The sequence below is a fragment of the Vicia villosa genome, unplaced genomic scaffold, assembly GCF_029867415.1.
Source record: "Vicia villosa cultivar HV-30 ecotype Madison, WI unplaced genomic scaffold, Vvil1.0 ctg.002082F_1_1, whole genome shotgun sequence".
Taxonomy (NCBI): Eukaryota; Viridiplantae; Streptophyta; class Magnoliopsida; order Fabales; family Fabaceae; genus Vicia; species Vicia villosa.
In genome coordinates, this window is record NW_026705832.1 from 341075 (window position 1) to 413163 (window position 72089).

General features: G+C 35.6%; 2 protein-coding genes across 2 annotated transcripts; both read right to left on the reverse strand.

Moving 5' to 3' along the window:
* Positions 1 to 27859: 27859 nt before the first annotated feature.
* On the reverse strand, positions 27860 to 29750 carry LOC131637769 (uncharacterized). The gene is made up of 5 exons (XM_058908338.1): positions 29709 to 29750; positions 29398 to 29616; positions 29248 to 29305; positions 29025 to 29131; positions 27860 to 27940 (listed from the first exon to the last, which is right to left on the reverse strand). Exons 1-5 carry the CDS (start codon positions 29748 to 29750, stop codon positions 27860 to 27862), a joined length of 507 nt encoding a protein of 168 aa, XP_058764321.1.
* A 7336-nt stretch (positions 29751 to 37086) lies between these two features.
* On the reverse strand, positions 37087 to 38250 carry LOC131637770 (uncharacterized). Its single transcript, XM_058908339.1, has one exon. The coding sequence runs from the start codon at positions 38248 to 38250 to the stop codon at positions 37087 to 37089; it is 1164 nt and encodes a 387-aa protein (XP_058764322.1).
* Positions 38251 to 72089: the final 33839 nt, after the last annotated feature.

Sequence of the window (72089 nt, forward strand, 5' to 3'; positions counted from 1 at the left end):
GGCGAACTTGCATTTCATTTTTATTGTCCACTTGTTTTAATCTGATTATTTGCTCGAGGACAAACAAAGGTTCAAGTCTAGGAGAGTTTGATAACACGAATTTATACCATATATTTAGCTTAAATTCCATAAATATTATTAGCATTTTCATTTAATTATATTATTTTATTATGGTATTATGCGGGTATTTGCGATGTTTCAGGTATTATGTCCATGTTAAAGACTATTCGTGAAAAGAAGAAGAAATGGAGCAAAAATCATTCATATTTATTCCAAGAAGATAAAAGGAGAGGTGCTGAAGTGAATAGGGGGTGCAAAGAAGGCCCAAAAGCAGATTGGTAGAAGCCCAGCCCACGAAGGAGCTGAAAGCAACCACCTCAGCATAGGAGACGCCCGTCTCCAAAGGCCCTAGCCACGTCACAAGGTAGAGACGCCCGTCTCCAACCTCCTTTAAAGATCTCCACTTGAGACACACGTCTCAAGTCCATTCACCAAGTCAAACTACAAAGTGGAGACGCACGTCTCTGGGAAGAGTCAAGCAGTTACTATTTTTACGGAAGAAAAAGTGCTTCATGAGAGAGAAAGCCACTACTACTCAACTATAAAAGGAGCCCGAGAGTTCATCATTAAGGGTCCGAATTTTCTACAACGAAGTTCTACCGAATTTATTTCTGAATGCATTATTTTCCTTCGCATTTTAATTCTCAGTATTCCTTTCTCACAACAATTCCTACACCGGAAATTGTTGCGAACTTTCAATAAATCTAACCTTACGTTGGATTTAGTTTTTTTTTCTTGTTTTATTTGCGCCGAATAATTTTCTTAAGAACGATCCAACCGACCTGTGGTGGAAGTTCAAGTACTCGAAGATTCAAGTTTTATTTCAGATTTATATTATTCAGGTTTTTATTTATTGCTTTAATTATATTCTTTTGCATGATATATTGTATGCCAATTGATATGCCTATCATTATGAACTGAACCGATTTATGAATGTTTAACCGTATCAATATGTTTGGCTAATTTATTTAGATATCGGTATGTAGAGTAAATTAACCGTGGGATCCGAAATAAGTTGGCTTAAATATGTTTTATTAAATATCACTTGTTTTTGGTTTTTTATGTTTAATCTAATTTGCTAAAGTTCTAAAATCAATAGAGCTAAAGTTTGAGACTTTAGGACTGATAAAGGTTAAAATCAATAGAGCGAGAGTTTGAGATATTTAATTGGATAGTAGACATAGAACATTAGTTTTAAGGATGGCGAAAGCGTATTAAAATTAATCATAATTTATTTATTTTCAAAAAGTGTTTTTAAACCCGACGCGGGACAGCGAGAGTGTACGTTAGGGAATACTAGCATGATTCGAGTCAACAGAGCGAGAGTTTGAGACTAGGAGATTTAAGTAGATAACGTCTTCATAAAGCGAGCATTTTATTAAATATGTTATTTTCAAAAATCTTTTCTAAATCCAATGCGATGGCGAGAACGTACATTACGAGTTAGGATAGTAGTCTAAATCAACAGAGCGAGAGTTTGAGAGGATGACTTTTAAACGATATAATTAATAAAGATTTTTAATTGAATGAGAACTATAGCTAATGGACCTTCGGATCACCTAAGTTAGACAAAATACATACTGATATCCGTTTATTATTATATTTCTTAGAATTCATAATTTAACTTTCCTTTAGAAACAACCAAAATATTAGTAGCCTTAGCTTTACATAGTAACCTTAGATAATGGTAGATCGATTCATAGTCCCTGTGGATTTGATATCTTTTAAAACTACACGACACGACTGTGCAGTTGCAGTTATCAGAATTATAGACACGTAAAGTCGCGATCATGTCACCACCAGCAACAACATTTGTAGAAATGTGTGTGGGCACCGACTCATTTTTGAGATGATCATCTATAGATTTTTCATCTAGATATGGTCAAGACGTGGCAAGCGATCCATATCTTTATTTACTGCAAGTTCAAACAATAAAAGGAAAACATTAAACTGAAAACTCGTGGGTTGCCTCCCACGTACCGCTTTGTTTAACGTTGATAGATCGACGACTCAAGAGTGTTAGGACTCTTGGTGGTTCTCTCTAGAATGACTCCTCGATCGAATTTTTAGTAATCTTTGTTTTCCATGGCCACTTATCGAGCCATCTCACATATCCCTCACCTTTTATTTTCTTTCTTCTGTGGGGTGGTTCATTCTTTTGAACTCGTGGTGGCAGTTCTGGATCTATCCCAAGTATCAGCTTTTCGAGTTTGGGATTAGTGGTTTCATCCACCACTTCAAAGGTTAACCTTACCCTCTTAACAGTAATGATATCCCTTGTTTTGTGGTCATCTAACTTTCTCTTTTTTTGAGAGACTTCAAACAAGCGTGCATTAGTGTCGATATTTTCCAATATCTCCACGCTACATTTTGGATTGAGAGTCTACATTAGCTTCCACAAAACTTTGCGGGAAAGGAATTGGTGGGGTATAGGGAGGAGGAACAACAATAGGTGTTTCCTTCTCTATCTCTTCTACAACCTCCCTTTCAGATGGTGTTAGTGGATTTTTCACGATCTCCACTCTTTTCTCACTAGAACTCTCCTCAACCACATTATCACTCTCCATAGGAATTTCAATTTGTTTTTCACTAATGGTTGTTTCAACATCCACATGCTCCTCAGGGAAGGGTCCTAGAGGGTTTTGTTCAAGTTGAGAGATTTTAGTCTCTAAGGCCATGTTGTGAGTCGTGAGGGAGTCGACCATAGTGGTCAGTTGCCTAAGGGTTTCATTGTTTTGAACACTTTGTTTGATAAACTCTTGGTTTTGGGCGATTTATGTCTCTACAAAGTGCTCCATCATAGATTCTAACCTAGAGTGAGTTAGCGTCTCGTCAGAATCCTCCATTGATGCTTCAAAGTTGAAAGTATGGGATTCTTGTGTTCTTCAAAATGGGTTAGCGTCGCATTTTGTGTTTCCACAAAGCGCTCCGTCATCATAGATATTTCAGTAAAATTTTCCATTAATATTTCGAGGTCGGATTTATAGGATTCTTTTGACTCCTCAAAATATTGGATGTGGTGACCGTAGAAAAAATTTTGTTGAGGGTAAGTTAGGTTGGAATTATAAGATTCTTGTGACTCTTCAAAATGTTGGGATTGGTAGTTGGCGAGGTAGTTTTGGTGAGAATCAGGTAGTGACACATTGAAATTCTCTAGTAGTAATTCGAGGTCGGGTTTATAGGATTCGGGTGATTCCTCGAAATACTGGGAGTAGGGGTTGTAGAAAAAGTTTGGGTGATACATTGTAATAAATGAAAAAGTTCCTTAGTCTCTACTGCGTAACTAAAAGAGTTACGATATCGACTTAAATAGTCCCCGACAACGGCGCCAAAAACTTGATCGCAACTTTATATGTCTATTAATCGGAAGACTGCAAGTGCACAGTCGTGTCATGTAGTTTTAAAAGATATCGAATCCACAGCGACTATGAATCGATCTACCGTTACCTAAAGTTACTATGTAAAACTAAAACTAGTGATACTTTAATTATGTTTTAGGGTGAAATAAGACTTAGATCTAGATAAAATATTAATAGGCGGATATCGGTATGTATTTCGTCAAACTTAGGGAATCCGAAGTCCCACTGGCCTGGTTTTTAATCTAACAAAAATCTTTCATTAAAACCGTTAATATAAAAGTCCTCTTCTCAAACTCTCGCTTTGTTGAATCAGACTATGATTCTAACTCGTAATGTATGCTCTCGCTATCCCATTAGATTTAAAACCACTTTTTGAAAACAATAGAATTCCTTTTTCAGCAAATAATACTTATTTAAAAACCCTTATCTCAAACTCTCTCTCTGTTGACTTAGATTGTGCTAGTAATCCCTAACGTACGCTCTCGTTGTCCCGCTGAGTTTAAAAACACTTTTTGAAAATAAATAAAAAACTAATTAGTTTTAATACGTTCTCGTTGTCCTTAAAACTAATGTCCAATGTCCACTATCTGGTTAAATATCTCAAACTCTCGCTCTATTAATTTCTACCCTTAGTCTATTTTTTAAATCTCAAACTTCCGCTCTGTTGATTTTCTAACCTTCTAATAAATTAAATTAGACACTAAAACCAGAAAAAGTGATTTTCGATAAAATAATATATAGGCTAGTTTATTTCGGATTCCTTTGGTTATATTAATTTACATATCGATACCTGATCAATTTAGCTAAACATACATATTAAATTAAACATGCATAAACAATCATAGTTCATATATTTAGACACATTCGATAATTTATAAGCAAGAAATATAAAACTATAAATTAAGTAAATGAACGAAACCTGAAAATAGTACTTGAATTAATTCTTGAACTTGAAATGCTTGAACACTCCACCACAAACTAGTTGGATATGTTCCTTAAGATTCTTTGATCAAATAATAATAAAAACAAGGAAATAAAATACTATGATCTAACGTAAGGTTAGATACACTCAAAAGTACACAATAGTTTCCGGTGTAGAAACTATTGTGAGAAAATAAATATATGCCTAGGCTATGAAAAAGAGAAGAAAAATAACAAATGGAAATAAGCTTCAATGCTGGAAAAATAATGCTGGAATCGGAAGTTGGTGGCTGGGACAAAAGATCGTCCAACCCGCTTTTACATGATTACTCCCATCTTTATATAATGAGAATTGTTGGAAGTTATCATGTGAGAGGTAGTGGAGATAGTGGAGATCATGGTCGGAAAAGTTGAGAAAATATAGGAAGACTTGGTTTTAATTATTTGACTGGAGAAAATATAGGAAAGAGTAGAAAAGTGGGCGACGTGGCAAGTAAATAGAGGCGGGCTCCTCAAGGACCTTGGAGACAGACATCTCCTTTTCTTGGTGGGCCCCTTTTAGCTTGGTGTCGGACGCCTCCTTTAATTGAGAGGTTGGGCGCCTCACTTGCTTCGTGGGTTGGGCTTGCTTCCAATATTCTTCATTTCAATTTCTTCTAACTCTTCCTTTTCTATTTAGACCTCCATTCTTTTCTTTGGATTTTTGAACGATTTCTTCTCGATTTCTCTCCTTTCCTCAGCTAGTCTTCGAATATCCTAAATATCTGAAACAATAAAAATACCGGCATAATACTAAAATAAAATGAGATAATTAAAAGAAAATACAAACATTATTTATGTAAATCAAATCAAATATACTATATAATTTCGTGTTATTATTTATCTCTAGAAATTAAGACAATGGCATTAAAGGACTCAGAGATGTTATTCATCAATACATCTCACCTAGGATAAAAGCTAAAAGCATGCTAACACCAACATTTAGTAGGCACCCCCATTAGCCATGTCCAAGCTTTTGGATCTACTGCCTTACTTGCAATCATCTTCTGCATCCATGCTTGATGGTATGCTGCCTTGGCTGCTCCCATCATTAGATCTCTTATAAGTGCTCCTCCAGCAAACCTCTTATTAAAATATGCATACAAGTGCCTTAAGCAAAGTCTATGCTGAATTCTATCAAACAATTCTCCAAATACTGCAACCAAACCCTACAATAATGACCTAATCGATTAGTTTAAATACATATCAATTGTAAATGAGTCAAATTTAAAAGTCATTACCTTTTGTTGGTCTGAGATAAATACATATCTTTTCTCTATTCCAACATCTTCCATCAACAGTTGTATAAACCACTACCAAGATTCTTTTGTTTTTGTTTCTACAACACCAAAGGCCAGTGGGAAGTACTGATGATTGGGGTCCCTACCCACAACTATTAACATTTGACCTCCATATTTAATCTTCAGATGACAACCATCAACCCCAATAAAAGGTTTGCAACCATTTATGAAACTTTTTTACATCCCTCAAAACAAAAATAGAAAGATCCAAACCTTAGTTGGATGGAGGGTGATGTTCTCTCAATGTTGATCTTCACAGTATTTCCAGCACTTACCCTATGCAGTTCAACTGCATATCTCCACAGATTTGCATATTGCTTGCCTGCATCTCCTTCTGTGATTTTTCTTGCAATTAGTTTTGGTTTCCATGCCCTTGCCACAGTTATACCCACTGAATAGTTTCGCCTCATATCTTGAATAATATCACAGATCTTCACATTGTCAGAAGTCTGCATTTTCTTTACCACAACCTTGGCCACCCACTTTGAATTAGAAGATCTATTATCCAAAAACCTAGCACATGTGTGGGTGTCCTTTATAGTCTTAATTGCATAAGTGTGCTTATGTCCCACTTTAGAACAAAGCATTAAAAAACCACACTTGACCTTACATTCAACTCTCACCCTATACCCCTCATTTTTTACAAATGTTATTTCCATCCCATTTAAAACTGTCCAGTCACGACTAGCCTCCCTAAAGTTATCTAGGGAATTGAACTCCATACCCCACTTAAACTTAAAATTCTTAGTGAGTTGTTCTTTCTTGAACTTCTCAAACTTAGGCCCTTTTTCATCTTCTGAGTTATCAGGGTCAGAGCTATTTAGCTCTTCACTAAGATACTCCTCATCATCATCACATTTCTTCTTACTTTAACATGTTAACAACCCTTCAATGATTGGACCCTCTCTAAGTGGTACGGTGTCATCAAACCCATCAGCAAGAGCAGTTGTCCTTTCATCCTCACTATCTTTCAAGCCGTCAACAATCTCTTCATCACTAACATCTAACTCAGAGACACACTTAAGGCTGCTTCCAATTACACTTGCATCATGTTCCACAAACATTTCTCCATCAACTTTCATCGCACAAGCATAAGAAGCAAAATCATAAGTATCCCCATCATTCCTAATATGAAAATAATTAGGATCTATGTCAACTATTTTCGTCCACAACCTAAAAGACCCTTCGAAGTAACCCTAGCCATTTACTAGGTTAAGAACATGAGCCATAGTCCACTCATCTACGTGTTCCCTAGAAATAAGAGTAGAAACACCACTGATCAGTGGTTTTCACACATATATTTACCATTGTTTTTAAGTATTTTTAAGTTATGTTATTTAGTGTTTTATTTCATTATTCGTCATTTTATGCTTTGGTTGTATGTTCTAATGTTTTCAGGCTCATATGAATAAATCGGGAAATAAGGAAGAAAAGTGGAGTTCTGAAGGCTGCACGGCCCGTGCAGACCTGCACGGCCCGTGCAGAATCAAATGTCATCTCCCATACAAAAACCAGAGAGTTTGCACGGGCGCCCGTGCAGCTTGGCACGACCCGTGCAAGAAGGTCTGAAGCTTGAAGATTTTATTGGCAAAGTCTGGGAGTTGCACGGGCTGTGCAGACCTGCACGGCCCGTGCAGGTTGCGCTGACAGAATTTCTATTTTTTTGAATTTTCAAGTACACTTATCTGGAAGGGCATTTTTGGCATTTGACTTGGCTGTAATTGACCTAGAATATTTAAGTTAATTTCTAAAAACACCAGAGGGGACTTGACTTTGGATCATACAATAGAAAATCACAGAAGAGAGAAGATAGCTTCATCAAGGGTTTCGGAGATGGAGAGATTCAAGGGTGGACACCATTGAAGATCAAAGTTCCCAATTATCTTTGTAATGTCTAAATTCTTTACTTTGTCTTTCTTGAATATTATGAGAGGCTAAACCCCCCAATGCTAGGGGGTGGTCCTGATTTGGTTTTGTAATAACGATGAATTTGTGATTTCGTCAATACATTGGTTTATGATTTTCAGTTAAATTATGCAATGTTCTTCTTGTTTTCTTTATCGGTCAAATAAGGATTAATCTATGGCTAACAAATACAGGACTGTAGTTGTTAGGGTTTGTGTATAATTTGATTATAGTAGATATCACCTAGGACTAGGGATACCCTATAATTACCACATAATCTTGATTATATAAAGGCTTGGTTTCAATTTGGGTTCCTAAGGACTTAGGATTTAGGTTGGAAGACCAAAGGTTTCCTCACTAAGGACTTAGGAGGAAACACCCTAAAGATGTGGTAACTGAATGTTATGAACTTGTTGAAGAGATCTTAATTCTGAAAGTGTTACATGCCAAATCAACCACTCACCCTAGCATCTCATATATTTGATAACAAAACTCAATTTATTTTTTCTCATTTATTTTTCTTTGCAAGGATTAAATTCCCCAAAACCAAAACATTAGTTTTTGTTCAATTGAATTATATTTTACGAATCTGTATTTCCTATGCAGTTCTTGAGATCGACATTCGGGGAATTTTCCCTATTATTACTACAGAGGCAAAAATAGTACACTTGCTATTTTTCCGATCAAGTTTTTGGCGCCGTTGCCGGGGACTGCCAAAATACAGATTTTTAACTTAAGTTCAATTGAAATTTTGTTGCTCTGCGACTAAAATTTTATTTTCTGCATTTTTATTTTTTTGTATTATTCTAATAATTGTCTAATCTGTTTATGCGAGGTAAAGCCTCAGCTAAATTTCTTTTTGACGCAGAAATTGAAAGAACCTTGCACGCAAGGCGCAGACAAGCTCGTCGAGAAAAACTGGAATCTGAAGAAGAGATTATTTCAGTTCATTCTGGTTCAGATTCTGAAAGTGAAGAAGAAGTTATGGGCGAGAATCCACCGCCACCTGAGAGGCTTCTCGGAGACTATGGTGCGACAAACACACCGGGTGGTAGACTAACAATTGTCAACCAACCGGTAAATGCGGCAAATTTTCAATTGCATCCCAGTACAATAAATCAGCTGGAACGAAAACCTTTCACCGGAAAGGTTAATGAAGATGCAAACAAGCACCTACAGAGATTTCTGACCATGAGTACAACCCTAAAAATTGAAGGGCATACAGAAGAGGCAAAGAAGCTGAGAATGTTCCCATTCACATTAGCCGAGGAAGCAGAAGAGTGGTTCTATTCTCTTCCAGCAGGTAGTATCACATCATGGGAAGAGATGGAGAAGGCTTTCTTGAATGAGTATTTTCCCGCATCTGTATTTATAAGGAAGAGGTATGATATCTTGAACTTCAAGCAGAAAGAGGGTGAACCCTTAGGAGATGCCTACAAAAGATTCAAAAGAATTCTAGTAGCATGTCCCACTCATAATATGGACAAGACTGAACAAATGCAAGTATTTGTCAATGGGCTCAGAATGAAAACAAAGCAGTTGATTGATACAGCAGCTGGAGGCTCAACAATTTTCACAACAGCCTCCGGCATCATCAAAATCATTGAAGCAATAGCTGCAAATGAACATTTGGAGTTGTATGACAGGTGTGCTAGCAAACCGGAGGGAATCATTGACCTTAAATTGGAAACTTCAAAAATCCGGATTGAAGATGCTATAGATGCAGAAGTTGAAAAGAGATTGAAGGCTATGAACATAGGTACACAACAGGTGGCTCAAGTTCAACAAGCTCAACCTGTAAGTTGTGAAATTTGCCAAGGTCCTCACCAAACTGTATACCGTGTTGCTACGCCCAAGCAGATTGAAGAAATCAAATTCCTAAGACAAAACAATCCGTATTTTAACACCTATAATCCAGGGTGGAAGAATCATCCTAACTTTGCTTGGAAAGATCAACAACAAAATCCTCAGAAGGCAGAGTGGGAAGTAGCTATTGAGAGACTGGTTGGACAATGCTCTCAGTTTCAAGAAGAAACCAGAAACAACCAAAGGAACACCACAGCTTCGATAAAAAATCTAGAAGTTCAAGTGGGTCAAATAGCACAACATCTCACTCTTCAGGCACAAGGTAGCTTTCCGAGCGCAACTGTGAAAAATCCGAAAGATCAAGAGAAGATTAATGTTGTTACTACAAGAAGTAAGAAAGTGGCAGAATCGGAAAAAGAAAAAGAGGAAATAGATGACCCCATGGTAATAGAGGTGGATTTGGAAATAAGAGAAAACCCAAAAGAGCCAGAAGTTGAGATACCACCGGTTAAACCAGTTGAAGAAAAAAATAAGAAAAAGGCTGAACCGGCGATCAAACTACCTTTCCCTTCCAGAGTGACAAAGAAGGATTCAAAAGACAAAGACTTTGAGAAATTTACTGAATTGTTCAAAAAGCTAGAGGTGAATTTACCCTTCTTCGAAGCACTTGAGCACATGCCATTGTATAAGAAATTTCTGAAGGAGGTAATGACAAAGAAGAGATCAGTGGAAGGAGAACAAAAGATTGCAACTGAGAAGTGCGGTTTAGTCTCGTCAGTAAGGAAGATCCCAACCAAGAGGAAAGACCCTGGAGCTGTGGCGATACCATGCACTATCAAGAATCGAATGTTCAAAAAGGCACTCATTGATTCTGGCTCCAGTGTGAGTTTAATGCCACTATCTATTTTCAAAAAGCTTGAATTGGGAAAGGTTAAGGAAAGTAAGAAAAAGTTAAGGTTCGCTGATCACACCACCAAGAAATCTTATGGGGTAGCTGAAGATGTACTAGTGGAGGTTGACAAATTTGTATTCCCTGTTGACTTCCACATCATGGACATTCCGGAAGACGAAGAAACACCTATCCTTCTTGGGAGACCCTTTTTGTTGACAGGCCGCTGCAACTTTGACATTGAAAAAGGGACACTAACGCTAAAATCATTTGATGAAGAAGTAACCTTGAAGATGTTAGGAGTTAAGAAACATAGGACAGGTGTAAATGATCAAACTTCTGTGGATATGGCGGAAAGTGAAAAAAAAGACAAAAGGCCTGAACAGCTCCAAGAAAAAGTCTCAAGCATAACCTCTCGGGTGGAAACAACTCAGGGAGCTATCAAAAGTCCGAAGAAGGCTAAGGAAGTCAAGAAGAATGCGGGAAGTGAGTTGAAGAGAAAAGTGGTCCATGCTTATCATCTTCATGAGTTCTTGGGTGAGAAAGTAACAAGCAACAAAGTTTGGAAAAGGAAATACCCTCCATAATAAAGGGTAATGGACCGTCGAGCCATGCGACGTTAAACGAAGCGCTTCGTGGGAGGCAACCCAAGGTTTTAATAATTAATTTTTCTGTTTGTTTTTGTTATTTTCAGGAAATAAAAGAGGACGTCTCTGGTGAAAGCTTGGAAGTGATTATTAGAGTGCATTACCCTCTGTGAGTCACCTCTCTCAGGCTCGTTCTGAAACATTGAGGCCAATGTTTAGTTCAAGTTTGGGGGAGGCTCTTCTCTTTGCATTTTATGTTTATGTTATTTTTATGTTATTGGTATGATGTGAAACCATAAAGTGAATTCTGCCCAAATTTTGACCGAAATTTTAATTTTTGTTGAAGAGTTTTTGATCCTAAAGAGCGATCGGGAATAGTATATAGAGATGAAGCAAGGATTGTTTGAGGACAGGAAGTTCGGAATAATGTGATAAGAAGAGGTTTGTTTAAACACCCTTGATTCCCTAAAAGCGATACGAGTTTAACGTGTAGATTTGCACCATAGTACTTGTCTCCTGAGAAGTACTTCTCGAGCAGTTTATTGATACAGTCTGGCATAATTCAGATTCACTTGCATGATGACTGGTTGAAAAAAAAAGAGATATAAAGTTGGCACCAAATGATGAAAAGGCGGTAAAAGGCAATCGGCTCGCTAAGTTGGGTAACCCTCACCCGGTTATTCAGCCCAAAGGAGATTGATCCCCAAACGTCGTCCAAAAGGAAAATATATAACTGCAAAGTTTGAAAATTTTATCGGTAATAAAAAGTAGCCAATGCTGCTAGTTTGGTGCCAAGAAAAGAAAATAAGAAGCCTCGATTCGTCTCATGCAGGTGATGATTATTATAAGAAATGTAGTGCCTTAATATGATTGTCCGAATGAAAAAGGAGGAAAATCGGAAAAAGACTTAAGTGCAAAGCATAGTTGGAGAGGTATCCGAAACGGGAGCTTGAGGTTTAATGTGGTAACAAAACTCGTCGCGTCATGTGAATGCCGAACCACTTGTTTCTTGATCAATACAGACGGATATCTCACGTATGAACACCGTGTGCTTTGAAGTTCATTAACTTTTGTAATTGTCGCTTGAGGTCAAGCAACGGTTTAAGTTTGGGGGAGTTTGATCAGTGGTTTTCACACATATATTTACCATTGTTTTTAAGTATTTTTAAGTTATGTTATTTAGTGTTTTATTTCATTATTCGTCATTTTATGCTTTGGTTGTATGTTCTAATGTTTTCAGGCTCATATGAATAAATCGGGAAATAAGGAAGAAAAGTGGAGTTCTGAAGGCTGCACGGCCCGTGCAGACCTGCACGGCCCGTGCAGACCTGCACGGCCCGTGCAGAATCAAATGTCATCTCCCATACAAAAACCAGAGAGTTTGCACGGGCGCCCGTGCAGCTTGGCACGACCCGTGCAAGAAGGTCTGAAGCTTGAAGATTTTATTGGCAAAGTCTGGGAGTTGCACGGGCTGTGCAGACCTGCACGGCCCGTGCAGGTTGCGCGGACAGAATTTCTATTTTTTTGAATTTTCAAGTACACTTATCTGGAAGGGCATTTTTGGCATTTGACTTGGCTGTAATTGACCTAGAATATTTAAGTTAATTTCTAAAAACACCAGAGGGGACTTGACTTTGGATCATACAATAGAAAATCACAGAAGAGAGAAGATAGCTTCATCAAGGGTTTCGGAGATGGAGAGATTCAACGGTGGACACCATTGAAGATCAAAGTTCCCAATTATCTTTGTAATGTCTAAATTCTTTACTTTGTCTTTCTTGAATATTATGAGAGGCTAAACCCCCCAATGCTAGGGGGTGGTCCTGATTTGGTTTTGTAATAACGATGAATTTGTGATTTCGTCAATACATTGGTTTATGATTTTCAGTTAAATTATGCAATGTTCTTCTTGTTTTCTTTATCGGTCAAATAAGGATTAATCTATGGCTAACAAATACAGGACTGTAGTTGTTAGGGTTTGTGTATAATTTGATTATAGTAGATATCACCTAGGACTAGGGATACCCTATAATTACCACATAATCTTGATTATATAAAGGCTTGGTTTCAATTTAGGTTCCTAAGGACTTAGGATTTAGGTTGGAAGACCAAAGGTTTCCTCACTAAGGACTTAGGAGGAAACACCCTAAAGATGTGGTAACTGAATGTTATGAACTTGTTGAAGAGATCTTAATTCTGAAAGTGTTACATGTCAAATCAACCACTCACCCTAGCATCTCATATATTTGATAACAAAACTCAATTTATTTTTTCTCATTTATTTTTCTTTGCAAGGATTAAATTCCCCAAAACCAAAACATTAGTTTTTGTTCAATTGAATTATATTTTACGAATCTGTATTTCCTATGCAGTCCTTGAGATCGACATTCGGGGAATTTTCCCTATTATTACTACAGAGGCAAAAATAGTACACTTGCTATTTTTCCGATCAACCACCCTTGTAAATCTTTTCACCATCACTAAGCTGAATGAACTCTCCTCCATGGCGAAAGGCAACATTAAATAACAAGTTGTTCTGAAATGTTAAATTGAATGTAAGAAAAAAACTACATTGCATGGTATAATCAAGCTTCAGATATCGTATAAGGGAACTTATCTATGAAGATTCGTCGTTCCCATCCATGGCTTCTTCTTCTTCGCGTTCGCTTCGTCTTCTCCAAACCAACTCTGAAAATGACCTAGCTATTCACGGGGGGTAAACATGAAAATGACGCAACTACTTCCAAATTTTCTTTTTAAATTCAAATTTTACTGCCACCTATGCCAATGGGTCAACACCCAGTCAGCATGTGGAGTAAAAGGGTTTGGTGAAGGTTGATTAAAACTGTTATAAGGGTGCCTTCATAAAAAAATAACTTCAGGAGGGAAAAACCGAATCTCGCTCTAATGGCAGAGGGGTCGTGTATTTAACCCTAGTAAAAATGATTGAATTTTTAAAGTAATTTGTTTAAATAAAAAATCCTGTTTTGGTTAGGACCAAGACCTTACTCGTTTAACGTCATAACACCAAAAAAAGATGACTTATACTACTACTATAAAAACAATCTATCACTATGTATGGAAGAAGGATTTTTCCACAGCTGGTGATCTATGGTAACAAAGGGTGTGATATAAAATGTGTTACTTTTTGCCACAGGTTAATGGCCGAGGTGAGAAACTGAGTATCACCTCACTTTTCACCATGGTTGGGAATTCCAACCGTGTTAAAATGTTATTTGGTCATGGGTACGATTTCTAGCAAAACCATGGTTAAAAATGGGTAGCGTGTCACATTTCCGCTTAGTTGGGTGTTCCAACTGTGGTGAATTCCTTTTCTATCACAAGAAGAAAATAGTTCAAACGCATAGGCCAAAAGAGGACGCTAAATGATTTATAACATGAACTTAGCGTCAGAGTCAAATTGGTGGCTCAAACAATGAAACTTACACTATGCTAAACAAGCACATAGACAGTGCTTTTTTTGGCCTTTAGCAGCGCTTTGAAGCGCTGCCTAAACCAGCGCTGCCTAAACCAGCGCTGCTATAAGTAAAGGCAACACTTTGGATCAATGTAAAAGCGCTGCTATATGTCCCTTTTAGACAGCGCTTTGACTTTAAAAGCGCTTTCTTATGCACCCCTTTAGACTGCGCTTTGGAAACTACCCCTTTAGCAGCGCTTTCACTTTAGACAGCGCTTTTGGTCATCTTTTAGGCATCACTTTAGACAACGCTTTTGGTCATCTTTTAGGCATCACTTTAGACAGTGCTTTCTTAAAGGCGCTATCTATTCCCGACTTTAGGCAGCTCTTTCCCACTTTAGGCAGCACTTTCACACTTTAGGCATCACTTTACTTGGAATTTTTCTTAACTTTATGGGCATTTTTCTCAATGATCCAAAAAGAGTTTGAGGAAACTTTCAACTACTCATTTGAAGTATGTAGCAAGGGCTTTCCTAAGAGCTAAGTAGCATGAAAATCCATGGCTCCATTCATGAGATATGATTTTGTCAATATGGCACCATGAAACTTGAAAATGAAGAAGTACATGAAGAAAGTGAAGAAGTTATGAACCAAACTTGTTCAAATTTGAAAGATTCCTTTCTTGCAGTACATATAACTTGTTCAAAGCACCATAATCAGAAGATTACACTTGCTTTTGAGCTATAATCCAAGTGTTTAAGCCATTATCCAATTAATCATTCCATTAATGGCGCAAAGTTAACACTTCCATTCTAGTAAAGTTAGCTTTATGCACAAAGTCCACTCCTTGAGCCACTACAATGTCTCTTCTACCTCAAAAGCAAGATAAAACCCACAGGCAAGCCTCTAAGATCAAATCAAAACTTTGCAAGCATGCTTAAAGCTTTGTACCTCACCATTGAAACCATAACTTTCTCATTTCTTCACAATCAAGCAAGATGGTACAAAAGTCACATGTGAACTTAAAACTCTGAACACTTCCACACCAAAAAACTCCATTTTCACTCCATTTTCAAAGCCTTTAAGCTCATTACTAGCCATAACTCAAACCAAACACTTAGCCACTCAAATAACCTTTCACATAGCTTCTATATCACATATAGAAACCATCCATAACATCCAAACACCTACCAAAGGCCTTGAACTAGAAATCACCATTTCAAAACTCCATTAAAGAACCTTTGAACTCAAACTTGCAAAAATCAATTCCACTCGTGTGTTTTTAGGCTTTATGGTTTAGATAGCTTCTAAACATCATATAGAAGCTATCCAAACATCTGCATTTGATCTTTTACACCATTTTCATGGTTTACTCACCATAACTTTTTTCAGGTTTAAGGTGAAATCGAATTTTGAGTTGCAGGGACTTTCAAGCAAATCTAAGCATTGCAATAGCTTCCTGGTGGTTTTTTGAAGCTAGCTGAGTCTTTGATACATTCCCATGTCCTCTCAATCACTCTGCTCGACCCCATTTTCAGAGGTATGTGACTCAACTTCGAGCTCCCTCAAAAGTAGCTCAATTCATGTGCTTCTTATTACCAAAATGATCTATTTTACATGCTGATTAATAGCCCTAAGGTTTTGATCATTGATTGTTCATATTAAGAGTTTAATTTTAAATTTCAATTTTAGGGTTCATCACTGAATCTCAGAAATTCTCATGATTGATTGTGTTTTAGTCATTATTAATTGCATGGGTGAGTTCGTGTTCAAAAATGGATCAGAATGCACTTTTACTGTGTTCAATTTGGTTAAGATTTGAGAAAGTTTAAAATTTGACCATGGATGTTGTTGTTGTGTTCGTCGCGAGGAAGAAGATGATGGTGTTGGCGCCATCTCTTCAGTTTAAAAAATAACTTCTCTTTAATTTTATGGCAAGGCGAAAACCAACTGGTTGCGCTCTCATATCACCCATAGTTCGTTGGCCCAGTGGTAAGCTGTTGAGCTTTTGGCTTTAGGGTCCTAAGTTCAAGCCTTGTGAGGACCATTTCTAATTTTTTTTATCACTTGTTTATTTCCTTTTTTTTATAACTTTGAAAAATCATAAAAAATAAAAATATTTTATTTATCATTATTAAAAAATTAATCAAAAACATTTTCTTTTATGTTTAAAAAATAAACTAAAAAATTGTTTTATTTTGATTGTTTCTTTTATAGAACTTTATGAAGGTTTGTTAATACTTGTTTAGGGTTAGGTTAGAGTGTCTTTTACTTATCTATGTACCCTTAGAACATTTCTCTTAAAGAAATTGGTATTTAAAAATTAAAATCAATTAGGTTTAGGTGTATGTTTTAAAACCCTAATTTCTAAAACCCTAATTTGAAAATCCGTTAGGTTTAAAACCCTAACCAAAAATTTGCAACATGTTGATCTTTGTTTATCCATGTTTACCTTTGTACCTACTTGTTAATTTTCTAATTCATGCTTTGTACTTAAATCTTAAACCTTGTCTTGTACATAGTTGTTGATTTAATATCCATGTGATTTGGTACTTGCTATTATTTTGTTTATCTAACCCAATGTTTAATCATCACATTAATCATTCATCATTCATACATGATTTGAATCCAAGGGCTTAGATACATTCATCTCTTGCTTTTTAATACTCACTTATTTGTTCTTGTACATACATGAGGTATTTATTGTTAATTATTTAAGCTTGATGTCTTGTCCAAAAGGATGGGAATGATATTGACTAAATTGTCAAGGTACTTAAATTCTTTTCCAATCTCTTTTATGTTTGTGCTAAGTATTTTAAAGCTTTTCACTTGTTTATGGTTTAGTATTGTTAAAGCTTAACCAAAACCTTTTGTTTTGAAACCTTGGTATTAAGAATAGAATTATTCCCGGTGAAACTATTCTTGATCCATTGATCTTGTTTTTAAACCTTGGTGTTAAGAGATTAATTATTCTCGGTGAAACTTCTCTTAACCCATTGACCTTGTATTTTAAAGCTTGGTCCTTCTTTGATTTGTTTTAAAATTTGTTAAGTATTTTAAAGCTTAACCTTTTAAAACTTATTAGGTATTTTAAAGCCTAATTCCTTTTCCAAAATTGTTAAGTATTTTAAAGCTTAACCTTTTAAACTTATTAGGTATTTTAAAGTCTAATACCCTTTTAAACTTGTTAAGTATTTTAAAGCTTAACGCTCTTTTAAAAACTTGTGAGTATTTTAAAGCTCACGCCCAAAAAGATTTTGGCCACTTTGGCCCCTTTTTTTCCCTTTTTTTTTTAAAAAAAAAAAGAGGAACTACAGAAGCTCTGACTTCCCTATTGCACTTAAGGGGTATGTAGGCCTAAGATGTGATATCTTACCGAGCTCACTTTAAAAACAGTCTTTTCCCATCCCCACCCTCTATTTCAAACAAGTTTTTCACATAGGTTTTTCACAAAAAAAGGTATTTATAAACAAAAGATAATAACACAAAACAAAGAGGTTCCCATGGAGTACCATGGATATGAGGGGTGCTTAAAACCTTCCCCTTGTATAACAAAATCTCCGTAGCCAGAACTCTGATAACTTTATTAGTTTTGATTTTAAAAACTTCTCTGGGTTTTATTCGCTCTTTCACCCATTCCTTTTTGGAAACAGTAAAGCGCGATGGCGACTCTGTTTAAAATGAGCTAAGTCTTCCCATGAATCTAGTCTCACCAATTTCACCATTACGGTTTCTTTATCATGAATGATATATCACCTCTTCTGTTTAAATGTCACCCTTCGTTGGTAACGTGCTGGTAACGACGTGGAGTAACCGTTTACCTATTAGCTCGAGTCGGTGTGTCTATGCTTTGATACGTGACACTCGGGGGACGATTAGCTTGTTTTGATTATGTCATGTTGTCTTGTTTTTTCGTTGCTATATTTGGATATTGTTGTCTCTAAGTGGATTATGTTGTTATGTCCTACGGAGATATTTTGGATATTTTTGAGTTGCCCATGTGTGGCATGCATGACTTGATTATTGTTGTTGATATTGTTCCGCTGCGATATTATGCACCATTTGGTTTGAAATTTTAATGAAATATGATTCCTCCATGGTATGTGTTATGTATCTATGATTATGAGCATGATTTTTGATTTGTTAAGTTGTTAATTTGTGACACCTCAAGTATGATGCATGTTTGTGAGATTTTTGAACTCTGATTTTCCATGATAATTGCGGGGTAGATTTGGGGTTTTACAGGTCACAAGTTTTATGATGTATCAAACAAAAGGATTGTGATAAGTTGAGATGTGCTTTTCGACGAAATTAAAGAAGTGCGGCAAAGTGCAACCAGTTGCACAAATATGTCAACTGGTTACACTTGTAAAAAGTTAGTTTCTACAGTGCTGGAAAGTGTAAAACTAGCCCCTGTTGAAGCCCAAATAGAAGATAATGTGAGAAGATCAACTAGGAAAAGAGGTTTGCCCCCAAGACTCCAAGATTGTGAGTTATTCCGAGATAACAAAATGAATGACGATGTTTATTTTTTCCATTTTCCACTTATGGCCAAATTCAAACCTGATAAAATGGAGGAGGCCTTTAGTGATCCAAAATGGATTTGTGCTATCAAGGAGGATCTGGAATCGATTAAGAAGAACAATACTTGGGAGTTAGGTTATCTACTAGAAGGAAAGAAGTCAGTTGGTGTAACATGGGATTACAAAGTAAAGAAAGGGTGAAATAATCAAGCATAAGTCTCGATTAGTTGCAAAGTGATTTTTGCAAAGAGAAGGCATATACTTTGAAGAAGTTTTTGCAATGGTGGCTAGAATTGAAACCATCTTATTGGTTGTTGGTCTTGCAAGTAACAATAATTGGTCCATCTACTAAATGGATGTCAAATCTGTTTTTTGTGAATTGACCGCTTGAAGAATAAGTATAAGTAGAATAGCCCCTGATTTGGTTTTGAAAAACCAAGAGTCTAAGTTCTACAAATTCAAGAAAGCGTTGTACGGTTTGAAACAAGCTCTAAGAGCTTGGAATAAGAGGATAAATATTTTTCTAATGAGATTGGCTTCAAGAAGCATATATTTGATGAAGGGGTGATAATCTTTTACCCTACAAAGATGATTTGTTGATTACAGGTATCGATGAAGAATGCATTTCTAGGTTCAAGAGTGAGTTTATGAAAGAATTTGAGATGAGCGACCTTGGCCTCATGACATACTTTCTTGGTATTGAGTTTTACACGTCCAAGAAGGGACAACTAATGCACCAAAGAATGCATGCGTTTGATATTTTAAAGAAGTTTGAAATGGAGCATTACAATGAGGTCGTTACTCCAACTAATAAGGATGAGCAAGATGTCAATCCAAATTAGTATTGGATGCTAATTAGATCCTTGCATTACTTTGGAAGTAGTAAAGAGGATTGTAAAAGTGAAGACTAAGTGGTCGATTTGCTGACCAATGGAGTCAGAATTGAAGTGTTCAAGAGATTGAAGAAGAACATGGGCATGAAAGACTTGACGCACATGAATTAACATGGCATGTTTAGTGAAATTCTAATTCATTTGCATGTAACCAGTTGCACTTTTATGTCAACCGATTACAACCCTTTAAAATTAAAAAAAAAAAAACTTACATTAGCAAAGTGCAACCATTTGACATAATATGTCAATCGGTTACACCTGTGTGTTTTTAGTTAAAAACTGACTCAGTAGTGAAGTGCAACCATTTGACATAATATGTCAATCAGTTACACCTAGAATGTTTCACTTCGTATTTTATTTGATGATTGTACCTCATCTTGTATTGTGTATCAAAATACTCTTAGAGTTTCTTGTGACTGGATTAATTCCATATTTTCACCCTTAGTTAAGAACAAGGCATTTTGTTGGTATAACTGTGTTAAGTGGAATCACCTATATAGTAAACAGGTGTAGCTAAGTTGAATCAAACAACTAATCACTTTAGAAAATATTTATTTACCAAATTCACACCACAACATGTATTATCTAATAAAACATGTTGTGGAAAATTCTATGCTACAAAAAATTGAATTATCCCACAAAATAAAATTGCATCACTAGTTTTGTCGCTAATAGTTACCAATATTTAAAATTAATTCGCACATCAAAAATTAGATAAGTCAGTAACTAACCATCATTTTTATTAATTGAAGAATAAGGACTAAGTCCAAATGCATGCAAGTAGCGTGGTTGATTAATAAATAAATAAACAAATTGAAGAAATTTGAAGTTGACGTGGATAAAACAAGGACCAAAGATTTTGACTGCATGAAAAAGGTGAGAATTATAAAGTTTATAAATACCTAAACAATAGACAAGAATTTTTCAAGGAATACAATAAACACAAACAATATCATCTTGGGTTAAGGTGTTCAAGACAGAACAAAAACAAACAAAAATGGTTTCATGGCTTGATTTTTTTCATTCACTGACCTTTGGCTTCTTGCGTTGGAAAACTAGTGACGAAGCTAACGCAAAGCCTCAAGCTGCATCCATTGATTCTCGTATGTTTTATTCCTTTCAATCTTCCACTTTCATTGAATTTATATTTCAAATAGTATATACTTGATTATACGCATAATCGGGTCTTCTACTTGCAATTCTCATTTTAATTAACATGCGTTTAGGTTTGAAATATTTTCATTTGTAGAGTTAAGTTGGATTGAAAGATAAATGTGTTCTAACTAACTTCTAACTCTGGATCAAATTGTGGTATTTTTAACCAATTTCATCAAAAACTCAAATTTATTAATTATTTTTCCTTTTTAGTACGTAGATTAAAAAGAAGAAGAGAAGATAATAATTTGAACCTATTATTATAAATGGAAAAATAATTTTTTTCCCTTATTCGTTTCTTTTTTTTTTTAAGACAAAATAAAATTTAATGTAATTGAATTTTATTACAAGAAATAACTGAATTAGGATTCTATAAGAGAAATAACCAACGAAAGAGAAAAAAAGAAGATGAATTAGAAGCTGGAATTCTCCATAATAGGACAAGTTAGATCTCGGCCAATAAAACCACCATCAACACAAAAAACAACCTCTAAAACTAACACCCAAAACTCACAACCATAAATCGAGAGATACTATCTCCACTATCAGCTCAGACAAAAAAATAAGATTCTCAAATCAAATAGAGACAATACAAAAAATTTTGTATGTCTACTAAAATACCACTTCCAAGTTAAGAATATACTCTTGTATAATCTTCAACATCTTTGATAGTGGTAAGAAGTCAGAAAAAAATAATAATATTATCATTTTCGAATTTCTAAATTGACAAAACCATAATGGCTGATCATAACCAAACCACCCCTCACGTTAGACCTTCCATTCAAAGATCTAATTACCAAATAAATAAAAAAACGACGATCTCTAGGAAGAACAAATCATCATCTCATCCACCAAAACATCACTTACCAAACGTTGTTAGGTCACAAGACCCAAACAAATAGGTAACTGGCTCCGACTCCTTCCCACATAACAGCCTAAACACTTCTTTAAAATTCACTAGCGCCTTGCGCCTAAACAAGTGATCTCCAGTATGGACCTTTTCTTGTAGAAGTTGTTAGGAGAAGACAATTACTTTAGAAAGATCTCAACTTTCTCACATAAGAGGAAGAACTAAGTTCTTCGAATTGGATGGAGAAGTACTAAACATGTCACTCTCAAGGAAACTAGGGTAAATTTAGACAAAGGAAAAAAACATCACCTTCTGAGTAACGCCACCACCACTTAGTTTATATGAAGAGGATTACATCCTGAATGTCACAAAGCAGATTATTGACTGTCACCTCTTGATAGACAAAAATATATCTTTTCCACTTCAAATTCCAAGTTAAAATATCATCCACCAACACCCTACCTGACCTACGATTCAATCTTATTGGTCAGAAATAATAAGAGTCTAGAAATAGGATCCAATCTACACATCCTTCTAAAAGGATATTTGACCTTTATTCATTATAATTTCATTGATGTTTTTATTTTATAATTGTAAACAATAAAAACTAAGTTTCAAAATACCATCATCATTTCCACCATGATCATTATATTTTATAGAGAAAATAAGTATAAGGAGTGCGAGTTTAGCATGTTAATATTTTGAATGATGATAAATTGATTGAAATATTTGTTTGTTTGGTTTTTTTTTTTTGCAGCATTTACAATTGTAGAACGAGACCTTCCACGAGGCCACAATTATTAATATATAAACATAAGCAACATAATGCCCACTTCTCCCTTAGTTGAATAATAAGTTATTACTATGTTGATCTTAGGATTATGTAATATATATGTTTATATGATGGTTTCATATATAGTTGTACAATATAATTTTTATAGTTTTTGTAATTTTCTCTGTTTTGAATTTTGTACTGTGTAATTAAATAAGTGTTATAGAAAATAGGGATGTCCATGATTCGGTTCTGTCAGAAACAAAAGATAAAAAAATTGTACCAAATGCAATACATATCGAAGCATTTATTTCATAACAACACCAAATGAGTCCACGTCATGATACATTCATAAATAACCATACAATTCAAGCCAAGAAATCAGTTAGCAATACACATTACCATACATTATAAGCACATTTATACATGTATCTCATTCATAAAAATCAACTTCCAGCAATGACATCATCTAAAACTATGCAAAAAATGCATTAATTCCCAAACAAGTCACCATGGTCACATTGACATAAACAACTCAAGCATACATTGTAGTTCAAACAAAAGTGCATAATTAATTCAAAACCAAGTTGCATCACCTCATACACTACAAAGTACATGCTACAAAAACCAGATGCATGCATACATCAAGAAACCAAAACAAACATAGGCATATCAAAGTTTTAGCAAAGAGCTTGAGTGTTTGAAGTTATTAGAAGTTCGAATTTTGAAACTAAAGTTTTAACGGTTCGGTTCAGAATTAAATTCAAAGTAATTTCTTTTCGGTTCGGTTCTAGAAGCATTAAAAAAGTATAAGTCAGGTTCACTAACCATCAATAATGGTTCACTTAATTTAAATCCAGTTCGGTTCGACGATTTTTTTAACAGCCCTAATAGTAAGTAACTATCCATTAGGTGTGCTCTTGTTTCTACAGCCCGCAATAACAATTAATTAGTTAATTCCTCAGTTTTTCAACATTACTTTGAGATTTTATTAAAAGAAATTGTATGGGCTTAAGAAAATGCGAATGATTATATAATTGTATTCTTTATTTAAGATACATAAAAGAGAAATTAAAAGAATAAATAAAATATAAATTAATAATTAATTAAAGACATGCTAAAAAAAATTAGTACTTTATTTATAATAATTCCAATTAAGGATATCGATTTGAATATGTTAATGGATATGTTAATGGAGATCCATGTAGAAATTAATTGTTGGAGCTCCAAAATCTGGATTTTTTTCCGTGGGGACATGATTGTCATTGCAAACCCTCGTCATCTCACATCATAGAGAAAAATACCAAAGATGAAATAATTAAGCATAAGTCTCGTTTGGTTGCAAAGTGATTTTTGCAAAGAGAAGGCATATACTTTGAAGAAGTTTTTGCAATGGTGGCTAGAATTGAAACCATCTTATTGGTTGTTGGTATTGCAAGTAACAACAATTGATCCATCTACTAAATAGATGTCAATTAAGTTTTTGTGAATTGACCGCTTGAAGAAGAGGTATAAGTAGAATAGCCCCTGATATGGTTGTGAAAAACCAAGAGTCTAAGTTCTACAAATTGAAGAAAGCGTTGTACGGTTTGAAACAAGCTCTAAGAGCTTGGAATAAGAGGATAAATATTTATTTTAATAAGATTGGCTTCAAGAAGTATGTATCTGATGAAGGGGTGATAATCTTTTCCCTGCAAAGATGTTTTGTTGTTTACAGGTATCGATAAATAATGCATTTCTAGGTTCAAGAGTGAGTTTATGAAAGAATTTGAGATGAGCGACCTTGGCCTCATGACATACTTTCTTGGTATTGAGTTTTACACGTCCAAGAAGGGACAGCTAATGCATTAAAGAAGGCATGCGTTTGATATTTTGAAGAAGTTTGAAATGGAGCATTACAATGAGGTCGTTACTCCGACTGAACTGAGGTCGTCAATCCAAATTAGTATTGGATGCTGATTAGTTCCTTGCATTACTTTGGCAGTAGTCAAGAGGATTGTAAAAGTGAAGACTAAGTGGTCGATTTGCTGACCAATGGAGTCAGAATTGAAGTGTTCATGAGATTGAAGAAGAACATGGGCATGAAAGACTTGATGCACATGAATTAACGTGGCATGTTTAGTGAAAAAATTCTAATTAATTTGCATGTAACCAGTTGCACTTTTATGTCAATCGATTACAACCCTTTAAAACTTACATTAGCAAAGTGCAACCATTTGACATAATATGTCAATTGGTTACACCTGTGTATTTTTAGTTAAAAACTAACTCAGTAGTGAAGTGCAACCAGCTGACATAATATAGCAATCAGTTACACCTAGAGTGTTTCAGTTTGTATTTTGTTTGATGATTGTACCTCATCTTGTATTGTGTATCAAAACACTCTTAGAGTTTCTTGTGAATGAATTAATTCCATATTTTCACCCTTAATTATTTTTTTCTAATTCTCTCTCTCTTTCTCTCTCTCTCTCTCTCTCTCTCTCTCTCTCTCTCTCTCTCTCTCTCTCTCTCTCTCTCTCTCTCTCTCTCTCTCTCTCTCTCTCTCTCTCTCTCTCTCTCTCTCTCTCTCTCTCTCTCTCTCTCTCTCTCTCTCTCTCTCTCTCTCTCTCTCTCTCTCTCTCTCTCTCTCTCTCTCTCTCTCTCCCCCTCTCTCTCTCTTCAATCAATTACTTAATTATTCAACAAACTTGTAGTTTCAAGTTCTAACAACCACTAATCATAAATTTACCTTCAAATCCTAAAAGCAAAAATAAAAGTAATAAAAATCAATAAAAATTAATCTATTTTAAAGTTAATTCTAGAAGTTGCCCCTGTTCTAAACCTCTTCAAAATGGCTTTTGAACAACAACTTTATTTAATAGTGATTACTAAAATTCTGTAAAATTAGGGGTTTCTCAATTTCTTCATTATGTTTTGCGGCACTTTTGAACTGTCACAATGTTACTTCATGACATAGGAATTTTACGACAATTTATAAACTGTTGCAGATCGTATTTTTAATTATTGTGTATAATTCAAGTGAAATGTTTAAGTTGGCTAATTAAGTTAGTGTTTGTAAGCATAACTCGGGTTGTATATATAGCTATTGGTTCATTAGTAAATATAACACAATCACAAGTGTATTTTAAAATGCAATACACTGAAATTATTTTTCCTTTTTCTCTTTTATGCATGTGTAGCTATTATCATAACGATTACAAGTGCAACATACAAACATGTTATGACATTTCTTATAAATTTTGATCTTTACTTTTTTTTCAATGGTAATTTTATTTTACAAACTTTATAAACCAAATACTCTCGGTAGTAGTATATAAATTCATAGTTAAGACCGGAAAAATATTAAAGAAAAAGCATCTCAAACGTTCAACTCCACATATAACATCTCATGATGCACCTCCTCACGTGACATCTCATGATGCACCTCCACATATGACATCTCATGATGCACTTGCTCATATGACATCTCATGATGAACCTCCTCTTGTTGAACCTTCTCATAGAACATTGAATGTTACACTTCCTCTTAAGACATTGAATTTTACATCTCCTCATAATACATCTCATGTTGCACCCTCTTCAAGCACGTCTCGTGTTGCACCTCTTTCTAGGACACCTATTACTAGAAAATCTAATGGTATGTCTCATACTATGACATTTGCTACTAGGACATCTAATGGCCCACATCCTCATGTTGCACCTCCTATAAGGGAATGTGCTACTAGGACATCTAATGTCCCTCCTTCTCAAGTTGCATATGCTACTAAGACATCTAATGTCCTTCCGTCTCATATTGCATATGTTGTTAGGACATCAAATGTCCCACTTCCTCATGTTGCATGTACTACTAGGACATCTAATGTCACACTTCCTCATGTTGTATCTACTTTTAGGACGTCTGATGTCACATTTCCTCATGGTGCTTCTGTTATTAAGACATCTAATGTCACACTTCCCCATGATGCATCTGCTACTAGGACATCTAATGTCACACCTCCATCTTCAATAAGAGGGGTAACATCATCATCTATTTCACAATCTTATGATTCTGATGGAGCATAAACTCCAAATTCAAGTCAAACTGTCGTTCTATCTGAGACGCAAAGTACTAGGGAAAGCAAACTTTATACCTTGACTTACAAGGGTATATATATATATATATATATATATATATATATATATATATATATATATATATATATATATATATATATATATATATATATATATATACAATGTAAGTTCTTTTCATACACTATATAAATTTCTTAACTATTAATATATTTATTGTTTGTAGATTTTTGCCTTCGTATATTGCAGCTAGTGGGATTGGAGATATCATTAGGAGTAATTATACTATGTCATGGAACTCATGGAAAAAGATAGACCTTGATACAAGAGACTTGTGGTTTGGAGGGTTTAAGATATTTTTATAATATTGTTATTATTCTGCTTATTTTACTAGTCATTCTGTTTATGCTTGCTATTTGTCCAACCATATGTTTGTTTATATATATGTATACAGAAAAAGTATAATTTTGTTCCACCGGATAATGCATGGGCTAGAAAGAACTTTGAAAAACAAGGTGCAACAATAATGAAAAATAACTTAAACAAGATCTGTGTCACAGGGAAACAACCATGTTGGATTGATTTGAATCTGTGGAATACATTATGTGAGCATTGGGGAACTTTAGGATATAAAAAGAAGAGTATCTAGGGGAAAACAAATCGATTGTCTGACTGTGGAGGTTTTGGAATGCCCCTTCACACTTGTGGATCTATTACCATATCCCAACATATAGCTAATTTTGTAAAGTTTATTTTATTTATATAAAAATGGTGCATATGTGACTGGTTTTGTCTGCTGTTAACTCTCTATTTCTGCTGCACATGCACTACAAGAAAATTGACATGTGCCAACGACAAAAAAACGTTGGTAAAGATACAAAAACCGATGGTAAAAGGCAAAAAACCTATACCAGCGGACGTTTGCTTCCGTCAACTATAATTTCCTATACCAACGAAAAGTTTCTGTTCCAAAATCTTACACCAACGGAAATTTTGAGGGGTTGGTCAAAATTTCGGAGCTATTGCAACGGTTAAGTACACTATTTAATAACTTCATCCACCATGCAGTGTTGTTGGTATAGGACAAAAATAACTGTTGGTATAGTGTTTTTTTTAATTCTTTTTACAAATATTTCCTTACTGTAATTAATATTTTTTAATAATCAAATTTATTTTTGTATGCACCACGTAAAATTTAAAGCAATATCAAGAAAATTTCAATTATATCGTCAAAATTGCGAGTCTTACAAACATATCAAAATAATGTCAATTAACAAAGAACAGAAACATATCTAATATAAAACTAATTTCTAATCTTCCTCTCTTCCATCTTCATCCGGGCATGGACTTTTAGAATTTGTCTGGGTTGAGGCACTAGAAGCATCTGTAGCCTATTGAAAATAAAATAAAATAAGTTACAAACTCAACTTAATGAATGTTTTCATACAATTTGAAATATGAACTCGAAGAGTAAAATATAATATACTTGTCTTGCAGCTTGTAAAATAATATTCAAATCATCTTGAGATAATCGATTTTGTATCACTGACATCATATTTTCCATAAACACATTTGTCCTCTCTTGACTTTCTCGCTTTTTCCTAAGTTCATCCCTCAACTCTTGATTTTCGGACAAAAAAGCTTTTGATTTTTTAGGTTTCGAAATATTTCCTATACAACGCACATGTCCCCTCTTTTCAGGTCCTTTTACTTGGGAGTAAATGTCATCCTTCTAAGGCATATGACTTTGTGTCTTTTGGACCGATTGAGAAGTTTCAGCCTCATTATGTTTGTTTAGTTCTTCCTGAAATATTATAATAAATAGAATAAGACAAAATGCAATATGGGAAGAACTAAATAAGAACACCAATACTTGCCAAATAGCAAAGAGAATATCAGCCAAGAAATAGCAGAGAAGTTGAACCCAATTGTTAATTTAAAACATAAACAATAACATTACAAATCCATAAAAGAAACCACTGTTGAATTCAAAATTAAGTCCAACATATTCTACAATAACAATCAATAAATGGTGTAGTTACAATACTCATCATATCAAGTTATTAATCCATAATTTCACAAAAACCAATGCCTAGAAATTCATATTGGCATTGGACATATTGATTACCATTTCTTTAAGAACATTCTAAGTTTTCTAATCACTGTTGAATATTCCAAGTCACTGTTGAAATTATATGGTTTTTATATTAATAGTGCTTGAAAAACAGTTTACTAATCCATAATTACTAATCCATATTTACTCATCAAGCCAAGTTTACTACTCCACAATTTCACAAAAAACAGTGCCTAAAAATTCATGCTAAAATTTCTAATCCATTAAAGAGATGAACCATAATTAGAAATCCAATAGCAAGAAAATTCAAATAAAAAACCACCAGCACGTTCCATTAATTTCAAACATCGGTTCAGTACAAGTCAGAAAATAAAAAAGGCATGAATGAAAGAAAATCTTACAATAAATCTTGCAGCCTTTTCATTAACAACAGAACCATCTTTACGAGTATGAGTATCAATGTAAATCTCTTTGCGTGTGGGCGACACTCCTTTAGCCTCTTTTTTTTCTAATATCAATCAAACAATTTATAATTAATTTGTTTTATAAATACAATTTTATTCAATTAAAAGTTCAAATATTAACAAACCTTCTCATTGATTAGTTTTGGGAGACTTTTGGTACCCATACAATGAATATCTTCATATTTAGCACGATTCTGACTATTAATTTTACTTACTTTCTACAATTGATACAACGTAAAGTTAGTTAAGAGAAGAAACCAAGTTCGAATATTTTTATAATATGACAAAATCAATTTTCAATTTGACTTACTTGTGCTTTGTCAGAAAACCAATGATGAACCAATTCGCGATATTGATCGGGGTCAACTCGACAATTTGGTACAATGGATGGAACTTCTTCTTCCATCTTACTTGGGTCAAATGCCATTGATTTTAAATCACACTTCCATTGTTTCCACTTAATATTCATCTTAAATTTTAACATTTGTCTTGTAGTGTCATTCATAGGAGGATTGAACTCAAATATAGTCTATAGAAAAAGCAATGTGTTAAGTAAATACAACATTAGTGATAAAAAATTTGGTTCATCATGATTTAATGATAGATTTGTATATATAATACCTCTATTTGTGCCAACATGACATCTTTTTCCTTGTCAGACATATCTTTCCAAGACTTGTATTTAATGGAAGCATATAACAATTATGCAATGGGTCGACCATACTTGTCCGAATTAACAATTATGCAATTGTCAGTGTCCATTGCCCATACATATAACATTCTTTTTGGACCTCTTTTTTTTTTAGGTTGAACATCTACAAGTAAAACATAATACATTAAAACATAATTATAACCTCTTTTAATTTGTAGGCCTTCTACATAAGAACATAAGAATATCTATATATAATTCAAACCTTTATCAATTTGTAGGTCTTCTTCTGCTTCTACATCAAAAGGAATAGAGTAGGAATCTTCAGACACATGTATGCCAACTTCCACATGACTTGGATTGGGCATTGTTTCTTTAGCATTACTTCCTTGGGCGTGAGATGAGGTTGAATGAGTTTCTTTAGCATTACTTCCTTGGGCATGAGATGAGATTGGACGAGTTTCTTCAGCATTACTTCCTTGGCATGAGTAAGGTTTGAGTCTTTTGACCTACGACTCCTAATATTCAATTTTCTCTTTGTTGTCATTGTTGTAATACATTCAATTAACAAGTTGACAACAACAATATAGAATCAAAATATAATAATAAGAATAAACTAACAAGATGACTTAGATTTCTATTCACATAAAAGAAATTCAGATTGCAACTTAGACTTGATATGCAAACGCAATCGAGCAATACCAAAAATAAATATTTCAATATTTACTAAGAAAAATAAATATTTCATCACACATATTCTACTAAAAAATATAGCAGCCACATGTGAGTTTTTTTTTTGTATATTCTGCAATTTATAACACACCTAATAAACATGACAACGGATATGTATGTTCTGCAATTTATAACACACCTAATAAAAAACACAAGCAAGAAAACAGAAACAATGTAGACTAGAGTAACATTCAAAACATGAACATACCCTTAACAAAAACTAAACTCAAATATACCTATCTCTAGAACCGCATGGCTAAAAAACAAAAGAAAACAGCATACCATGAACCGCAATTAAACCCGAAAAAGGTATAAAATCAATCAAAATTAAAACATATTCTGTCAATCTTCCTCTTCTTCCCCAATTTGATTATTAACATCAACTTCAAAGAAATCATTTTCATTAACTGAAACAACAATTAAAGCATCAACATTTTGAGTAGCTTCGCTTGTGTTGTATATTGGCTGCTCATTGATTTCTTCATCCTCATTGGAATCTTCATCACCCATATCATAGACATCCCTCACCTTTGCATCTAAGGCAACACACCAATCCTTGTTTCTCTCATCATATACTTAAAATACCTTTTTTGCTTGTGATGCAAAAACAAACGGGTCATCCCAAAGATTTTTTCCAGTATGTTTCAAAAATTTGAAATTCACAAGTGTCATCCCAAACTTATCTTTCTTGACGCCTCTCTTGATATCAATCCAATCACATTTGAATAGCACAACTTTGTATTTTCCAGAGTAATCCAATTGTATTATATTAGTTATTGCTCCATAGTAATTAATTTCATTGTTTGAGGTCTTTGTCCTTACAACTACTCCAGAATTTTGTGTCTTTAAGTATCTCTCTTTTTTCCTAGTGTGAAACCTAAAACCATTTATGGTATAACAAGTGTGTCTCTGTACTACCTCAATTGGTCCACACGCTAGCCATCTAAGTTCTTGAGTAATTTCTTGGTTCCCTTGTTCATCCATGTGATGAATCTATAATAATTTAATAAAAATAGTTAGCTACACGAAATAAGCAACAACTAGATCTTAAAGATTTCAATTCTTTCACGTTCACCCTCTTTGGAAACTAATCACTAAATTTTATGCTATGTTGTTTATCGACTTCAAGTTGTGACAGCTGATGCGGACGAGCCTGTCTCTTAAGAAGTCCAATGTGTTCTCTAAAAATAATGATAACATAATTAGAAGAGTAAAAACAATAGAAACACATGTATAAAACTGAAATATGATGGTGTCTTACTCTATAAATGGAGAGACTGCGTCACAGTTAGAAAGAATATATCTGTGAGCTTGCATTAACTCTTTTTCATCAAGCTCAATTCTTTTCACTCTCTTGCGCTTCCCTAACTCGAACTTTTGTTGTTTTTTCCTTCCTAGTGGTCTTCCAACAAGATGTAGAAAGTGTAGCGGCGGAAAATTTGAGATTAAGTCATTGGTTTACTTAACTCGTTAAAAAGCAAGAGTCGCCACCGAACTTTTTTGATTCCAAAAGAAAGGGAAAAAACTCGAAAAAACCACAAAGAAATCTCGATACGGGGGTTGGTTATGTAAGGGGAAGGTGTTAGCACCCCTCACATCTGTGGTACTCCACATGAACCTTTTGAAAATCTGTGTTATGTTAAAACCATTTTTTGTTTGCTAAAAGAGAAAAGAAAATATTTACAAAAAGAAAGAGATTATTTACAAAAGTTTTGCTCGGCAAGACATAGTGTCTTGTGCCTACATACCTCCTCAGTGCAATGGAGAAGTCAGAGCATTTGTAGTTCTGCTCAAAAGTTTTGAAAAAAAGGTTTTATTGAAAACAAGTTTTAAAGTAAAAAGAGTGCAAGCGTATAAAGAGTTTTTAAAGAAGATCACATGACGAAAGTCAAGGTTTTATTATTCAAAGAGTTTTGAAAAAAGGTCGATGGCGGTGCGCAAGGCACTCGACTTATGGTAGAAAACGACTAAGAACCTAATTCTTTTATTTTGAAAAAACGGTTAAAAGCATGCAAGCAATAATAAAATAAAGCGATAAAGGAAAGCGGTAAAATTATTACAAGGCTTCGGGATGGGGGATTACACACTTAAACGAATGGGGATGAAAATTAACTACTAATTATTACAACCCAATTGAAAATTAAAGTGGAAATGAAAGATAATATATACAAAATTAAAATGAATTATAAATGTTCACAATAAAGTCCAATGGCTCAATGATAGTAGTACCTCACAAAAGTCAAGAAAACATTAGCAACGAATATATATAATAATGCATGAATAAATGACAAAAATATAATAAAAAATATTAATCAAAATTAACTAAAGAAAGTCTAGAAATAAGCATATTAAATCTAAAAAGAAATTAAAATAAGCAACATATTTTTGGTGTTTTTTAATATGGAAAATAAAATCTAATTCTAAACATATTTTTTTTTTTTGCATTTTTTAATATATGAGAAAAATAAAATCTAATTAATCTAATATGATAAAATATTTTTTTGTATTTTTATGATTAAGTGAAAAAAAAAGAGACAACTATTTAAACAAAATATAAAAAGCACAACCATGTAAATGGGCCAAGAACTAAGCAAATATGAGGGTGTAAAGAGCATGGGGCGCTGGTCCTAATGGTGAGGCCCAAAACGAAATGTTCAGTCCAAAGAGGAAGAGGTGATGCTTGCTGGATGGAGTGTGCCAAAAGAAAATCGACTGGGTCATTAGGATTAAAGCCCAAATCAAATGAAACAAAAAAACCAAACCCTAGGCAAAAAGAAAGGATCCGCCCCATATTCTCTACTCCGTTTCTTACACTTACAGTAAACCACAACAACAAAAACACTCTCCCTCTGCTTTCTTCTAATCGATCCACTCTTTCTCGGTTCAAACAACAATCAACAACACTCACCTCCTCAAATATTCATAGCAATATCATTACAAAATTCATGAAAAATCACGCAAGAATAACAACGACACCTAAACTTCCAAGCATTTGTTTCAGCAAGCATATCCGATTCAATATCAAAAGTGAGAAAAGTAGAGTAAGAGTTACCGTCGGAAACGATTGACTGCGTTCTGATTGTTGTTTGTATGAATCGCTCGTCTCGTCACAGGTGCGTTGATGTTGAAGAAACGGTAATGACAAGCGCCTCGGATCTGCAGAGAACTGAAGAGTTCGCGTCGGTGTTGCGATGGATCAGTGATGAGATTTGACATGATGATGTTGTGAAGTTGACGAGCTGCTTGCAGGTACGTCTGAAAGTTGAATCGCATCGATGAGTTATGGACTTGCGGTGGATCGGTGAGTTGCTGAGCTTCAGTTGCGTTTTGATGTCGATCCTCTGAATATGGTCGCGAGTTGTTACCGAATCACGGTGGTTGAAGAGCAATATCGCGTGCGGTTCATTGTTGTCATTGTTGTGCTGAGTTCATAAGAAAGGATGAAGGTTTGTGTAAATCTGGTGCAGGTTTTATGGATGTTAATTATAATTAAGTAAGGGAAGTTCAGTGGATGACGCGGTTCCGGTGGCAAAATTTCGCTAACGAAAAGGGCTACAACTTTGATGAAGAACACAAAGCCAAATTATGAAGTTAAGGGCTCACACGGACCGTGTTAATCAACACGGCCACCCGTGTTGAAATGTGACTGGAAATGCGAGTTTGAACCAAGGTCAGAGGATCAACACGGGCGCTCGTGTGCAGGAACACGGCCCGTGTTGATGAGCGCGGGCTGAATATGTGTTTATAAGCTTCCTCACTCAAATGGGATCATGAAGGGTATTCTTGACATTTGGTTTCAACCGGAATGGAAGATTGATTATAAAAACAACTTTAGGGCAAGAGAGAGGGGACTTTTTGACAGATTGGAGAAAAGAATACAAGGACAGATTGGAGAAAAGAATACAAGAGAAGATTGGAGAAAGCAAGGGTTTGGGAGAGAAGAAGATCTTCATGAACGGAAGCAATTGAAGATTCAATCTCCTCCAATTTCTTGTAATGTCTTTATTCAATATTGTGTTTTCTTTGAATACTATGAGTAGCTAAACCCCCCAATACTAGGGGGTGGCTCTGATTTAACTTTGTAATGACTCTGAGTTTGCAATTGCAATAACAATCATGTTTTTAATTGTTGATTTATTCTCTTGATGTTTCTAATACTTTTCCTTTTGGACAAATTGGAATTGATCTATGATTATCGTTTAGGCGGACCACCATTGATAATGCTTTCATGAGAATATGCTATAATAGATATTACCTAGGACTAGGAATACCTTATAGTAACCGGATATTCTTGATAACTTAATTGCTTGATTTCATTGTAAACCTCTGAGGACTTAGGGTTTAGGATGAAGGATCAAAGGTTTTTTCACTAAGGACTTAGGATCAAACAACCTTAAGAACCGGTAATTAATTATTTAAAATAAGTTGTTGCAATAGAAATTTCAGCGTTGTTACATTGTCAATCATCCACTATCCCTAGCATGTTACTCATATTTGTTACAAAATCAATTTCATTTACTGCTTATTCTATTTTTCGTTAAGTTATAATTACCAAACAAAACCCCATTGAAGTTTTTGTTTAATTGAACCTTGCATTGAACTCATTATTCCTGCGCAGTCCCTGAGATCGACATTCGGGGAATTTTCCCTATTATTACAAGAGGCAAAATAGTACACTTGCTATTTTACAGATCAAAATGAATGAGATATTTGTGAAGAAAAATGCAAGTTTGTTTGTTTTTGTCTGTAGTGAACTTCTTTTCTTTTCATCCTTGCTGAAACCGACTTGGAATTTGGTGGTGGTCCCCAGCTTCTTGAAAATTTGGCTTGTATTTAGCTTGGACTTCAGAAAATCGTACATGGGCCTTTAATTTTTAACTTCTAAAATACTTTGACCAACTTGAATCAAATGGGCCTTAGCAATTTTTCCTTGAGCTAAATGGACTTCACTTTTATTGAATTGCACCTATAAAACAAATAATAACAAGTAATAATAAAAAAACAAAAATAAAATTGTTTTAACATTTTAATAGAAATTCAAAATAAATTGAACCAAAATTAAAATATTAAAATCATACAATGGTTAGCCTAAAAAACTATAAATTGTAACATGATGTATGAAATGAATGTATTATATTTTTTTTTTTAATTTTTTGAATGAGAATGATGCAAATGAATGCATAAAATGCTACATATATATTTTTTTTGAATTTTTTGGAGATAAAATATTAATACTAAATATAAATGATGCAGATAAAAAGTTGGGGCAAAATTTAGGGTACAACAGAAAGGTCGCACCATCTTTCAATGTAGAATTATCACCATTCCTGCTTGGTCTATTAAACCTCGTTTCCACACCAGCTAGATATTGTGAACAAAAGGTCAAACATTCATTGGCCAAAAAACCTTCTGCAATTGATCCTTCCGGATGTGCTCTATTCCGTACAAATGACTTAAGAGTGAGCAGAAACCTAAAAGTAAATTTTGTTTTAGCATCAATAATAACTTCTTTAGAGACTTAACTAAAATGATGTGTTACGAACCCATACCTTTCAATAGGATACATCCATCGATATTGTACTGGACCATCAACCTTGGCTTCAGATGCCAAATGCATTACCAGATGCATCATAATGGTAAAAAAAGATGGAGGAAAGATTGTTTCTAGTTGACAAAGTGTTAAAGCTATTCGATACTCTAACTGTGCAAGAAAATCCATATTAAGTACCTTAGAGCATATTTTCTTGAAGAAATTGCAAAGGTCGATAATAATAGAAGTGACTCTATCCGACAATGAACCCCTTAATGCCACCAGAAGAAGTTGTTGCATTAGAACATGACAATCATAACTTTTTAAGCCGAATATCTTTCGTTGCTTAAGATGCACACAACTTGAGATGTTTGATGAGCATTCTTCTAGAGCTTTTACATTCTCGAGGACACTTAGAAAAACATCTTTGTCTTTGTTAGTCATTTGATAACATGCTCTAGGTAGAAGCTTTGTACTACTATTGGTACTTGGTTGTGGATGAAGCATACTTCTTATGCCCATATCTATAAGGTCAGCGCGTGCCTTATAATTATCTTTGGATTTTCCCTCTTGGTTAAGCAATGAACCAATTATATTATCACAAACATTTTTTTCAATGTGAATCACATCTAGATTGTGACACAATACATTGTATTCCCAGTAAGGCAAATCAAAGAAAATACTCTTCTTTTTCCAAGGTTGCCCCCGTTCTCTAAACCCTCTTCTCTAATTTCATTTATTTGCCTTGAAATTTCAATCCCATCATGTCTTTTAGGAGGACCTCTTGACTCCTTTGTTCCATCAAAATCCTTATTGTTCAACCTCCACTTGTAGTTAGGCGCTAACCAACGTCGGTGACACATGTAGCAAAATTTTCCACCGTGCTTTAACCACCGCGAAGAAGTTTCAATACCACAACAGGGACAGGCGTATTGACCTTTAGTACTCCATCCAGATAAGTTTGCATATGCTGGAAAATCATTAATAGTCCACATTACAACAGCATGGAGTTGGAAAGTTTATTTCTTGTAGGCATCAAATGTTTCTACTCCATCAAACCATAACTCCTGCAGCTCTTGTATTAATGGTTATAGATAAACATCAATATTATTTCCAGGGCCTTTAGGGCCTAGAATTAGTAGAGATAACATGAAGAATGATTGTTTCATGCACATCCAAGGAGGAAGATTATAGGGAATTAGTATGACAGGCCAGGTGCTATGGGTTATACTCATTGTTTTAAAAGGATTGAAGCCATCATAAGCAACCCCTAATCGAACATTACGTGCATCTGACGAAAATGTTTTGTATTGAGAGTCAAACTCCTTCCAAGCAAGTGAGTCGGCCAGATTCCTAAGAGACCCATCATTCATTCTACCATCATGATGCCATCTCATTGATTCAGAAATTTTAGATGACATGAATAACCTTTGCAGCCTCGGTTTCAAAGGAAACCAACGAAGGATCTTTGCGAGTAACTTTTTACGCTTTTCAGAAGTTTCTTTTCCATTAGCTTGTACATCCTTATTTTTTATTTTCCATCTTGAAGTACCACAATTTGGACATACATGATCTTTTATATATTTATCCCAATACAATATGTAGTCATTAGGACAAGCACAAATCTTTTCATACCCCAAACCTAACCCTGAAATCATCTTCTTTGTTTCATAGTATGACTTTGGCAAAACATTCCCTTCTGGTAGAGCATCTCTCAATAAATCTAATAGCATAGAGAAGGAGTTGTCACTCCACCCATGAAGACACTTTAAATGATACAAATGCACCGTAAAGGATAGTTTGCTATACTTCTTACTGTTTGGATAAAGAACTTGTTCATTCTCTTTCGTCAATTTGTAAAACTTGACATTTTCTCCTACTTCTTGATTCCTTTCTCCTTCACCAGAAATTGTCTCTTCTAAAGGAGGCATCGCAAAAGCATCACGAAGTAACCCGTCCATGTCATGCTCCATTTCAGAATGTTGTTCAGTTATGCCACTTAAAGTTATGGGTCTCTCACCATGAAATACCCACTGCGTATAACGTCTAAGGAATCCACAACGCGGATCAGTTAAGTGTTCATAAACACTTGAGCGACAATGTGAATCACAATTAGCACATTTTACACAAGGACACAATATTTTTCCATTTTCTGCTGAGTTTTGAAAAGCAAATTCAAGAAATTCGTTAACCCCTCGAATATATTCATCACTTTCTTGTGTTGGATCACGTATCCACCCTCTATTCTCCATTCGAAAAATTTAACTAAAATATTTTAACTAAATTATCTAAAATAAATGCAAGAGCATTGAAATAAAAAGCGCACGAAACAATATTAAACCATAAACGCACACAAGAAAATACAACACTAAGTCAGTGATAAACTCACCGTAGTTCAAATTGAAGAAAAGTGCAAGAACTGATGAAAGGATGAAACTTCAAAACTTTTTAACCTTCATGAAATGGAACAAGGGTTGTCAAGTTAGATGCCAACATAGTAAGTCACATTGGTGATATCTAATATAAAAGTAAATTTGAAATATCCACGAAAAATTAGGCTTGGAAATATAAAACAAGCAATCATATATTTCAATTTTCAATGTTAGTTAATTTTCTCTAATAGTCAATGAAACTCCAAAAAATCAATACATTTTGCTCCTATAGTAGAATAATAAACACTTATATGTGGTAGTATATCCTATAATAATGATCCTTTACGAACAAGTCTAATTGAAATAATTGGTTGTGTGAGATTTGTTCATATAGTAGAAGACAAAATACTTATTTTTTGTAGTTTATCCTATAATTAACACACTTATTAAATTATCCCCTCTAAAACCTTCTTTCATGTACACATATAAGCCCTTTGAGAAATTATAAGTTTTTCGGTCTACATTCACTATATATAAATTTATTTCAAATGAAAACTGAGTTTAAAATATGAATGCATGCACTGGTTTCAATTTTCATATCATTTCACAACCTCACTTTGTCTTGGATATTTCTAATCTTTAATTCATAAATTAAGAAGTTATAAACTGTTATATTCTTTCATTGTTCAAGTACCAATATTTGTTTTATTGCAATAGTTTATACCTTTTATTCCTCCTTTATGAATAATTTTCTCTTCATCAACAAACACACTACGTTAGTATTCCGAAATACTAGTCCTCCATGGCATTTAAGGTACAAACTTTATTCTCTTTACAATTTTTTCAAACTACAAGTGTTCTTAGTTATCAAATGCAAGAGATAATGAGTATAATATCAAGCAAAAATGTCTCACACAAATTAGGACATGGAACCAATTGGAAAGAAATGCAAGAGATAATAAGTACAATTTGATTTTACCACATAAGCTAATGTAACAAAAGATCAATTTGACTCAACATACCCATTTTATTTCCTAAAGTCTCTTTTTATATATATATATATATAGATGATGAAGTTTGGGAATATAACTAATGCATCAGAATCCTTACAATTGGAAATGTAACAGAATCCATCATAGACTCTGCTAAATGCTCACCCTTAAATAGATAAAAACATAGAAAAAACTCCACATATTGATCAATCTCCATTTGTTTCAAATACCTCCAATTTGCCAACACTTCATCTAAATCTCTTCCTACAACCAATAAGGATATTCACGAACCCTCCAAAACTTAACTTTTCTCATCACTCATCTCCTAAACAACCATCTCTTTTCCAAACCTTGAGGATTTTCTTACAAAGTCAATTACTAATAAAATTTAAAGTTTATTACCTCTCACCTCTTTGAACACCAACACTCAAACTAACCCCAACATTTCATGCTAAGCCAATACATTTACAGTTAACTCAATCATGTAATTATTATTATTAGTATAATTTATCCCTAACTTTTCCAATATACCATAAAAATATGTTAAGAAACACTGAAATCTAAAATATGTTAAGAAACCGACCAATCCGACACTGGAAGAGTCGCAACAACCACAGTAAGTTTCGCTCATCGATGACAATAGACGGTGCGACCGAACACGGAGAAATTCTAACTCGGTTTTGACCCATCGATTCCGTATAGTGAAACAACTCACTCACAGTTATAGGCGATTAAAACCTCAATTAAACATTTGGGTAAAAATAAGAGAAGTTGATTAGTAAAAGAATATACTTGAAACCCTAGAGCACCATGAGTGAGCGAGAGAGATGAGGAGACTTGAATGGAATGATAGAAGAGGAGGCGAATGGTATCACCATGGTTGTCAAGATCTCGATCTAGATCTTAAGATCTTAAAATTTTACGATCTTGCTCACCCCCAACGATCCCGATCTTAAGTAGAATCGCATATTGTAGTCAAATTGTAAAAAAATATCCCTTATGTCTAGTAATTGGCCAAATATGTCCCTAATGTCTAACAAACTGTCCATCTGGTAGTAATAACGTATAAAAACTGAATCATACATGTCTAAAGAATTTGAAAAGGAGTCATTTTGTCACTAATACACTTGTCTAGTAACATATACCATGTAAAAATACTTAAAATATATACTATTATTTTTTTATTTAAGCAAGATCCTATGATTTCGGTTGCGACCTTATGTTTTACGGTCATGTTATTCCCTCTCGATCTTACAAAAACAATTGGGTAGGATCTTCCGATCTTAACTACGATTTTATATTTTACGATCTTGCTATTCTCTCCCGATCTTATGTAAGATCTCGATCTTGACAACCTTGGGTATCACAGAGAAGGAGACGTGAATGTCGTTGATTGAGCTTCAAATTTTAGGTTTGCGCAGTAGATGAAAATTTGGGGATTATTGAAACAAGTGAATTTGTTGCTGAGCTAGGTTATCGCCTTGGATGAAATTTTGGGAGGGAGAATTCCCTATTTTGTTTGTCAAAAAATTGTAAGTGGAATTTCATTCGTTAAACTATTTGATTGGAAGAATTCTACAATATTTATTTTAATATTATAACATATATTATATTAATATATATAATTCCTCTTAATGACAATGACGTTAATCATTAATAATCAATTTTATAAGTAAGGTCTATACCAACAGTTTATTATATTTATACCTACAGTGGTTTTATCCATTAGTAAAAACCTCAGTTGCTATATGGCAATTTTCTGTTAGAACAAGAATTGTTCTGATCAATATTCTTAGTTTTGATGATAACATTATATATGAATTTTGTATAAGACAATGTAGTACTCTAATCCTATGCATTTTCCATTTCAGGAAATATATAAAGAGTATGCACAATTCAGCGCAAGAAGCACTGAATCAGAAGGTTCAAGTATGCAACATCAGAACATGCTCTCGCAAGACATCAAAAGATGGTCAAGCAGAATCAGAACATGGTCTATGAAGCATCAGAAGAACTTGAGTTCAGAAGCAGAAGCACTGAAGTTCTTATGGTATAACGCTAGAAGCACTTCAAAGTCAGAAGGCAAGAAGATGCTCTGCACCAAGTTGAATGACTCTGATATTCAAACGTTGTATCTACAAACATCAGATCAGAAGCAAGTACAAGATGGCAGGCTACGCTGATTGACAGAAGGAACGTTAGAAGCTATTAAAGGCAAAGTCAGTTAAAGAAGGAAAAGCAAGGCTCGAGGTAGTTGACAAAAGAGTGAAACATTAAATGCAAAGCTGTACGGATCATGCAACGCATTAAATGCTCCCAACGGTCATCTTCTCATAACGCTTATAAATAGAAGTTCTGATGAGAATCTGAATACACAACTCTTGCACAAAATACAGAAACGCTGTCAAACTCAAAAGCTTTCAAACTTCATCTTCAACCTCACTACTCTTGTAATATCTTAGTGAGATTTAAGCTTAGAACTTAAGAGAAATATCACAGTTGTGATTATAGCTTTCTAAGAAGCATTTGAATACTCTTGTAAACATTTAATTTACATTGATTTGTAAAAGGTTCCTAGAGTGATCAAGTTGTGGTCAGTAAACTCTAGAAGACTTAGAAGTTTCTAAGTGGTGAATTTCCTAGAGTGATCAAGTTGTGATCAGAATACTCTAGAAGACTTAGAGGGTATCTAAGTGGAAAACCATTGTAATCAAGGTTGATTAGTGGATTAAATCCTCAGGTGAGGTAAATCACTCTAAGGGGGTGGACTGGAGTAGTTTTGTTAACAACGAACCAGGATAAAAATCATTGTGCAATTGTTTTTATCTTAAGAGTTTTTAAAGTCACACTTATTCAAACCCCCCCTTTCTAAGTGTTTTTCTATCCTTCAATTGGCATCAGAGCACCGGTTATAGGGTGAGAAAAACACTAAGTCAATATGGTTGATGCTATTCCTCCTCCTACTACATCTACTTCAAATGATCATCACAACAATGGAAATGGAAATGGATATACTAGACCACCAGTATTTGATGGTGAAAACTTTGAATACTGGAAAGATAGATTGGAAAGCTACTTTCTTGGTCTAGATGGTGATTTATGGGACTTGCTTGTGGATGGTTACAAACATCCAGTAAATGCTAGTGGAGCAAAGATGTCAAGACAAAAAATGAGTGATAATCAAAAGAAACAATTTAAAAATCATCATAAGTCAAGGACTATTATGCTGAATGCTATTTCTCATTCTGAATATGAGAAGATATCAAACAGGGAAACTGCCCATGACATCTTTGAATCATTAAAGATGACTCACGAAGGAAATGCCTAAGTCAAGGAGACTAAAGCTCTTGCATTAATCCAGAAGTATGAAGCCTTCAAGACGGAGGATGATGAAAACGTTGAAACAATGTTCTCAAGATTTCAAACTCTAACTGCTGGATTAAGAGTGCTTGACAAGGGATATACAAAGGCTGATCATGTAAAGAAGATCATCAGAAGCATGCCCAGAAGATGGGGCCCAATGGTGATTGCATTCAAGATAGCAAAGAATCTGAATGAAGTCTCTCTGGAAGAGCTGATCAGCGCCTTGAGGAGTCATGAAATAGAGCTGGATGCTAATGAACCTCAGAAGAAAGGTAAGTCTATTGCATTAAAATCTTTAAATAAACAATGCACTAACGCTTTTCAGGCTGAAGAAGAAGATTCTGAAGAATCAGAATTAGAAGAAGAAGAACAAGAAGAAGAAGATGAACTGTCCATGATCTCCAAAAGGGTAAACCAACTCTGGAAAAGTAAGCAAAGGAAGTTCAAGAACTTCAGAAGTTCCAAAAAGCCTGAAAGAGGAGAATCTTCTGGAAGCAGAAGAAATGACAAGAAGAAGGTCACGTGCTTTGAATGCAATGAGCTAGGAAATTACAAGAGTGAGTGTCCAAAGCTTCAGAAGGAGAAGCCCAAGAAGAAGTTTCATAAGAAGAAATGTCTTATGGCAACTTGGGATGATTCAGATTCATCAGAATCAGAATCAGACTCTGAAGGCGAGCAGGCAAACAATACGCTGATGGCTACTGTGGATGCTGAATCAGAATCTACATCAAAATCAGACTCTGACTCTAAAGAGGTATTTTCTGATCTATCTAGAGATGAGCTAGCTTCCAGTTTAGCTGAAATTTTTGAAATCAAGGCTAAGCTTAGTATCAAATACAAAAAGCTGAGAAAGCTCTTTGTATCTGAAACTAAGAAGCTTGAATTAGAAAATTCTGAACTCAAAGAAAAAGTTTTAAAACTATCCAAAGATGTCTAGTCATCTTCTGGTTCAGAAAAATCTATTCCAAGTTTGAACAATATTCTTAAAGAATATGACTTGAGTTTCAGGAAATTCTTATCTAGAGGTATTGGTAGAAGTCAACTTGCCTCTATGATATATGCTGTAAGTGGAAACAAGAGAGTTGCCATAGGCTATGAGTGTGATACCCCATACAAACTTGAACCTGTAGATGATATGAAAATCACATACAAGCCATTGTATGATCAGCTCAAGTATGGCCACTCCCATGATATTAGGCTCACCTCACATGCTAAAAGCTTTCACGTTACACACACCAAGAAGCATGTGACACAAAATAGAAAATATCATGTTGCTCAACCTAAGGAATATCATGTTGTTCCTCCTGTTAATTATCATGCCAAACCCAAGTTCAATCAGAACTTGAGGAGAACTAACAAGAAAGGACCCAAGAAAATGTGGGTACCTAAGGAAAAGATTATTCCCGTTGCAGATATCCTTGGCTGCAAAGAAGCAAAAGCAAAACATGTCATGGTACCTGGACTCTGGGTGCTCCCGGCACATGACGGGAAGAAAGTCTATGTTCTAAGACCTGGTGCATCTGCTGGAGAAGTTAAGTTTGGAGGGAATCAGAAGGGCAAGATAATTGGCTCAGGAACCATAAGTACTGGTAACTCTCCTTCTATAACTAATGTTCTTCTGGTAGATGGATTAGCTCATAAATTATTCTCCATAAGTCAATTAAGTGGCAATAGTTATGACATAATCTTTGATCAAAAGTCTTGTAAGGCTGTAAGTCAGAAGGATGGCTCAATCCTATTTACAGGCAAGAGAAAGAACAACATTTACAAGATTGATCTTCAGGATCTTAAGAATCAGAAGGTAACTTGTCTTATGTTTGTTAGCGAAGAGCAATGGGTCTTGTAACACCCATTTTCTAACCCCAAATATAACATATTATTCACAGAGTAAAGTATGCATACAATCAAAGAGGCGTCACATGTTATTTTCATAACAATGAAAACCTAGAACAAACATACCTACAGGCACTAATCATATCGTAACACACTTTGAAAATATCATGCTTTCATAAATTATGCATATCGCACGCGGAAGAATTATAACTCAAACATTTCAATGAATATATCCCATACTATATTCATCTACCGAACTCAATTAACATATCCAATTATGCTAAACCAAATCAAATCTAGGCAACATAGCCGTCAACAACATATCCAAAGTATCGATTCAAAATATATACAAGATAGCAATATCCAAACATAAGCATAAGTCAAATAAAACCCCCCATGTGTTACATGATCAGAGCATATGACTCGCTACCTAATCAAACAACAAACTCAGGAGCTCCTCGGCTAAATCCTCGGACAAGCTATTACTCGTCGGAACCTGCACGATGTCACGATGAACATCATTCAAACAGAAGGGTGAGAATTCAAATTATTATAGATAAACATAATAATGGGAAATGCAAAACACAACAAGAATACATTTCACAATTCATCACTCTTCTCAAAACATACATTCATACACCATATATCAATTATCACAAAAAACAATCACATTAATACAAAAACAATGACATAGCACATAATGTGACTCGAATGTAATAAATGTGACTCAATGCATGTGGTACCATGTGAACCCAAAGTTTCACCGCTTTCCGATTCAATATCTAGAATCCAAGCCACGCTTCCGATACGGACAAGACCAAAGCCACCATTGTGAACCCAAGTTTCACCGCTTCCGATTCTACCTCTAGAATCCAAGCCAACATGTGAACCCAAAGTTTCACCACCTCTATTTCCGATCGAGGATCAAGGTCAACCATGTGAACCCAAAGTTTCACCGCTTCTATTTCAAAGCCACCATGTATGCATGTGAAACAAGACTTACAATATATATATATATATATATATATATATATATATATATATATATATATATATATATATATATATATATATATATATATATATATATATATATATATATATATATGCAATTAAGATTATCACACAATCTTAAAATACCTCATACCACAATAATTCGCACAATTCGAATTATCCACCAAACGTTGCACAACATGCATATTTCATCAATAAAGAGTTCACATAGCATTTATCAATCACAATAACATATAACATACAAGCCAATCAATGTCATTCTCAACAATTCTCCAAAAACAACATATACATTTGCTAAATTTAAGCATCATGTATACATACAATTACCAAAACATATGCAATTAAGAATTATCCATATAATCTTAACATCCAAGCATATTACCAAAATTTAACTAAGTGAATTATTACACCATCGTACAAAACACATTTATCATACAAAAATTACAACAATGCATAACAATTAGCATTTATCATTTCCAAATATCACAATTAGCACATGGTACAAAATACAAATACATGTTATCCACAATTAACATTAATCCATGACATACACTATCACATAATGATTAAGTCATCAAGTAATCATTCTCCACAATTGCATTTAAACAACATACACTCACTCGCACACCTCATGAATATCATACCACATAACATATCAACAAATGTTATTCATAATTCATCGATTCATAACTCACATATACGTAATTACATGTTATTCACACAACAACATCATAATTAATTCAATATGTGCCAACCAATTCTATCCTATCACATAGATAATAACATTGGCTTCGTAATGCTTCAAACAGCGCATAAAAGAAGTTATGGATCAAAAGATATAACATGACACGGTTAATTCAACTTCTTAATAAAAGCATATTATTGTTAATTCATCATAAGGCATCATCATTGGCTCATACAGTTCGAATACATACAACTAATTGCATGTAGCATACAACATCATTATCAATTCATACCGATCAAACACATACAAAAAATATAAATTATATTAAATTATTATCTAATGGTTTTAAATCCAATTTAATAAGATAGGAATTTATTTTAGCTTTCCAACGGTCCAAACGGCGCATCAAACGGACACCCGAGTCAAAAGTTATTGAATTTATAAGTTTTTCAAAATGCTGTCAAAACCAGAAAATTTGCTGTTACGGAAATACTGTCAAAAACCAGAAAACTGCTGTTGCAAAAATACTGTCTGCTGTTGCGAAAATACTGTTTGTTGTTGCGAAAATACTACTGTCCAGCCCAAAATTTTCACCATAAAACCATGTTAATCCATCATTTTTCATGAAATAAATAGTTATACAACCTATATACATTATATAGCAACTATTAGGATCATAAAAACAAGATTCTAAGCTCCATTAATTTTCACCAAAATTCCAAATCAACCATTTTCAAGTGAAACTTAAACATACATATATACACTAAATCATGTTCTATACACATACCCATTCATGGAATTCAATATAGAAACATCATAGCATATATAAATCAGCAATTTCATAGATTGAAACATAGATTCATGTTAGTGTTTTCAAGAATATAACAAATCTCCAAATCCTAACTTTATGGTATCTAACCCATTCCAAATCATGCATTTTCTAACTCAATCATCATTACCCACTTATATCTACTTATAATAACTTGGATTCACACCCTTACCTTTTGATTTTAATCCACCCTCTTCAAGAATCTACAATCCTCTCTTCTTTCTCTTCTATGCTCTCTTCTCCTCTCCCTTCTATTCTTCTTACCAAAGTTATGAAAAATGAAAGAATGACCTAACTCTTTCCTACTATCTTTTTTTTAATGGGCTTAACCCACAAATCAGTTTCATATTTTATTTCTACTACTTAGGCCCAATTAATTATATCTCTCTAATAACTTAATTAACCCATTAAACCCAATAAACACAATTATACACAAAATTAATTAATTCAATTAATTAGTATCTCATAACAATTAAATAATTATTTAACACACCAAGTAAAATCAAATAATATAATAAAATAAATACGGATAAAATCCTCTAATAACTCAATGTCTCATGTTTCCGGTCTAATCTTAATTACTCAGAAAATTCTCAAAACGCTAAATATTAACTCATTAATATTTCTAATACTAAAAATATTAAAAATTTTGATTAAATATTGATCCGCTATCCCGAACTAATACCGACTAAATCGTCCCAAAACGCGAAAATTTCGATAAACATCAGAAATGACTAAATTAAGCAAATAATTATTAAAAACACCAAATAATATAATTACTAATATAATTAATAAAAATCGGGATGTTACAGGTCTGCCACAAAAGATTAGGCCATGCTAGTTTGAGAAAGATTTCTCAGATTAACAAACTAAATCTGGTCAGAGGACTCCCTAATCTGAAATATAAATCAGATGCTCTTTGCGAAGCATGTCAGAAAGGGAAGTTTTCCAAACATGCATTCAAGTCTAAGAATGTTGTCTCTTCCTCTAGGCCGCTAGAACTTCTGCACATTTATCTGTTTGGCCCAGTCAAAACAGCATCTGTCAGAGGGAAGAAATATGGATTAGTCATTGTAGATGATTATAGTCGATGGACATGGGTAAAGTTCTTGAAACACAAGGATGAGTCTCATTTAGTGTTGTTTGAATTCTGCACTCAGATCCAATATGAGAAAGAGTGTAAAATCATAAAGGTTAGAAGTGATCATGGTGGCGAATTTGAGAACAGATTCTTTGAGGTTTACTTCAAAGAAAATGGTATTGCCCATGATTTCTCTTGCCCTAGAACTCCACAACAAAATGGAGTTGTAGAGCGAAAGAATAGGACTCTACAAGAAATGGCCAGAACCATGGTCAATGAAACCAATATGGCTAAGCATTTCTGGGCAGAAGCAATAAACACTACATGCTATATTCAAAATAGAATCTCTATCAGACTTATTCTTAATAAGACTCCTTATGAATTGTGGAAGAAAAGAAAGCCCAACATTTCATATCTTCATCCTTTTGGATGTGTTTGTTTTATTCTGAATACTAAAGATCATCTGAGTAAGTTTGATTCTAAGGCACAGAAGTGTTTCCTTCTTGGATATTCTGAACGCTCTAAAGGCTACAAAGTATACAATACTGAAACATTGATTGTTGAAGAATTAATCAATATCATATTTGATGATAAGCTTGGTTTTGAAAAGCCAAAGCAGTTTGAGAATTTTGCAGATATAAATATCTCAATTTCAGAAGCTGAAGAACCCAGAAGCAAAGTATCAGAAGATCAAGTTGCTTCTTCTTTAGAGAATCTTAGAATTTCTGAAGAGCCAACTGTCAGAAGATATTCTAGACTCATCTCTGCTCACTCAGAAGATGTCATTCTTGGAAAGAAAGAAGATCCTATCAGAACAAGAGCATTCCTTAAGAACAATGCAGAATGTCAATTAGGTCTTGTTTCTCAGATCGAGCCAACTTCTGTTGATCAAGCTCTATAAGATGTAGACTGGATAATTGCCAAGCAAGAAGAAATAAATCAGTTTACAAGGAATGATGTTTAGGATCTGGTTCCTGACCAAAAGGATTTAACATCATTGGTACGAAGTGGGTCTTTAGAAATAAGCTAAGAGAAAAAGGAGAAGTTGTAAGAAACAAAGCCAGACTGGTTGCTCAGGGCTATAGTCATCAAGAAGGGATTGACTATACAGAAACCTTTGCACCAGTGGCCAGGTTAGAATTTATTCGCTTATTGATTTCTTTTGCCACTCAACATAACATCGCTCTATATCAGATGGATGTTAAGAGTGCCTTCTTAAATGGTTATATAGATGAGGAAGTTTATGTCCACCAACCTCCTGGTTTTGAAGACTCTAAGTCTCCAGAACATGTTTTTAAACTAAAGAAGCCAATATACGGATAGAAGCAAGCTCCTAGAGCTTGGTATGAAAGATTAAGTTCTTTACTTCTGGATAATGGTTTCACTAGAGGAAAAGTGGATACTACTCTCTTTTGTAAAACCTTTAAAAAAGGATATTTTAATTTGCCAAATTTATGTTGATGATATTATCTTTGGAACATTTAATGCTACACTTGGAAAGGAGTTTGCTAAGTCTATGCAGGCTGAGTTTGAAATGAGCATGATGGGAGAACTCAAGTACTTTCTTGGGATTCAAATCAACCAAACTTCTGATGGAACGTATGTCCATCAAACCAAGTATGTGAAAGAACTTCTGAAGAAGTTTAATCTTTCTGAAAGTAAAGAAGCAAAGACTCCTATGCATCCAACGTGTATCTTAGGTAAGGATGAGGTAAGTAAGAAGGTAGATCAGAAGCTCTACAGAGGTATGATTGGATCTCTCTTATATCTTACTGCTTCTAGACCTGACATTTTATTCAGTGTTTGTCTGTGTGCAATATTCCAATCAGATCCTAAAAAATCTCACTTAACAGCTGTTAAGAGAATGCTGAGGTATCTGAAAGGTACTACTAATGTTGGTTTAGTCTACAGAAGATCTGAAGAATACAACTTAGTAGGATATTGTGATGCTGATTACGCTGGAGATAGAATTGAAAGAAAGAGTACTTCTGGAAGTTGTCAATTTCTTGGAAGTCATCTGATCTCCTGGTACAGCAAGAAGCAAGCTACAATTTCCCTTTCTACAACAGAAGCAGAATATGTTGCTGCTGCTGGGTGTAGTACACAGATGCTCTGGATGAAGAGTCAGCTAGAAGATTATCAGATATATGAGAGTAACATTCCTATCTTCTGTGATAATACTTCTGCTATCTGTTTATCTAAGAATCCAATCTTACATTCCAAAGCTAAACATATTGAGATTAAACATCATTTCATTAGGGACTATGTTCAGAAGGGTGTTCTTTCTTTAAACTTTGTTGATACAGACCATCAATGGGCTGATATCTTTACAAAACCCCTTGCTGGAGATAGGTTTAAGTTCATTCTGAAGAATATCATTATGGATTTATGCCCAGAATGAGAAGATGAGAAGTTCTGACGTATAGATTAGTTTTGAAATGATTCTGTCTTATCTTCTTATAAGAAGTTCTGATATTGATCAATTAGAAGTTCTGATTCTGTTATTATTAACATTTCATTATCTAAGTTGATTCAGAATCTCTTTTAAAGCAAAACAGCTGTCACAGCTATACCAGAAGATGAACACGTGTTCACTCTATTTGGACAAGCATGCGTGCAGTTGATGAGACGCCGCCCTAGGTAACTGTGCAAATCATTTCAAATATTACGTTATCTCTCCTAACGTCACTTTTCATTACATGCATTTCTTTTTCATTATGTAACCTTGTTCATTCAAACACATATTGCATTTCATTTCAAATCCGTCTCTATATAAACACATCTGCATAACATTTCATCTCTTTACATTCTCTCTCTTCAATCATTGTCTCTTTTGTTCATCTCTCTCTTTCTCGTTTTTGCATAAACCCTAGTTTCTAAACCGAATCTCAGAGTGCATTCTTGATTTCATCCTCAAGTTTTCAACACAAAATGTCTTCGGCACATCTTGTTTAACAAAAATATGCCTATCTTCCCTTGAAGACTTGTTCTATCCCTTATGATGAACTGGAAGTTCTCTGCGAAACTATGGTGGATTTTGAAAATCTTTTGGAACATGATTTCAAAACCAAGGCTGCAATGCTGGTACAAGGTTGGTCAAACTTCTTTGAAAGTTTGGTTGGACCAGTTTATCCTCTCTTGGTTAAGGATTTCTAGACTCATGCAACAATTACTCCAACTGCTATCATCTCCTTCATTTTAGGGCATGAAGTTGTTGTGACTGAGAAGATGATAAGGAAGCTGTATGGTCTTGATGACACAGATGGAATCACAGGTGCTCTTCCTGGAAGAGTTGATTGGGAGAAAGTTGATAGAGAATTGTTTTCCTCTGGATCTGCATCTCATCTCACTACTTCTTTGAAGCCTTCCTATAGAGTTTGGGCTGAGATTATTCTGGGATCTCTCTATCATAGAAAGCTATCTCTTGCTGCTACGTATGCAATCAGGATCAGAAGTATGTACTTTACTACATTGGAAAAGGTATGAAAGTTAATCTATCACACATTCTCTTTCAACATTTGAAGACAAATATTGAAGAATCAAGAGATGAAGAACGTAAGAAGAATCCAAATTTCAAGAAGAATACTATCTGATCGGTCACCATTTGTATTGTGTTTCATCAATCTCTTGGCATAAATCTCATGAATTCGATAACACAATTGTCCGTCTTTTATAGTTTTCGTTCTTATTTTGAAAGTTTCGTTTAAATTGTGTGTTTTATTTTGATGTTAAGAACTCATGCTTTTTAAGGTGCTTTGATGCTTGTTTTGGTAGTAATCAGGTTTCAGGTTTAAGCGGTAATGACCGTAAGAAGAATGCAGAGCCAAACAAATGCGAATCGAAGTTAAAAATGAAGATATGGCGCATACAGTGGCCTGACACGGATGCCAGTGTTGCGTGACACGGCCCGTGTCAGGAAGCAGGAGAAAAAGTCAAGAGTGCAAAGCAGTGGTATGACACGGGTACCCGTGTCACCTGACACGGCCCGTGTCAGGAAGCCTGGGAGAATGTTGAAAAGCCACATGGGCAGAGGGCCAACACGGGTGCCCGTGTCACAGGACACGGCCCGTGTTGGCATGCGCGAACAGAATTTTATAATTTTTTGTTATTCTCAGCCTCGAATTCAGTAAGGGTAGAGTGGACTTTTCGTACGTTTTAAAACTTGAATCAGTAGTACTAAGCCCTAATTGGAACGAGAAGGAGGCATCTTTGATCTTGAGAAGGAAATTCACAGTGAAAGAGGAAGAGAGCAAGGGTTTTGGAAGAAGATCTTCAAGAGCAATTGCAATTGGAGATCATATCAACCGCTGAACTCTTGTAATGTCAATGAATATCTGTTTTATTTCTTTTATCAGTATGAGTAGCTAAACACTTTTATGTTAGGGAGATGTCCCTGGATCACTATGTTATGATGATTTAATTTACCGTTAATTTACGAATTGAAAGTTTTTATGTATTAAGTTTTTATTCAAGGTTCTTCATGCTTCATTCTATTGGAAAATATTATGATGATTTACGGTTAAGGTTAGGTCGGACAAACCATCTTAACGCTTCTTTGAATTCTAACACTGTCGGTAAACCACTTAGGAATAAGGATTTAACCGTAGTGATCAATTATTCTTGGTTATATTCACATAGATATTGATGTGCAATTTAGTGGTCAAGGAATTAAAACTGAATTTTAATATCAAAAAGGTTTACAGCTAAGGAATTAGTGTAAACTAACATCGAGAATTGATACTTAATCATATTAATGAATCTCTCGTAAAATAGCGGTTACATGATTCATAAGGCGGTTCATACATCGACCCTAGCATATTCCCTCATACTTGTCTCTAATCTATTTAATTTTTGCTCAATTTCTTTATTTGCATTTCAAGATAATACAATCAACACAAACCAACACCCATTATTGTTTTGTTCAATTGAATTCGTATTTCCTCTTATAATATCACAGCAGTCCTCGTGATCGATACTTGGATAATCCCCACTTTAATAACTACATTGGTAGAAAGTAGTACACTTGCTATTTTTCCGATCAAGTTTTTGGCGCCGTTGCCGGGGACTGCCAAATTATAAGTTGAAAAATAGTTCAATTGAATTTTTGTTGCTCTGGAACTAAAATTTTTATTTTTTAATTTGTCTGATATTTCATTTGCTTATTACTAATAATTGTCTAATCTTTGTATGCGAGGTAAGGCCTTAGCAGAATTTCTTTTTGACGCGGAGCCAGAGCGATCACTACGAGCTAGACTTCGAAAAGAGAAGCAAGAACGACTGGAAGCGTTAGAAGACATTCTGACAGCTTCGGAATCTGATAACGAGGAAATTCTCTCTATTCATTCTGAGCATTCAGATTCGGAGGCTGAAACGATGGCAGCTCCCGTAGAAAGGCTGTTAGGTGATTATGGTGGAGAAAATGCACCAGCTAGCCGGATGAATTGTAAATCAACCGGTCGATGTTGCTCACTTTCAGCTACACCCGGCAACGATTCGACAGCTAGAGAAGAAACCATTTTCAGGAAGAATAAATGAAGATGCTTATAAGCATTTACAAAGGTTTCTTACTATGACAACATCTTTGAAGATAGAAGGACACTCTGAAGAAGCCAAGAAGTTGGTTATGTTTCCATTCACGTTAGCGGATGACGCTGAAGAGTGGTTCTACTCATTACCTGCTGGGAGTATTACCACATGGCAACAAATGGAGTCAACCTTTCTGAATGAGTATTTTCCCGCGGCTGTTTATATCCGTAAGAGGTATGATATTGTAAATTTTAAGCAGAAGGAAGGAGAATCACTTGGAGATGCGTATAAGAGATTCAAGAGGTTCTTGGTGGCATGCCCAACTCACAACATGGATGTCACTGAACAAATGCAGAATTTTCGGAATGGTCTTAAAATGAAGACTAAGCAATTGATTGACACAGCAGCTGGTGGCTCATCCAACTTTTCAACAGCCACTGGTGTTAAAAAAAATCATAGAAGCTATTGCAGCCAATGAACACTTGGAGTTATATGACCGTAGTGTTAGCCAACCTGAAGGATTAGTGGATATGAAATTGTCAACTTAAGTTGTGAAAATAGAAGATCAGATAGCTGCGGAAGTTGAGCGGAGATTGAAACAGATGGGTCTTGAAAAACAAACAGTAGCACAAGTTCAACCGGCTCAAGCAAGTCAACTGGTGGGGTGTGAAATATGTGGAGGACCTCATTTTACTGTTCAGTGTGTTGCTACAGCTCAGCAAGTGGAGGAAATAAATTTCTTGAAGCAAAACAACCCCTACTCAAATACCTACAATCCGGGGTGGAAAAATCATCCAAATTTTTCATGGAAGGATCAACCAGGGAATGCTCCTAAACAAGGGGTTATTCCATATCAAGGTCAACAGTCGGAGCAACAGTATAGACCTCCTCAACAAAATTATCAACAACCTCAGCAACAGGCCCCTAGAAAAGTAGATTGGGAGATTGCCATCGAAAAGATGGCAGCTCAAAGCTCTCAGTTTCAAGAAGAAACGGGGAGTAATTTTCGGAATACGGGTTCCTCCATTAAAAATCTAGAAATTCAAATGAGTCAGATAGCACAGCAGTTAGCAAACTCTCAACAGCCGGGCGCGTTACCAAGTGCCACAGTTACCAATCCTAAAGATCATAATAATGTGAGCGCTATTGTTACTAGGAGCGGTAAAGGGAAAGGTGTAGTTGAAAATAATGCTGAGGAAGAGGAACCATTATTGGAGGTAGACTTGGAGATAAAAGAAAATGAGGTAGAAGCTGAGGAAGTGGTCGTGATGGAACCAACATCAAAAGAGAAGGCGGTTGAGCAAAAGCCGGCAGTAAAACTTCCTTTTTCGATAAGGAACAAGAAAAAGGGCAACATGAGAAGAATTTCGAAAAGTTATTGGAGATGTTCAAGAAGCTGGAGATTAATATTCCATTCTTGGAGGCATTAGAACAAATGCCTACTTATGCAAAATTTATGAAGGACATCATCTCCAAGAAAAGAACCATCGATCGTGACCCTATTATTCTAACCGAAACGTGCAGTGCTATTTTGCAGGGTATGAAGATTCTTGTGAAGAAGGATCGAGGTTTCGTGACTATTCCTTATACAATTAGGGATAGGTCATTCAAGAAAGCTCTAATTGATTTGGGAGCAATTGTGAGCCTTATGCTGTTGTCTATCTACAAGAGATTGGGGATAGGTAACGTACAAGATACAAGAATGACACTCCAGTTTGCTGACCACTCTGTGAAAAGACCTTATGGGATAGTAGAAGACGTGCTTGTGAAAATAGACAAATTCGTGTTCCCATTGGATTTTGTGATTCTAGAGATGCTGGAAGATGAGGAGATCCATATTATTTTAGGAAGGCCATTTCTAGAGACAGGGCGATGTTTGATAGACATAGAAGAAGGGACGATGACTCTAAAGGTATATGATGAGGAGTTAAAGATAGATGTGCAAAATACCATGAAATATAAAGATGATGTTGCCACAAGCCAACACATCGAGGCAATTGATCAAGTCATCACAAATGAACATGCTTTGAAATCACAACAATTGCCTTTAGAGAGAGTGTTGAGTTCGTCTATTTTTGAAAAAGCAGAGGTGGTTGATGAAAAAGAGATGGAACTGGTAGCAATGATGGAAGCAATACCACCGTTGAGAGGATCTCGGCATAACAGATGGGAAGATTTGAGGCAACCTTTAGTGGAGGAAAAGAAAGATGATCCAAACAAGGGGGCTGAATTGAAACAACTTCCAGAGAATTTAAAATATGTCTTCTTAGACACCGAAAGTAAGTGCCCAGCTATCATAAGTTCGCACCTTGAGAGTTTACAAGATAATAAGCTTGTGGAGGTGTTGAAGAAGCATAAAAGTGCTATCGGTTGGTCCATTGAAGATTTGAAAGGGATTAGTCCTACGGTTTGTATGCATAAAATTCTCATGGAAGATGATCACAAACCTGTGGTCCAACCCCAAAGGCGGTTAAATCCCGCAATGAAGGATATGGTCAAAAAAGAAGTGGTGAAGCTATTAGACGCATAGATGATTTATCCCATATCTGATAGCGCTTGGGTGAGCCCTGTTCATATGGTACCAAAGAAAGGCGGAACAACAGTAATAAAGAATGAGAAGAATGAGTTGATCCCTACTACGACAGTCACAGGATGAAGGGTTTGCATTGATTACCGAAGATTGAATCTTGCTACTAGAAAAGATCATTATACGCTACCATTCATCGACCAAATGTTGGAGAGATTAGCCGGGCATGAGTACTATTGTTTCCTTGATGGTTACTCAGGGTATAATCAGATTGCGGTAGCACCAGCAGACCAGGAGAAGATCGCCTTTACATGCCCGTTCGATATTTTTGCTTACAAAAGAATGCCATTCGGGCTATGTAATGCGCCTTCCACATTTCAAAGATGTATGCAAGCTATCTTTGATGATATGCTTGAAAAGAATATGGAGGTCTTCATGGACGACTTCTCGGTTTTTGGTAAGTCTTTTGATAACTGTTTAACCAACCTTGCTCATGTTTTAGAAAGATGCCAACAGACCAATTTGATCCTTAACTGGGAGAAGTGCCACTTCATGGTGCGAGAAGGCATAGTCTTGGGTCACAAAATTTCCCACAAGGGAATAGAAGTGGACCAAGCAAAGATTGAAGCTATAGCAAAACTTCCACCTCTAGTGAACGAAAAAGGTATAAGAAGTTTCTTAGGCCATGCGGGTTTCTACCGCCGGTTCATAAGAGACTTTTTGAAAATAGCCAAACCTCTAACCACACTTTTGGTTAAGGATAGAGCTTTTGTTTTTGATAAAGAGTGTGCCACTGCTTTTGAAACCCTGAAGAATAAATTAGTGTCGGCACCTATTGTTATTGCCCCCGACTGGTCTCTGCCGTTCGAAATAATTTGTGACGCTAGCGACATTGAAGTGGGGGCTGTCCTTGGACAGAGAAGAGAAAAAATGTTGCATGTTATTTATTACGCCAGTCATGTTTTAAACCCAGCACAAATGAATTACGCAACTACCGAAAAGGAGTTCTTAGCCGTGGTATATGCCTTTGATAAATTCAGGCAATATTTGTTGGGTACGAAAGTTATTGTTTATACTGACCATGCGGCGTTAAAGTATCTTTTTGCTAAGTAGGATTCGAAGCCAAGGCTCCTGAGATGGATCTTGCTTCTTCAAGAATTCGATATGGAGATTCGTGATAAGAAAGGGTGTGAAAACACTGTGGCTGACCACCTCTCTCGGATGTCACCTATTGAAGAAACAGAGGATAAGCGACCAATAAAGGATGAATTCATTGATGAACACATCCTTGTTGTTATTGGTGTTCCATGGTTTATGGACTATGCAAATTATTTGGTAGGTAGTATCATTCCTGATGATTTTGATTCTAACCGGAAGAAAAAGTTTGTTCATGATTGCAGGTTCTATTTATGGGATGATCCATTTTTGTACAAAAGAGGAGTGGATGGTTTGATTAGAAGACGTGTACCTGAAGAAGAACAAGGAGGCGTACTGAAAGCATGTCATGCTTCGGATTACGGAGGACATTTTAGCGGTGATAGAACTGCAGCTAAAGTCCTTCAATCAGGATTATATTGGCCATCATTGTTCAAGGAAGCTCAAGAGATGGTTAGAGCGTGTGACAAATGTCAAAGAACCGGGAACATATCCAAGAGAAACCAGATGCCTCAGAATTCTATGTTGGAAGTTGAGCTATTTGATGTATGGGGGATGGATTTCATGGGACCATTTCCTCCCTCCTTCGGAAAGAACTATATCCTTGTAGCGGTGGATTATGTGTCCAAATGGGTTGAAGCTGTGGCTTTAGCTACAAATGATGCTAAAGTGGTGGTGCGATTCTTGAAAGAAAATATCTTTTCTAGATATGGAGTACCAAGATCTCTAATAAGTGATGAAGGAACACATTTCCTAAATCAACTCATGGAAAGGTTACTCCAAAAATACAATGTTAAGCATAAGGTCGCCACACCGTATCATCCTCAAACAAGTGGTCAAGTGGAAGTATCGAACATGCAACTTAAACAAATACTTGAAAAGACAGTGAGTGCTTCTCAGAAGGATTGGGCAACTAAACTTGATGATGCACTATGGGCTTATCGAACGGCTTTCAAAACGCCAATCGGTATGTCACCCTATCAATTAGTCAATGGTAAGGCATGTCATTTTCCTTTGGAGTTGGAACACAAGGCATTCTGGGCATCAGATTTTTTTAACATGGACCTGTCTAAGGCAGGGGGCTCTCGCATCCTACAACTTCATGAGCTCGAAGAATTTAGGAACCAAGCCTATGAAAATGGCAAGTTGTACAAAGACCAGACAAAGAAATGGCATGATAGTAGGATCGTGAGAAAAGAATTTTATGAAGGACAACTGGTCCTCTTGTACAACTCAAGGTTGAAACTATTTCCGGGAAAGCTGAGATCCAAATGGTCAGGACCTTTTGTTATTAACCAGGTGTTCCCTCATGGAGCGATTGAGTTGAAGAATTCAACCAATGGAGACACATTCAAAGTGAACAGACAGCGATTGAAGCCTTATTTTCAAGGTCAATCAAAGGGACAAGTTGATGTCATTCGTCTTAAAGGATAAGACGAATGACCGTCGAGCCATGCGACGTTAAACGAGGCGCTTCATGGGAGGCAACCTACGTGTTTCTTTTAATCACTTTCCTTTTTGTTTGTGTTTCTTTTATGTTTCCATTTTGTAGGTAATCATTGTGTGTGGTGGTGAAGACGCAATAATAGAGGAGCTGGCCTGTGAAAACCATGGAAAGGAACGAAACATTCAAGTTTTTGGTGAAAACAGGGGTCTGACACGGCCACCCGTTTCACGAGACACGACCCGTGTCAGACAGAAGAATAATTGAAAAAAAAGTTTTCTGTGAAACTCCATTCCAGGAGCCTGACACGGCCACCTGTGTCACAGGACACGGCCCGTGTCAGGGATGCTGTTTGTTGAGAAAAGATGAGAAGGGGCAGTGGCACAACACGACCGCCCGTGTTGCGCAAACCGTAATTTTTTTTTAATGCTCTTCAAAATAAAAACCCACTTATGTGGGTGGGTCCCACCACTAACCCTCTTTTCTTACGTTTTCTCTCTCTTTTTCCCTTCTTTTTCTTTTATTTCTCTCTTAAACACTTCATCTTCTTCCTCTCTTTCACCCTAAATCCCTAAACCTCCATAACTTCTCTCTCAAAAAGCTTCAAACTTTTACCTCTCAACTTTCTCCAAACAAAATCTCGCTTCACAAAAGTTGTCCCATTTTCCGCCCTCCACGTGGTCACGGTATCTTTTTCTCCTAATTCCATACTTTAATTTTTCGAAATTTTTGGTTGTGTGTTGTTGTGCAGGTACAATCATGCCTCCGCGAAAAGTGATTCAAAGAGGTGATGTTGTTGAGCCATCAAGGCCAAGACAGCATGCTCGTAGAGACGCAAACCCTCATGACATAATCTTCATCAAACCGGAGCACCGGCGTCGGTATGCCGCTCATTTAAAGCGTAAGATTATCCCCACGAGGTATATCTGTAATAACACTCTTAATAATCTGGGTTTGACAACTGAGGTTCACCGTATGTTTCATTCTGTGGGTATGCTAGAATTCATGCAATTCGAAGCGCCTACATTTGAACGAATAACTCTAGAATTTTTTAGTACGGTAGAATTTAGGCTGAAGCATAGGTGGACAGGTACAGAACGAGAGTATTACGATACTCTTACTTTTAGATTGTTCAATAACGAACATGAGCTTACTGTTGAACAATTGGGAGCAGTTCTGCGTCTCCCAATTACCGCTCCTGGTGCTGCACCAGATTCTTTTGCTGCAGGTGATTTTTGGAGAGCTATCACAGGTTTATCAGGTTATGTGGCCAAAGAGGCCAAATCATCCAGGATTCACAATCCGTGTTTCTGATATGCTCAAAAAGGCTTGGCATACACTCTTTTTGGCAGAGGGGATAGCAATGGTGTTGCTACCCAACGAGAGCTTTTTATTTTTTATTGCATGGCTCACCACTAACAAGTTAATGTGGCCGCTTTTGCGGCAGATTTCTTAGGTAGAGTAGGCCGTGCTAGTACCGGCGGCATCTCGGTGGGGGGGTATGATTACCCAGATAGCCGATCATTTAAATTATCACCGTACATTGTTTGAGGTTGGTTTTGTTCCAGGAAAGACTAAGATTGATATGGAAGATCCGGTGAATCAATTGATGATTCGAGTTCACCATGACTATTATTCCCTGGTCATTCATGGTAGACATGTTCTTACCTTACCTGCCCCTGATTCTATTTCTATTTCTAACGTGGCTAACTGGTTGTATGAGAACGTCGCCCCGGATAACGGGGACGATGATATGGAACATGTGAATGCAGGTCCTGATGGTGAAGACGGAGCCCAAGGAGAAGACCAAGGAGAAGAAGAGGACCTCCATTAACAATTATTCTAAACAAATGAGGGAAGCTCTTAGATACCTCAAAATCAATGGGAGTGGGTGCACAATGAGATTGGGCACCTTCGCGCAGAACAGGAGAGGCAAGGTATAGAGTTGTTTCGGCAGGGGGATGAGTTGCGTAGTTTTGGGGCTGAGCAGACCCGCCAAGGGGCTGCCATTGATGACATGCATGCTATGATGCAACGTTTAATGTTGCATTATCCATATCCTCCGCCTCCACCTCAGTGAACCGTAAGTCCCTCTCGCGCTTGGTAATTAAACATTGGAGATAATGTTTCGTTCAAGTGTGGGGGGGTTTTCCTTTCATTCAGTTGTTTTCTTTCAATTATTAGTATTTTCAATAGTTTTGTTTAAATTCTAATTGTTTTTCTGTTTTAGTTTGTTTGCTTTATGGAACATTGTGTTGTAGAGTGACGAGGATTATGTCAAGGAGAGGTGGACCAGTACCGAGTGGATGAAAGATGCAACCCGACTTATGTCACGGGTCACCTTGAGAATTTATTATAGCCAAAGAAAAAGAAATGTGTTGGACGCAACTTGAACAAACCAAACTAAAATGGTAGGATGGTAAGTTCGAACCGGGAAAGAAGCTACATGACACATGGAGTTCATCGGAACTTGTAAGCTAACCCAACATGGTGAGAGTACATAAAGCCACACACAAAAATTGATCATCATGAGAGTCTAGTCAAGTATGACCTTATCTCTTTGATTTTGCGTATGTTCTACCCACATGACACGACAGATTAACTCACACTAAAGCACATTTTTTTATTTTACCCCTGAGCCTTTCCAACCACCTTTCAATTATAGACCCTTTGTGAACCAATTTTGAGCCTTTGGCCTTTGTTTGTCTAACCGCATATATAAACCCTTATCCAAAAAAAAACAACAACATCATTGTACCTTGACTTGGCATGAATATTGTGGATTTTGAAAATGGTGCGAAATTCTAAGTTTGGGGTAGTTAGTGTATCGGAAAAGAGGCAAGTGTGATAAAATAAATAAGAAAATAAAGGGAAGAAAATCTGAAGTGTGATTAATCAAAAAAAAGAAAAAAGAAACGATTTAAAACTTCGTATGAACACACTTGCCCGGAAAAAATTAGCTTCTGTGAAACCCCGGTATGAAAAGAAGGCACCATGACAAGAGAAACAACGTGAATGCCAAGTCCACAAACCCTTGTGTAACCAAATTTTTTGTTATCCTCACCTTACCTAAGCCCTGTTACAACCTAAAAGACCTCAAAAAGTGTGTGTAGTTTGTTGGTGTAGTGGAAGTAAAATGTATTCAAAGTTAAAAGATGATATTGCATAACCTGGACTGTGAGTGTGCTAACCCTGAGAGAATTAGTGAGAAGTGTGAAAAGCTTGCAGGTGAAGATTTCTCCACTGTGAAAATGTAGCGGATGGACGGTATCGAATTACTAGAGACTTGACAAGGAAGGTAGAGAGCAAGTTGCGAAAAACATCGGCTATATTGTGGTAAGCAAAAAAAATTTCGGGTGACCTCATTGTAGTCTCGTGCATCACTTCATGACAAGTAATTAAATAAGTTTGGGGCTGTGATCGGTCACCATTTGTATTATGTTTTCATCAATCTCTTGGCATAAATCTCATCAATTCGGTGACACAATTGTCCGTCTTTTATAGTTTTCGTTCTTATTTCGAAAGTTTCGTTTAAGTTGTGTGTTTTATTTTGATGTTAAGAACTCATGCTTTTTAAGGTGCTTTGATGCTTGTTTTGGTAGTAATTAGGTTTCAGGTTTAAGCGGTAAAGCCTGTAAGAAGAATGCAGAGCCAAACAAATGCGAATCGAAGTTAAAAATGAAGATATGGCACATACAGTGGCCTGACACGGGTGCTAGTGTTGCCTGACACGGCCTGTGTCAGGAAGCAGGAGAAAAAGTCAGGAGTGCAAAGCAGTGGTCTGACACGGGTACCCGTGTCACCTAACACTGTAACACCCCAAATCTACCCAACGTTATATTTAAATCAGAATGCGGAAATTTCAAATATTAAACATGAGGCATTACATTCTCAACTTATTTCAACAAACAACCAACCTATATTTGCTTTTATTATGATACATAGCATTCGGCGTTCACAACTTATAAATCATATACAACTTTATCCAACTAAAATCAAAACTTCAATTTATAATTATTCAAGAATTATTGTAATAACAACAATTAGAAACAATTTCAACAACAAATAATAACAACTATTCATCGTCTTATAACAACAACAACATGACCGACATAAACAATCATAATCCCATCCCGAGTGCTACGTATCAGAGCAAGACACCAGTCGACTAACAGCAACTAAAGACTTCATAAAGTTACTTCGCTTCGACAGCTATTCTTGAGTACCTGCTCAATTACCCATAATAGGTAACATCATTACAGAAGGGGTGAGATATCATACAATATAAACAGGTGTATGATAAACAGTATATTAGATTAGGATTATACAAATTCTACCACTTTACATAGCAATTATACAACAACGAGTAAGCGACTTAAATCAATACAACTTACTAGCAACAACAACTTAGTAACAACAACTTAATAACAACAACTTAGTAACAACAACTTAATAACAACAACTTAATAACAACAACTTAGTAACAACAACTTAATAACAACAACTTAATAACAACAACTTAGTAACAACGACTTGATCACAACAACTTAATAACAACAACTTAATAACAACAACTTAGTAACAATGACTTGATCACAACAACAACTTAACAGTAATGACAACTTAACAGCAATAACAACTTAATGGCAATCATAACTTATAACCAACAATAACTTAATCACAAAAGCAACTTATAACCACATCAACTTATATCAAACGACAATTTATCAAATAGCAACAACAACAACAACATGATAACAAATTAAACATCGACAACAACAACAACAACGGTAACAACTTAAACATCAACAACAACAACGGTAACAACTTAAACATCAACAACAGCTCAGACATACAAATCGAATGTGACTCAACTATGCAAATGCATGTGGTACCATTTGGAGTAAAACTCCCAAGGTAAACATATGCCAGGTTATCGAGGCATTTCAACAACGTAAACAGGGTGCCATCAAGGCCACCGTAATCAGGTGCCATCTAGGCTAACGTAAACAATGCAAATGTATGCATGCGACAACATCCACAACGTCATAACAACAACAACGAAACAACAACAACAATGTAAACAACAACTTGAACATGCAACAGATGCATCAACTTAATCCAACATTGGTCATACGACCTACAACTTAAACATGCCCACAAGTCGGGACAATAACAACGCTGAACAACATAATCAATTTTCAACTTATTCAACATTGGCCATAGGCCTACAACATCGTCAACGTAATCAACGACAATTCAACAGCGACGTATAACAACAACATTTCAACATAGTAATAACAACTTGTTCAACAACGACAACATATTCCCAACAACTTACTAACAACATATTCAACTATATCATGTTCAATAATAACATACTAGAAACAACATAACAACAACAACTCGACACAACGCTTACTCATACCGACTATTATTATAAGTCTTATTTATACTACTTAATAGCAACATATACTACATTCTACTCAACAACTTATACTTAATTGTCCACCAACTTACATCATCGGTCCTTATACTACTACCAAATTATTCCTACCAAGGTTGTAACAACTCTGCAGCTATCAACTTAATATTCGCTATCAACATCTACAACTAAGGCACCAACAACTTAATTATTATTATTTGTTAATTATCAAAAACTCCGTTACTTGAATTACCGCTACATAAGCCATCATTATTGCTACAGTTACTTTTATTGCATTATAATTAGGCTACCGATTAAGCCTGCTACTTTATACTTCTGCCATTGCTCCTTCGTGTTATTTTCCACTTTCTGCAACTTATACCACATGCCAACTATTTCTAATAATAAGCATTACTACCAATTCATTTGATTGAATTTCTACAACTTAATTCAAGAACACAACATTTATAACAACAACATAACAATTTTCCACCACTAAAACACAATACAACAGCAACCTACAAATCATCTCCAAATCAACACGGAGCAACCAATTATGAATAACAACCAAGGACTCAGAATCAACCACATAATCAAACACCGACACTGAGGCAAATTCATAAACCCCATCCCACATACGTGTTCATCATAACCCCGGTTATAGAGTAAGAACCCCACCCTTACCTTTGGATTGGAGATTCCTCGACTCTCCCGGTTGCCATAGCTTATGCCGCCGCTTCCAACTTTTCTCCGAAAATCTTTTCTAACAATGTGCAGAGACGCACCAAAAACCTGTTCGGAAATCATTTTGTCAGACGGACTTAAAATCATCAAAACGAAAATCGCTCCGGTCAGAAGTTACCTCTACGAGTCTGGAACACTGTGTCCAAGAACCGCGACGATCCAACGGTTGGATCGGGAGAAACGTTTGTTTTGCTAAGGTGTCTCACCACAGAAACTTGCTGCGAAAATTGGACTTCCCCTGGCTTTTCTCTTCCGCCATTGCTCTCTTCTTCACCTCTCCTCCAAACCCTTATTTTCTTCGTACAGTACAACAAAAACCTATTTCTTTTCTTTTTCTTTATTTTCCAAATAATCCAAATAACTCCTATAACTCTTATTGGGCTAATCATTCACACTTCCTCATTGCTATTTACCACACACTAATCCAACCCAATTCACTTAAATCAATTAGTCCAATAAATAAATCATATTATTCTTACTATTATCCTCCAATTAAACCGACTAAATAAATCCGACTTAAACTTAATATCTTCGATTAGCATAAGAATCCAATTTCAGCTAAATCCAATAAATAATTCCTTCCATAATTTAATTAACTAATTAATTAAATTCGGGGCGTTACAACTCTCCCCCACTTAGAATATTTTCGTCCTCGAAAATCTATCCGACACAATCATCCTGACACCTCACGCTTCAGCTGCGCAACTCTGATCATCCAACCTTAGTTCACTGTCCTCATTAAAGTTCCTGCCAACTTATATGATTCACAAGCTTCAACCAAGTTTCATTCACATCCATCACTTTACACACCATTAAGATAGTAAGATAAGTACATAACATCCAATACAATTCCGTCTACTATTAACAAGAGATTAAGGGTGATCAGTTCCTCAATTTGTCAATAGTTAGCCGACAATCATGATGAAGTATAACCCATCATTACTAAACCATAATAGCGCACTTTATCACTTGGCTCAAGTCACCTGAGCATAACGTCCAAGAATTCACTCCATAGTTTCCTCGACGCACGCAACACAACACAATTCTTAAATATCTTCTAATACAGAAACGTCACTATACCAAGTATAATCCAAATCACTTTGCTCCATGAAAATTTATTCAAGTAGAGAACTTAAGCAATGTCAATAAATCCTTAGTCTTATAACTTCACTGATCTCCACAATCTCGCATTTTATCGTATTCTAATCACGATCTCAACATCGTCATCTCATCATTCGGTTAGCGATAAAACTTCCAAAATTTTCTTCTAGTTGACTCTGCAATCCACTTATATGATCCAACAACAAAACCTGTAACAACTCATCTTTACATCAGCATCCAAACGTCGACGTCACGACCAATAAAATTCCACTGACAACTTCGCAATTCACCAGCACCGCTGAAACATCGCAGCCTTTTAAAATTCTAACAAAAAGCACTCAACTGCCAACACAAATATCTCCCTCGATACAGACCTTCCTGATACAAAATGATATACTAAACTGAAGAGAATTTCATGTAGATTCCAGAAATTCAAGAATCGCTTAAATCCGAGTTACGAGTAAAAAGTCATCACTTGTATAACATGGCTGGTCAAGGAATCCCGTATACCAGTCTGTACTAAATTCAGCATCAGACCCAAAACTTCAAACGCATCTTTCTCCCTTGTCGAAAACATGTAGCAGACAAAGTTTATATGAAAACTGTAGGGAATTTCGCAAGCTTTCCGAAAAGTCCAGAATCGTCTCCATCGGAGTTACGAGCAAAAAGTTATCACCTGATTAGTGAAGGCTGTTCCATAAATACGAAAATACAGATTGGAAGTGATAAACATGGGTTCTACCTTTCTCCCCTGCTTCCAAAAATTCCCAACCATCCTCACTGGCATAAAAATCCGCATCGACTCATCCAAACAATTCCTAACTTCGCTTGGTTTGACTTCGAACGGTTAACTCCCAAGAGTATCTTCTAATTAATCCAACCTCTCGTCCAACGACAAGTCACAGTTATTCCATCTCAAGGATACATCAACTCTACCGCGACATTAAAATCTTAAATCCGTGCTTCCTTCAAAATTGGAAAAATCATGCCATCTCGCCAATACTCGCACTTATGCAATTCCTATTGCACCGAAACATCCAAGAGAAGCGCTAGCTTCTCCCCCACTTGGCTTCAAGCCCACTCCTACAAACAAACGACTAGAAAACAAACAAGTACTGACAGTGTTTCACACACTTGTCGCGTACAGAGGAATAAACAACATTAGACGACTCTGGCCGGACAGACCGACCTGCTCTGATACCACTAATGTAACACCCCAAATCTACCCAACGTTATATTTAATTCAGAATGCGGAAATTTCAAACATTAAACATGAGGCATTACATTCTCAACTTATTTCAACAAACAACCAACCTATATTTGCTTTTATTATGATACATAGCATTCGGCGTTCACAACTTATAAATCATATACAACTTTATCCAACTAAAATCAAAACTTCAATTTATAATTATTCAAGAATTATTGTAATAACAACAATTAGAAACAATTTCAACAACAAATAATAACAACTATTCATCGTCTTATAATAACAACAACATGACCGACATAAACAATCATAATCCCATCCCGAGTGCTACGTATCAGAGCAAGACACCAATCGACTAACAGCAACTAAAGACTTCATAAAGTTACTTCGCTTCCACAGCTATTCTTGAGTACCTGCTCAATTACCCATAATAGGTAACATCATTACAGAAGGGGTGAGATATCATACAATATAAACAGGTGTATGATAAACAGTATATTAGATTAGGATTATACAAATTCTACCACTTTACATAGCAATTATACAACAACGAGTAAGCGACTTAAATCAATACAACTTACTAGCAACAACAACTTAGTAACAACAACTTAATAACAACAACTTAGTAACAACAACTTAATAACAACAACTTAATAACAACAACTTAGTAACAACAACTTAATAACAACAACTTAGTAACAACAACTTAATAACAACAACTTAATAACAACAACTTAGTAACAACAACTTAATAACAACAACTTAATAACAACAACTTAGTAACAACGACTTGATCACAACAACTTAATAACAACAACTTAATAACAACAACTTAGTAACAACGACTTGATCACAACAACAACTTAACAGTAAAGACAACTTAACAGCAATAACAACTTAATGGCAATCATAACTTATAACCAACAATAACTTAATCACAAAAGCAACTTATAACCACATCAACTTATATCAAACGAAAATTTATCAAATAGCAACAACAACAACAACATGATAACAAATTAAACATCGACAACAACAACAACGGTAACAACTTAAACATCAACAACAACAACGGTAACAACTTAAACATCAACAACAACAACGGTAACAACTTAAACATCAACAACAGCTCAGACATACAAATCGAATGTGACTCAACTATGCAAATGCATGTGGTACCATTTGGAGTAAAACTCCCAACGTAAACATATGCCAGGTTATCGAGGCATTTCAACAACGTAAACAGGGTGCCATCAAGGCCAACGTAATCAGGTGCCATCTAGGCTAACGTAAACAATGCAAATGTATGCATGCGACAACAACCACAACGTCATAACAACAACAACGAAACAACAACAACAACGTAAACAACAACTTGAACATGCAACAGATGCATCAACTTAATCCAACATTGGTCATACGACCTACAACTTAAACATGCCCACAAGTCGGGACAATAACAACGCTGAACAACATAATCAATTTTCAACTTATTCAACAATGGCCATAGGCCTACAACATCGTCAACGTAATCAACGACAATTCAACAGCGACGTATAACAACAACATTTCAACATAGTAATAACAACTTGTTCAACAACGACAACATATTCCCAATAACTTACTAACAACATATTCAACTATATAATGTTCAATAATAACATACTAGAAACAACATTACAACAACAACTCGACACAACGCTTACTCATACCGACTATTATTATAAGTCTTATTTATACTACTTAATAGCAACATATACTACATTCTACTCAACAACTTATACTGAATTGTCCACCAACTTACATCATCGGTCCTTATACTACTACCAAATTATTCCTACCAAGGTTGTAACAACTCTGCAGCTATCAACTTAATATTCGCTATCAACATCTACAACTAAGGCACCAACAACTTAATTATTATTATTTGTTAATTATCAAAAACTCCGTTACTTGAATTACCGCTACATAAGCCATCATTATTGCTACAGTTACTTTTATTGCATTATAATTAGGCTACCGATTCAGCCTGCTACTTTATACTTCTGCCATTGCTCCTTCGTGTTATTTTCCACTTTCTGCAACTTATACCACATGCCAACTATTTCTAATAATAAGCATTACTACCAATTCATTTGATTGAATTTCTACAACTTAATTCAAGAACACAACATTTATAACAGCAACATAACAATTTTCCACCACTAAAACACAATACAACAGCAACCTACAAATCATCCCCAAATCAACACGGAGCAACCAATTATGAATAACAACCAAGGACTCAGAATCAACCACATAATCAAACACCGACACTGAGGCAAATTCATAAACCCCATCCCACATACGTGTTCATCATAACCCCGGTTATAGAGTAAGAACCCCACCCTTACCTTTGGATTGGAGATTCCTCGACTCTCCCGGTTGCCATAGCTTATGCCGCCGCTTCCAACTTTTCTCTGAAAATCTTTTCTAACAACGTGCAGAGACGCACCAAAAACCTGTTCGGAAATCATTTTGTCAGACGGACTTAAAATCATCAAAACGAAAATCGTTCCGGTCAGAAGTTACCTCTACGAGTCTGGAACACTGTGTCCAAGAACCGCGACGATCCAACGGTTGGATCGGGAGAAACGTTTGTTTTGCTAAGGTGTCTCACCACAGAAACTTGCTGCGAAAATTGGACTTCCCCTGGCTTTTCTCTTCCGCCATTGCTCTCTTCTTCACCTCTCCTCCAAACCCTTATTTTCTTCGTACAGTACAACAAAAACCTATTTCTTTTCTTTTTCTTTATTTTCCAAATAATCCAAATAACTCCTATAACTCTTATTGGGCTAATCATTCACACTTCCTCATTGTTATTTACCACACACTAATCCAACCCAATTCACTTAAATCAATTAGTCCAATAAATAAATCATATTATTCTTACTATTATCCTCCAATTAAACCGACTAAATAAATCCGACTTAAACTTAATATCTTCGATTAGCATAAGAATCCAATTTCAGCTAAATCCAATAAATAATTCCTTCCATAATTTAATTAACTAATTATTTAAATTCGGGGCGTTACAACTCTCCCCCACTTAGATTATTTTCGTCCTCGAAAATCTATCCGACACAATCATCCTGACACCTCACGCTTCAGCTGCGCAACTCTGATCATCCAACCTTAGTTCACTGTCCTCATTAAAGTTCCTGCCAACTTATATGATTCACAAGCTTCAACCAAGTTTCATTCACATCCATCACTTTACACACCATTAAGATAGTAAGATAAGTACATAACATCAATTACAATTCCGTCTACTATTAACAAGAGATTAAGGGTGATCAGTTCCTCAATTTGTCAATAGTTAGCCGACAATCATGATGAAGTATAACCCATCATTACTAAACCATAATAGCGCACTTTATCACTTGGCTCAAGTCACCTGAGCATAACGTCCAAGAATTCACTCCATAGTTTCCTCGACGCACGCAACACAACACAATTCTTAAATATCTTCTAATACAGAAACGTCACTATACCAAGTATAATCCAAATCACTTTGCTCCATGAAAATTTATTCAAGTAGAGAACTTAAGCAATGTCAATAAATCCTTAGTCTTATAACTTCACTGATCTCCACAATCTCGCATTTTATCGTATTCTAATCACGATCTCAACATCGTCATCTCATCATTCGGTTAGCGATAAAACTTCCAAAATTTTCTTCTAGTTGACTCTGCAATCCACTTATATGATCCAACAACAAAACCTGTAACAACTCATCTTTACATCAGCATCCAAACGTCGACGTCACGAGCAATAAAATTCCACTGACAACTTCGCAATTCACCAGCACCGCTGAAACATCGCAGCCTTTTAAAATTCTAACAAAAAGCACTCAACTGCCAACACAAATATCTCCCTCGATACAGACCTTCCTGATACAAAATGATATACTAAACTGAAGAGAATTTCATGTAGATTCCAGAAATTCAAGAATCGCTTAAATCCGAGTTACGAGTAAAAAGTTATCACTTGTATAACATGGCTGGTCAAGGAATCCCGTATACCAGTCTGTACTAAATTCAGCATCAGACCCAAAACTTCAAACGCATCTTTCTCCCTTGTCGAAAACATGTAGCAGACAAAGTTTATATGAAAACTGTAGGGAATTTCGCAAGCTTTCCGAAAAGTCCAGAATCGTCTCCATCGGAGTTACGAGCGAAAAGTTATCACCTGATTAGTGAAGGCTGTTCCATAAATACGAAAATACAGATTGGAAGTGATAAACATGGGTTCTACCTTTCTCCCCTGCTTCCAAAAATTCCCAACCATCCTCACTGGCATAAAAATCCGCATCGACTCATCCAAACAATTCCTAACTTCGCTTGGTTTGACTTCGAACGGTTAACTCCCAAGAGTATCTTCTAATTAATCCAACCTCTCGTCCAACGACAAGTCACAGTTATTCCATCTCAAGGATACATCAACTCTACCGCGACATTAAAATCTTAAATCCGTGCTTCCTTCAAAATTGGAAAAATCATGTCATCTCGCCAATACTCGCACTTATGCAATTCCTATTGCACCGAAACATCCAAGAGAAGCGCTAGCTTCTCCCCCACTTGGCTTCAAGCCCACTCCTACAAACAAACGACTAGAAAACAAACAAGTACTGACAGTGTTTCACACACTTGTCGCGTACAGAGGAATAAACAACATTAGACGACTCTGGCCGGATAGACCGACCTGCTCTGATACCACTAATGTAACACCCCAAATCTACCCAACGTTAT

What these genes read in the sequence shown, in the direction of transcription:
- LOC131637769 (XM_058908338.1), bottom strand. Translation starts at nt 29,750, where the DNA reads ATGTCTGACAAGGAAAAAGATGTCATGTTGGCACAAATAGAG. An exon ending in TCATGTTGGCACAAATAGAG is followed by an intron (nt 29,617 to 29,708) that starts GTATTATATATA and finishes CTTTTTCTATAG; the next exon opens with ACTATATTTGAGTTCAATCC. An exon ending in TGAAGATATTCATTGTATGG is followed by an intron (nt 29,132 to 29,247) that starts GTACCAAAAGTC and finishes GATTGATATTAG; the next exon opens with AAAAAAAAGAGGCTAAAGGA.
- LOC131637770 (XM_058908339.1), bottom strand. Translation starts at nt 38,250, where the DNA reads ATGGAGAATAGAGGGTGGATACGTGATCCAACACAAGAAAGTGATGAA.